General features: G+C 42.8%; 2 protein-coding genes across 3 annotated transcripts; one reads left to right on the plus strand and one right to left on the minus strand.

The window, feature by feature from the left end:
- Positions 1 to 2,193: 2,193 nt before the first annotated feature.
- On the minus strand, positions 2,194 to 18,645 carry LOC132394648 (zinc-binding protein A33-like). Of its 2 annotated transcripts, XM_059971003.1 has the most exons (6): positions 18,218 to 18,645; positions 16,989 to 17,084; positions 14,268 to 14,501; positions 11,651 to 11,679; positions 10,868 to 10,983; positions 2,194 to 4,978 (listed from the first exon to the last, which is right to left on the minus strand). In XM_059971003.1, the coding sequence occupies exons 1-6, from the start codon at positions 18,479 to 18,481 to the stop codon at positions 4,422 to 4,424; spliced, it is 1,296 nt and encodes a 431-aa protein (XP_059826986.1). In that variant the 5' UTR covers positions 18,482 to 18,645; the 3' UTR covers positions 2,194 to 4,421. The 2 variants fall into 2 exon arrangements, with proteins under 2 accessions (XP_059826986.1, XP_059826987.1); XM_059971004.1 differs by lacking the exon at positions 16,989 to 17,084.
- Positions 18,646 to 36,485: 17,840 nt separating this feature from the next.
- Positions 36,486 to 54,079, plus strand: LOC132394835 (nuclear factor 7, brain-like). The gene is made up of 6 exons (XM_059971240.1): positions 36,486 to 36,896; positions 36,980 to 37,075; positions 46,915 to 47,148; positions 49,924 to 49,946; positions 50,040 to 50,155; positions 53,475 to 54,079. Exons 1-6 carry the CDS (start codon positions 36,486 to 36,488, stop codon positions 54,002 to 54,004), a joined length of 1,410 nt encoding a protein of 469 aa, XP_059827223.1. The 3' UTR covers positions 54,005 to 54,079.
- Positions 54,080 to 72,089: the final 18,010 nt, after the last annotated feature.

Raw genomic sequence — 72,089 nt, forward strand, 5'->3', positions numbered from 1 at the left:
GCAGCCGTTCAATGCAATACATGATATAAAAGAAAAAAAATAATGAATAAGAAAATCAATTACAGTATATGTATATTGAATAGATTAAAAATCATGCAAAAGCAAATATATATTTAAAAAGTGCAGTATTGTTCAAGGATTCAATGTCCATTTAGGAATTAGATGGCAGAGGGGAAGAAGCTGTTCCTGAATTGCTGAGTGTGTGCCTTCAGGCTTCTGTATCTCCTACCTGATGGTAACAGTGAGAAAAGGACATGCCTCGGGTGCTGGAGGTCCTTAATAATGGACACTGCTTTTGCAAGACACTCCTCCTTGAAGAAGTCCTGGGTACTTTGTAGACTCGTACCCAAGCTGGAGCCGACTAAATTTACAACCCTCAGCAGCTACTTTGTCCTGCGCGGTAGCCCCCCCCCCCACCCCTCCACCACTCGACTAGTTGACATATCTCTCTCCTTTATGCCCTCTTGTCTCCATCTGAGATTCTACCAACAATGGTTGTATCATCAGCAAATTTATAGGTGGTATTTATAGATGCAATGGAGAGTGGTCAACCTGTGCCTTCCTGAAGTCCACAATCATCTCTCTTGACTTGTCCATGTTGAAACTCAGGCTGCTCTTGCATAATTTCTCAAGCCTCTCTACCTCCTCTCTGTATGCTGACATCATTGTTACCAATGAGGCCATCACTCTAGTATCATCAGTGAACTTGCTGATGCGGTTTGAGTTGGATCTGGCAGCGCTGTCATGACAACACTGTGTGAACAGCAGTGGGCTGAGCACACACACTTGGTTCACCTGTGCTCAGTGGATGCAGCTTGAGATGTTGTTGCCAGCTTGGACTGACTGGGGTCTTTCATTTAAGAAGTCAAAGGTCCAGTAGCAGAGAAGGGTGTGGAGTTCCAGCAAGGGCAGTTTACCCAGCAGCATCTGAGGGATGATCATGTTAAACATTGTACTGACGTCGATGGACAACATCTTGACCTACAAGGCATTGTTTTCCTGGAGGGACAGGATGGAGTAGAGGGCTGAGGCTATGGCATCATCAGTGGTCCGGTAGACAAACTGGGAAATGTCCAATGTAGCTGAAAGGTGGGGTTTTATATCATCCATTACCAGCTGATCAGAATATTCATGATTATTAATGTCAGTGCCACTGGCTGGTAATCGTTTAGGCCAGTTACTGTTGCTGTCTTGGGCACTGGAACGACAGTGGCTGTCTTGAAACCGAGAGGGACAGTGGACTGATTCAGAGAGGTATTAAAGATATCCATTAAGATCTCTGTTAGATAGGCTGCACAGTCCCTCAGCACCTGACCAGGTATGTTCTCTGGCCCTGCAGCTTTGTTTGGGTTTACCCTGGCCAGGGTCCACATCCACTTTATTGAGGCAGTTGATAGTTTTCAATTAGGTCAGCCTCATTCTTCTGAATTCTAGTGAACACAGACCCAGAGCCATCAAACGCTCATCATATGACAGCATTACATAATTGCTTTTATATTTTAGTCTTCTTGAAATGAATGCTAACATTGCATTTGCTTTCCCCATCACAGACACAACCTGAAAATTAACCTCAGGGCATTCTGCACAAGGACTCCCAAGCCCCTTTGCACCTCAGCTTTTTAAAATTTTTTCTCTCCATTTAGAAAATAGTTTACCCTTTTATTTCTTCTACCAAAGTGCATGAACAAAGTCCTGATACTATATTCCACTGTATTCCTGTTTTATGAATAAAGTGTATCATTTGGTAAAATAATCTGCAGTGAGTAAGATTCTGTTCAACTTTTAAATGGTATCAGGTCCTTCCAGCCCAAAGAGCGGTGCACACCCAATTACCCCATTTAAGTAATTAACCTACTGCCCTGTATGTCTTTGGACTGTGGGAGGGTATGGGAGGACCCAGAGGAAATCCACGTAGTCACGGGGAGAATGTACAAATACCTTATAGGACAGTGGTAGAATTCAACCCCGGATGCCAACGCTGTAATATTGTTACACAACTGCACGTTCATCAGCTCCCCTCAGACTCGACCACTCATACACGCATGGTCAACAGTTTCCTATTGCCTACTCCACAGCCAAGCCACATGCCCTTCATAAGTGGAACCAGACCACCCAAAGGAAACGCAGGTAGTCACAGGCATGGCAGCAACCTCCACACAAAAGCACCCAAAGTCAGGGTTATATTATGTTAGTTTATTATAATTTTATATTTAAAGATGCAGCACAATAACAAGCCCTTCCAGCTCAACAAGCCTATGCCACCCAATTACACCCATGTGATCAATTAACCTACTAACCCACGTGTCTTTGCATTGTTTGAAGAGTTCCGGGGAGAAAGTACAAGCTCCTTACAGACAGTTACGGGAATTGAACTCGCTGGTGCTGTGAGGCAGAGTCTCTATCAGGTTTGCTGCTGTGTTGTCAAAGAACCAAAAATAATTCAAGGGAAAAAAAATCAGCAATTGGTTTGGGGCCTGGAATGCATTGCCTGAGAGAAGAGTTGGGGCAGATTCAATTGCAATGTTTGAAGGGTTGCTGGGGAAGTAGCTGAGAAAGAAATTTCAGAGCCATCAGGAGAGTGCTTGCTGGATTAGTCTGAGTCAGAATAGACTCAGAAGGCTGAATGGTCTCTTGACTGCTGTAAATGTCCTGAAATTTTACAATTGAAATGAGTCTAGGCTTTAAGTATGCTCAACGATGGCTAAAGGCTTTGACACAATCTGCACAGGCCATGGGTGATGTGGTGTGACCACAAAAAAGAGTGGCGAGGAGGATCAGAATATAACAACACATTGCATCAATCTACCATCTAATTTCTTCACTTGGCATCCCAATCGGCCATTGGTAAACTGGACAGCCCAGGGCAAGCCTTATGTCAGAAGAAAGAGACACTGAAAAATATTGATTTAATATTGAATCATTTCCCCAGAAGATACAGACACGGTCACTGGGACATTTACAAAAGTGAATCAAAAGCATTTTGCAAAATCAAATGACAAAGTGAATTGTAATCCATATTATAATCACCAAATTTCTCAAGATTACACTCTTTCAATTGTGCAGCCCGTTATCAGAACTTGTGTTTACAGAGGAAAAGTATAGGTGCTTTGCATTTGCTTACCACTAAACCTTGAATTTAACATATCAAGAGAAATATTTTATGACTCTACTTCCACAGAGTTGGCCTGTTGAGTGTTTCCAGAATTTTATTTTTTTTTGTTTCAGATTTCCAGTATCTGTTGCAATTTTCATTGAGTGCCATCGAGACAGAGACAGAGAAAGAGACATACAGACACAGACAGTCAGAGAGCCCTTCATCATGTTGCTAATGCAACCATTCAAAAACAATGTGGAGCCAAAGGCAAAGGAAGAGAAGGAATGAGCTGTAGGATGGGAGGCAGGTGAGATTGAATGTAGGACCAGAGGGCACAGCTTCAGAATAGGACACCCCTTCAGAACAGATGAGGAGAAATTTCTTTAGCAAGAGGGAGGTGAATCTGCAAAGATTAATAGTTCATGATTAGTAAGAGCATACAGGGAAATTGATGGGTTTGTGATCAGTTTGCGGACAAAGATAGTTAGAAGGGCAGGTAATGTTGAGGAATTGGAGTCTGTAGAAGGACTTAGACAAATTGAGCGAATAGTCTAAAAAGTGGCAGATGCATGGGAACTGTATGGCAATGCACTTTGCTAGAAGGAATAAAGGCAGATACTCTTTTATATTGGGGAGAAAGTTCAGAAATCAGAGGTGCAAAGGGACTTGGGAGTCCTAATGCAGGATTCCATAAAGGTTAGCTTGTAGATTGAGTTGGTGGTAAGGAAAGTAAATGCCTGAGGATTTGTTTATAAGGCATTGGTCAGACCGCTCTTGGTGTATTGTGAACTCTTTGGACCCTTTATTAGGAAAAGATGTGCTGGCATTGTATAGAGACTGGAGGAGGTCAATGAAAATGATTCTAGGAATGAAAAGGTCAACATATGAGGAGTGTCTGATGGTTCTGGGCCTATACTCATTGGGTATATTTAAAAGTGGATTTAAAGTGGAGGTTGACATGTACTTTATTAGTCAGGGTGTCAAAGGTTACAGGGAGCAGGCAGGAGAATGGCATTGAGAGGGAAAATAAATCAACCATGATTGAATGACAAGAGCAGATTTAATGGGCCAAATAGGCTAGCCCAGCTCCTATGTCTAATGCTCTTATTAATTGACCAAAGTAATGAATGGACAAGGCAACAAAGGAGCTGGCAATGAAGCAAAAGATTTCAGGAATCCCCATGTCATGTCATGTCAAATGTCAAATGTCAAATTCGAGGTTTCACACTTGTAAAGTGCTGAGAACCAACTCCCAATGGATGCTGATTGAATCCAGAATCTATTACTTTTTAAAATTTCCATATCCACCATTGACTAAAATCAAAACCTACTCTTCTTGAATTGTTACTCTTCGAGGACAGATTATCAGTGGCTCAGCATTCCTTCCCCCAGCATTAAGGCCTGGACTAAAGTAGGGATAGAGTCTCTCGGTGAAGTGATCAGTGAAAGTGAAGATAAGGGTCTTGTTATCTGCGTTGTAAAAGGAAATCTTCCCTCCTTCATAATCCAGGCAGACTTGAATCTTCTTCGGTTTCACCTGCAGATTTAAGTGCTTCCATGTCTCCGTAGCAGCCCTGTATTGGTTTCCATTCCTCAGTGCTATCAGCCAACATCCATTCCTTGGATTCAGGTCAATGGCATCTTTCCTGTTAATGGATTCTGCAGCCAGGCCCAAGTCCCATTCTGTCTTTCTCCCTACCACCACTTCCCAGTGGTGCCTCCCTGACATATAGCCTTCGCAGCCAAGAACAGAGAGGCACGGATTGAATCTCTCTGGGCAGTCATGGAGTGGCTGCTGCCTTTGCAAGGTGTGACTGACGCTGCTGAACCCCTCAGTTAGGAGAAGATAAGGGTGAGCAGTACGAGGGTCCAAGATGACAGGAGCTGAGGACATGGATTAAAGACAAATGTAAGGAAACGTTACTTAATGGAACATGCATACTTGGCAAAGATTAATGATAAAAGAATCTCACTGTGTAAACCAGTGAGTCAGAAGTGCAAATAAGGCTTTATCACCATCTGCCTCAAGAACTAAGAAGCGATGTAAATAGTATGGCAGGCAGTTTCTATAGAGAGAAAAAAAAGATAATATTTTAGATCAATGACTGTGGAGAGAGTCATCGAACATAGGGTGGTAAAGAGAGCTGTGGGTACATTGGCCATAAATCACAGTACAGTACAGGAGGTGGGAGGTTATGCTGTAATTGAATAAGATGTTGATGAGGCTATATTTTGGAGTACTGTGTGCAGTTTTGGTCACCTACTTACAGGGAAGGTAGATAGGTAAGATAGAGGAGTACAGAGAAAACTTACAAGGATGTTGCTGGGGTTTAAGGCCCTGAATTATAAGGTTGAATAGGACTGCATTCACTGGAGAGTAGGAAAATGAGGGAAGATTTGACAGAGGTATATAAAATTATGAGGAATATAGACAAGGTAAGTACAAACAGGCTTCTTCCACTGAGGCTGAGTGAGACAAAAACTAGAGGTCATGGGTTAAGGGGAATATGAGGGGAATCTTCTTCACTCATAAGTTGCTGAGATTGTGGAATGAGCTGCCTGGAGGAGTGTGGATATGGGTTCGATTTTCACATTTGTGAGAACTTTGTATAGGTACGTGGATGGGAGGGGTAGGGAGGGCTATGGTGCAATTGTGCATCAATGAGACTAGGCAGAATAACAGTTTGGCACAAACAAGATGGGCTAAAAGGCCTGTTTCTTTACTGCACAGCTTTATGACTAGTTCTGTTATAACTTCTTGACCAGAAACATTGGTTCGATTTCTTTCCCTATGAAGACGAAATTGATGATTTTGTGGCCAAGTCTGCAGATAATACAAAGATAGGTGTTGGGGCAGGTAGTGCTGAGGAAGCAGGCAGCCTGCTGGAGGGCTTGGACAGATAAGGAGAATGGCCAAAGAAGTGGCAGATAGAATACAGTGTAGGGAAGTCATACACTTTGGTAGAAGGAATAAAGGCAGAATCTATTTTCTAAACAGAAAGTTAATCCAGTAATTGGAGGTGCAAAGGGACCGGGGAGCCCTTAGTCCAGGATTCCCTGAAGGTTAACTTGCAGGATGAGTCTGTAGTATGAAGGCAAATGCAATGTTAGCATTCATTTCAAAAGTACTAGCATATAAGAGCAAGGATATTATACTGAGCTTAGTAAGGCATTGGCCAGGCTGCATTTGGAATATTGTGAACAGTCTTGGGCCAGATATCTGAGAAAGGATATGCAGGTATTGGAGAAGGTCCAGAGGAGGTTAACACCAGTGATCCCAGGAATGAAAAGGTAAACATATGAGGTGTGTTTGATGGCTCTTGGCCAATATTCACTCGAGTTTGGAAGAATGAAGAGGGATCTTATTGAAACCTACTGGATATTGAAAGGCTTAGACAGACTGGACATGGAGAGGATGTTTCCAATAATAAGAGGGTCTAGGACCAGAGGGCTCAGAGAGCCTCAGAAGAGAAGAATGGCCATTTAGAACATCAGGAATTTCTTTAGCCACAGAATGATAAATCTGTTCAATTCTTTGCCACAGATGGCTGGAGAGGCCTAGTCATTGGGTATAGTTAAAATGGAGGTTGATAGATTTTTGATTATTAAGAGAGACAAAGATTTTAGGGAGAAGGTGGAAGAATGGGGTTGAGTGAGGCCCTCCAATGGTTGGGGTCGACAATAGATATTGCATCCTAGCAGTCAATGTTATATGCAATTCAGGGCAGTTCGATTTTGAGTGCAAACTGCTGCCCATGTGGCAGGCTCCCCCTCCACACAGCCGATGAACACAAAAGGAATGGCAGACTGATACAATTTGGCACCAGTGGCATTGCAGGTGTTGCCAATCAGCCTTCAACTCAATGTAGGACTGCCTTAGGAATTCCTGCTCTAGAATCTTCCTTGGGTTTACTCTCAAATCCTTCCCCATGAGTGGGTATCGCCCGAAGGCAGCGGAGGTTTGAGGTCAGTTTTCCGTCTCTTAGGTGAGCTTATCTACCCGAAATGGGGTTGAGAGTGAAAGTAAATCTGTCATGATCAAATAAGCAGCTGACTCAAGATATTGAGTGGCCTGATTCTTCTCATACGTCTTATGGTCTAAAAGGGTGTCATGAACATTAGCTGTGTTTCTCTACCTGTGAATGCTGCCTGACCTGCTGAGTATCCTCTATGCTTTCTGTGGTTTAGCTTTCCATAATCTGTATGTTTTTGCTCTTCAATTACCATCAACTTCCATTGAATTGGATTCATTGACTTTCTTCGCTTCTGAGTCTCATAAGTGATAATTTTAGACGAGTTAAGATTTGGCACAATGAAAAGAATATCATTCAATTAATTCACACATTTCATTCGGTGAGTATGGTTCTAATGTCACTGAATCTGTGATCCCAAATCTCTTCAGGACAGACTGAGAATCTATAGCTCTGGTAATGGGTGTAAATTGCAGGATTTACTATGTGTGCATTCATAAAATTTAAAGGCGAGGAAATTGGCTATGTCAGGCATTCAGCAGAAAGGCTAATGGAGGAAATGCCTCTGTGTCAGTCCTAATGAAAACATGAGATTCTGCAGATGCTGAAAATAGAGTTGAACACACAAAATGCAGGAGGAACTCGGCAGGTCAGGCATCATCTATAGAGGGGAAGTAAACAGTCAATGTTTTGGGCTGAGACCCTTCATCAGGACTGGTAAGGATGGAGGAGATATGTCGTCTTGGTGCTTCTGTGTGACACAATTGCACCGAGAGGAAGCTGGTGTACAAAACAGGAATGCCAGTCCCTCCTCATCTCCCTCTCTGCCAATTCACCAATTTGGCATGAAAGAGTATTCGAGGAAGAGAAAAAGAATTAGGATAAATGTTAAAGACAGTGGAAATAATTTCAACAGGAACTTAAAAATTAATTGAATTTTTACTTTATCTGAAAATTAAAGAATCGCTTTACTTGTCACATGTATATGAAAGCATACAGTGAAATAAATTGTTAGCGTCAATAACCAACACAGTTCGAGGATGTGCTGGGGCTCATGGGGAAATATGGTCATAAAAAGTTTGCTCATTTAGCTGTGTGTTATGATAAAACTCTTGAAAACCAGGAAGCAATGTTAACTCAGGAAAGAATTAGACTAAACAAAAAGTGTTAAAGATTCTATGTTGAAACATAGAATGTATAAACTTTTGTGAGTATAGATACACAGATTCCATGATCCCATGCTTAGAAGAATGGTGGGGGGGGGGGGGGCAAGAGGGAATATCAAATTTTAAAAAGCCAAGACAAAGTGGATGTGTAAAGAATGTTTCCAATAGTGTGGAAGGCTAGGACTAGAAAGCACAATCTCAGAATCCTTTTAGAACAGAGATGAGAAGGAACCTCTTAAGTCAGTGAATGGTGAATCTGTAGAAATCATTGCCATACAGGGCTGTGCAGGCCAGGTCACTGAGTATAATTAAAGCAGGTGTTGATAGATTCTTGATTAGTAAGGGTGTGTCAAAGGTTAGAGGAAGAAAGCAGAATTGGGTGGGGAGGGAAAATAAATCAGCCACGGTGGAATGGTGGTGCAGACTCAATGGGCTCCAATATCTCATGAACAAATAGAAGATTTCTTTGTTCACTTTTCTTACTATCCTTAGTGAGGTAAGTGACAAAGTAATCAAAGGCAAGTTGGTCAGGATATGAGCGATAATAAGCTGATGAAAATGGAAGGGCAATGAGACCTCTCTGTTGGGAGCTACAAAGGGCTCAATCACCTCTTGGTCTGAAGTCAGTAAGTTACACCCAGTGAGATTTGGTTAGTTGAGCACATGGAACAGTTGTGGATCAGGTCCTGCTGCTGCCTCATGGCTCCACTTCTGACCTTCGAGTATATCTGTGCAGGGATTGTATGTACCACTTCTGTCTGACTGCTTGGATTTTTCTCCCATCTCCCAAAATCAAGGCAATTGTCACTCCACATTTTAGCAAAGGAGGGAGGCAGCAGGAAAGGAATTATAGAACGGTTAGGCTGACCTCAATGGTTGGGAAGATGTTAGAGTCAATTGCTGAGAATGAGGTTATGGAGTTCTTGGTGACAGGACAAGATAGTACCAAGTCAGCATGGTTTCCTTAAGGGAATTTCTTGGCTGATGAATCTGTTGAATTCTTTGAGGAGATTACAAATCAGACAGATAAAGTGGTTGTAGTGTATGTTGTGTTTGGATTTTCAGAAGGCCTTTGACAAGGTGCCACACCTGAGGCTCCTTACCAAGTTAAGAGCCTATGGTATTCCAGGAAAGTTACTAGCATGGTTAGAGCTTTGGCTGATTGGTAAAAGGCAGTGAGTGGGAATAAAGTGGTCCATTTCTGGTTGGCTGCCAGTGTGGCTGCCTTTTCAGATGTTCAGCAGGGGTTGGTGTTGGACCACTTATTTTTATGTTGTATATCAATGATTTAGGTGATGGAATAGATGTTGCTTTTTTGCCAAGTTTGCAGATGATACAAAGATGGATGGAGGGGCAGGTAGTGTTGAGGAAACAGGAAGGCTGCAGAAGGACTTAGAAAGATTAGGAGAATGGGCAAGAAAGTGGCAAATGAAATGCAATGTTGGAAATTGCATGGTTATGCATGTTGGTAAAAAAATAAATGTGCAGTTTATTTTCTAAATGGCAAGAAAATCCAAAAATCTGAGATGGAAAGGGACTTTGGAGTCCTTGTACAGAACACTTGCATGTAGAGTCGGCGGTGAGGAAGGCAAATAGAATGTTAGCATTCATTTCAAGGGGTCTAGAATATGAAAGCAGGGGTGTTATGATGAGGCTGTATAAGACAATAATGAGGCCTCACCTTGAGTATTGAGAACAGTTTTAGACTCCTTATTTAAGAAAAGATGTGCTGGCATTGGAGAGGGTTCAGAGGAGATTCACAAGGATAATTCTGGGAATGAAAGGGTTATCTGAGGAACATTTGATGATTGTGCTTGTACTCACTGGAATTTAGAAAGATGAGCGGGAATCTCATTGAAACCTTTCAAACGTTGAAAGGCATAGGCAGAGTAGATGTGGAAAGGATGTTTCCCATGGTGGGGGAAGTCTAGGACAAGAGGGAACAGCCTCAGGATAGAGGTGCATCCATTTAAAACAGAGGTGCAGAGAAATGTTTTAGCCAGAGGGTAGAGAAATTGTGGAATTTGTTACTACAGGGAGCTGTGCAGGCCAGGTCATTGGGTGTATTTAAAGCAGAGATTGATTGGTTCTTGATTGGCCATGGTATCAAAGGTTATGGGGAGAAGGCCAGGGCGTGGGGCTGAGGAGAGAAAATAAAAAGGATCTGCAATGATTGAATGTTGGAGCAGGCTCAATAGGTCAATGGCCTAATTCTGCTCCTAAGTCCTATGCTCTAGTGGACACAGCAGATGCTGCAATCTGGAGCAACTGAGAATCTGCCAGAGGAACTCATCAGATCGAGCAGCATTCATGGGGATGGGGGGGTGGGGGGGGGAGGGTAGGAAAGAAAGGAATTGTCCATGTTTTGGACGGAATCATTGCATCATCCCAATGGCATGTGGTTGGTAGCCTCATTGACCATTGCATATTACTCCTTGTGTTTAGCTGAGTGGTAGAATCTGAGGAATATCAACAGAAATATGGTGAGAATAGGTTGCAGAGGAAGTAGGAGGTCAGTGGGATTGCTCTGTGAGCCAGCCTAGCAATGATTGGTTGAAATGGCCTCCTAAGCCATCAGAATGTGTGCAATGTTTTCTCTGATGCTGGGAAGGATACTTTGCTTCTGTGACACATACCTGTATTGATCACGGTTAGCATCTTTTTCCAGACTCTGTACTGGAGAGAAGCAATGGAGTTCCCCACATTCACCACAGGACAAGCCCTGACAGGATTGTTGGCAGCTCTGTTCACTCTGTAAGAGATCACTAGTAAATTACACCAGAGTTTAGAGACACACGAGATTTTGCAGATACTGCAAATCTACAGCAATGCACTGGGAGTGCTGAAGGACTTCAGCAGGTCAGGCAGCGTCGATAAAGGGAAATGAATAGTGGACATTTACAGTTGAGCCTTTCACTGGAAAGAAAGGGGCAGAAACTGGAATAAAAAGATGGGGAGGGGGAGGAGCAAGAGTTGAAAGTGATAGATGAGACATGGAATGGTGGAATGAAGTACATTGAAACATATAATGAAACACGTAATTTGCATAGAGTGAAATCACAAGGGTTGTGCTGGGCAGAATTTGTTGCTATGTTGCACACCAATATCGCACACTGACTCTAACCTGTACATCTTTGGAATCGGAAGCATCCAGAGGAAACCCACACCGTCACAGGGACATAAATTCCTTACGAACAGAGACCAGAATTGAATGCCAATTATACAGCCGGCACCATAGTAGCATTTTTCTGATTGCTATGCAATCCCTGCCACAGATAGGCAGGTCAGGGGAGAGGGGGTGAAGTGAATCTGGGAGGTGACAGCCGGGAAATGCAAAGGGCTGAAGAAGATGGAATCTGATAGGAGAGGACTTATGCCAGATTTGCACACAAAATAAAGACTCAGAGTAAACACCTAACCTGTAGCTTTCCTCTGCTTCTGGCCATTCCTGCAAGAGTAAAGAAAGAAGAAAAATTGATCTTTTTTATTATATAATTCAGATCAGGCCCTTTGGCCCAAAGAGTCACACCACTTAGCATCCCTCCTAATTAACCTTAGCCTAATCTCAGGATGATTTACAATGATCAGTTAACCTACTAGCTGGTACATCTTTGGACAGTGGAAGGAAACCAGAGCACCTGGAACAAACTCACGTACTGACAAGATGGATGTGCAAACTTCTTATAGATGGCATCGGAACTGAACTCCAAACTCTGATGCCCTAAGCTGTAAGAGTGTTGCACTCCCTGCTATGCTCCCATCTCAGAAACAGTATTTTAAAAAAACAGTAGACTCCAGATCCCTTAGTGCTAAGTCTGCCATGGACCATAAGATATAGGAGCAGAAGCAGGCCATTCGGCCCATCAAGACTTTTTTAAATACTACAAAAAAATGGAAATAATATTTTAGAATCTATTTCACTAGTTTATAATCCAGGATATAATGTTTTAGACACCAGACCACCTCATACTTTTGGACATTAGTGCAAAAATATAACGATTGCATGTGTCAAAAAAAGGTAGTAAACAATTTATTTTTTCTTTCTTTGTTGCTGAGGGCATTGGCCCCTCCCTGGTGCAGATATCTGTGAGCAGCAGAAACCCACATTCATTCAATCCTGGTTGGTTTATTTAGCTTGGTTTTGGTAGTTGAATGAAACAAAACCACTCAACATTGGAAACACAATCAGTCTGTCTGAAGCAGATGGACTTCATTGCAATACAGTGGGTCTAGAGCAGGGGTCCATGGCATAAAACAGTTTGGGAAGCCCTGGTCTAAACTTAGTAAAAGGTAAAGATTAAACATAAGCTTTATTTGTCATATGCATATTGAAACATCAAAACAGACTGAAATGTGTTGTTCTGTGTCAACAACCCAACACAGTCCAAGCATTGTGCTGGGGGCCGCCTGCAAGTATCATCATGCTTCTGAAGCCCATATAGAATGCCCACAACTTACTAACCCTAAACACAAAAATACAACTGCAGATGCTGTGGAACAAAGAATACGGACACAATGCTGGAAGAACTCAGCAGGTCAGGCAGCATCTGTGAGAAAAGAGTAGCCAACGTTTCGGGCCGAGACCCTTCATCAGGAATGGTGGGGGGAAGAGAGGGCCGAAGCCCAGTAATAGAGATAGGGGAGGGGGTAGGGCCTAGAGGCGCCTGGTGGAAAACCAATCAGAGGAAAAATAAAGGGGGGAGGGGATAAGCATGAAAGCACTGTAGAGATAAAGAAGCAGAAAGTTGAAAGGGGAGAGAGGCAGAGAGGGACCTGGGATAGGGGGAGGGAATTACCAGAAATTGGAGAATTCAATGTTCATACCACCAGGCTAGAGGCTACCCAGACGGTAGATGAGGTGTTGCTCCTCCAACCTGAGTTTGGCCTCATCATGGCAGTAGAGGAGGGCATGTATGGACATATCTAGATGGGAATGAGAGGCAGAGTTGAAGTGGGTGGCAAACGGGAGATCCTGTCTATTGTGACGTACGGAACAGAGGTGCTTGACGAAGCTGTTCCCCAATCTGCATTTGTGCTTGCAGGGATGCTGCACCTGTCCCCACTCCTCCCGCCTTACCACCATTCCAGACCCCAGACAGTCCTTCCAGGTGAGGCAACACTTCACCTGTGAGTCTGCTGGAGTCATCTATTGCATCCGCACTGCTCCCAGTGCGGCCTCCTCTACATTGGCGAGACCCGACACAGATTGGGGAACCGCTTCATCGAGCACCTCCGCTCCGTCCATCCGTCACAATAGACAGGACCTCCCGGTTGCCACCCACTTCAACTCTGCCTCTCATTCCCATCTAGATATGTCCATACACACCCTCCTCTACTGCCATGATGAGGCCAAACTCAGGTTGGAGGAGCAACACCTCATCTACCGTCTGGGTAGCCTCTAGCCTGGTGGTATGAACATTGAATTCTCCAATTTCTGGTAATTCCCTCCCCCTATCCCAGGTCCCTCTCTGCCTCTCTCCCCTTTCAACTTTCTGCTTCTTTATCTCTACAGTGCTTTCATGCTTATCCCCTCCCCCCTTTATTTTTCCTCTGATTGGTTTTCCACCAGGCGCCTCTAGGCCCTACCCCCTCCCCTATCTCTATTACTGGGCTTCGGCCCTCTCTTCCCCCCACCATTCCTGATGAAGGGTGTTGGCCTGAAACATTGGCTACTCTTTTCTCATGGATGCTGCCTGACCTGCAGGGTTCTTCCAGAGTTGTGTACGTATTCTTACTAACCCTAACCTGTACATCGTTGGAACATGGGTGGAAACTGGAAGAGGCAGAGGAAACCCACATGGTCACATGGTGAATGTACAAGCCCCGTGCAGACAGTGGCTGGAATTGAACACCAATTTGTGTTTGCTGGTATGGTAAAGTGATGCGCTAACTGCTACAATATTGTGCCACCTGAGAGAAAGCGCAAACTTTACATCAACAGCACAATAGGTCAGGATGGAACCTGGGAGACTGGCACTCTGAGGAAGCAGCAATCTCTTCCCTACCACTTTAACTGGAAAGGCCAGTGACTCCTACCCTTAGAAAGTTGACTTCATCCATTTCACTCAGCTTCTGTTCAAGCTCCTGAATGGTAGCAGAAAGCGATGCGATTTCTTCAGTTATCTTTTCAATTTTTCCATTGGTTGCCTGACACTTTTTCTTCTTTTCCTGTTTCAATTTTTGCAAGGCCTTTCTCTCCTCCTTAACGAGAAACTGATGAAGTTTGTCAAATGTTTCCTTAACTTGCTTCTCTGCCACATTAGTTCGCTCCTGAGGAAAGACATCAAGACTTGGATTTATATCATAAGCACAAGAGATTCTGCAGATGCTGGAAATCTTGAGCAACACATGCTTAATGCTGGAGGAACTCAGCAGGTCAGGCATCATCTGTATGGGGTGGAGGGGAATAAACAATCAATATTTTTGGCTGTGACATCATCAGGACTAGAAATAAAGGGAGAAGAAACTAGAATAAAAAGGTAGTGGCAGGCTCTAGGTGATTTACCTCCTCCCTCACATGTATTCAGGGCCCCAAACAGCCCATCCAGATGAAGCAACACTTCACCTGTGAATCTACTGGGGTCATTTACTGTATCTGCTGCTCCCACCACGGTCTCCTCTAACATTGGTGAGACCCAACATAGACTGGGGGACAGCTTTGTTGACAGCTCACTCCATCTGCAAAAAGCAGTGGCCAAGCATTTTAATTCCCGTTTCCCTTCCTATTCCAACATGAGGTCCATGGTCTCCTCTACTCCTACAATGAGACCTCCCTCAGGTTGCAAGAGCAACAGCTCATGTTTCTTCTGGGTAAGCTCCAACCTGATGCATGAACACCGATTTCTCCAATGACTTAATTTTCCCCCATTGGCCTTTTTTCTTCCTCAAATCACTACTGTCTTCCCCCCCTTACCTTTTCTCTTCTACTCACCTGCCAATCACCTCCCCCTGGTATCTCTCCTCCTTCCCTTTCCCACTCCACTATCAGATTCCTTCTTCTCCAGCCTTTTCACCTATCACCTCCCAGCTTCTTATTTCATCTTCCTCCCCCTTCCACCTGGCTCCACCCATCACTTTCTAGCTTGTTCTTCTCCTCCTCCTCCCCTTATTCTGGCCTCTTTCCCCTTCATTTCCTGTCCTGGTGAAGGGTCTTGGCCTGGAATGTTGACTGATTCTTCATTTCTGTAGATGCTGCCTGACCTGCTGAGTTCCTTGAACATTGTGTGTGTGTTGCAGGTGATCAGTGAAACCAGATGAGGGGAAGGTGAATGAAGCTTGGACAGGATAGGTGGAAATGGTAAAGGGCTGATGGAGAAGGAATCTGATAGGAGAGGAGAGTGGACCATGAAGAAAGGGCAGGAGGTGGGGCACCAAAGAGAGGTGAGGAGCGAGAGTAACCAGAATGGGGAATGGAGAAAGAAGAAAGGAGGCAGGAATGATATTGTCAGAGATTGTCTGCCCGATGTCAGTGGTCACATAACCAGAACGTGATATGCACCACCTGCTCTCATGGCCTTACGTGACTTTGATATCTGGGGTGGGGGGCACTAAGCAGGTGCTACACCTTGCTCAAAGGTGACCTGCAGAGATGTATCTCCAGCCCACCACACTGGACTCTTATAAGACAATAGAACATCGGATCAGAATTTGGCCATCGATGTTGGCTGATTTATTTTCCCTTTCAATCTCATTCTGCTACTTTTTACCAATAGCCTTTGACAGCCTTACGAATTAACAGCCTGAAAGCCTCTGCTTTAAATATACCCAATGACTTGTACAGCCATCTGTGGCAATGAATTTCACAGATTCATCATCCTCTGACTAAAGGAATTCCTCAACTCTGTTCTGAGGGGATGTACTTCTATTCTGAGACTGTGTTTCATCGCCACCCCAGTCCTAAGATCCCACTACTGAAAACATCCTCTGCTCCCCTACTCTAACTAAGCTTTTCAAAATTTGGTAGGTTTCAATGAGATCTTCAAACTCCAATGAGTACAGGACTGGAGCCATCAAACACTCTTCATACATTAATCATCTCTGGACCCTATCCAATGTCAGCACATCCTTTCATAGACAAGGAGCCCAAAACTGCTTGCAATACTCCATGCTATCTGACCAATCCTTTATAAAGCCAAACATTATTTCCTTGTGCTCACACCCCTAGAAAAATAACTCAGCCTCTGCCTTAAAACAAATTTCACAAAATATGCCAATGAAATTAAATCTCATTCTGATAAATATACCCAGAGACCAAACCTGCACAGCACTCTTGGGTAGCATTTTCCAAAGATCACTGACAATGGGTGAACACAGATAACAAAGATAGTAATCCTTAGCTTAGCAGTAGTTTGTTTAGTTATAAAGGCACAGAATGAGGACTTTCAGCCCAACTGGTCCATTCTGACCAGTTAGTAGATCTGCTGCCTGTGTTCAGCCCAAAACCATCCAAGCCCTTCCTCTCCATGTATCTATCCAAATGCTGCTTACATGCTGCACTTACACCCACTTCGATCACTCTCTCTGTGTTAACAAGTTACCCCTCAGGTCTCCTTTAAGTCCTTCCCCTCATGTATCTTTTTTCTAGTTTTGGACTCTCCAAGTCTGGGAAAAAAACATTCCACCTTATGTAAACTTCTTTGAGGTTACCCCTCTCTCTTTTACAGGCCCTCTGGTCTAGGCAGCATCCTCAAATATTTCCTGCACCCCCTCCAGCTTGGCAGTGCCTTTCCTACTACATATTGTAGCCATAAAACTTACCTGAATAGTAGTTAATGTTTTCTCATAGCTCCTTTTTGAGGTTTTGCATTCATTCTTCCTGTTCTGGAGGGGTCTCAGTAATGCTTTAAGCCGTTCCTGAAAGGAGTATGGCATCTGCTAATTATTGACCATTTGTGGTGAAATTTGGTATTTATAAAATCAATGATAAGAAACAAAATATTGAAACCTATTCTTATCGAGGACACGAGTGCTAATTGCATGAAGAACCCACTCAAGTTGCCGGAGGAACTCAGCATCTATGGAGGGGATGAGAGCTCCCCACCACTGAGGACATCTTCAAGAGATGGTGTATGAACAAGGTGGCAGCCAACACTCAGAGATCTCAGCATCTAGAAAATGCATCTAGGGAATGGGTACAGGAGCTTGATGATCCGCAAACAGTGTTTTAGAACTATCTTTTATATACCCAAGTTGGTGTAGTCTTTCATTGAGTCTGTTACATTTATTAGTATGTAGATTTATTGAGTATGCACACAGGAAAATGAATCTCAGGGTTATATATGGTGACATACATGAAACACTTTGATAAGTTTATAGAATAACTTATAGAACATTTTATGTCATACACTGCACTGCTGCCACAGAACAACACATTTTAGGGCATAGTCATAATAAACCTGATTCTAATTTAGCTGGAATATCTCTGCCCTACACAGGCAAATAGTGGTCTGGAAAACCCGGCAGTGGGAAAGGGGCACTTTTATGTAACTTTTAAAAGGAGAACTAGTAGGAGGACATAGTTCTATTCTTCCATTCAGTAAAAGAAAATGAATTTCTGTGACTCCAAGGAGCAATATCTCGGATGGGGCGCATATGATTGGGTAACTCCACTGTCAATCAAGCCCAGTGAGCCAGATTACCAGAGTTCATATTATGTTACCTCCCATCCTCCACGTACGTCTTTGATAGGGAGAAGTTGCTGAAATTTATAGATTATGCTTCTCCCTTTTTAAACAGATTGTCTTCTGAAATGTGCCAGTAAAGACTATTGACCAGAATTTCCCACTCGGGAATCAATGAGTACTTATTATTATGAAAACATTCTGGAAAGTTTCACTGCTATTGCTGCCCTCTGCTCCACAATTCCCAATGGGAATCAAAATCCGTGCTGATAATTCACTTTGCACAGCTATCCATATTAAAGTCGGGGCAACGAACTGGAGGGGTCTGACTGATACATTCATTCCTTGCAATGCGTCAGGCCTCACCTTAAACTCTTTGACGGCTTCCTGAGCAGCCACCACGTCATGGTTTGTGTGTTCGTTTGAGCCCCGGCAAAGCACACAAAGGAGTTTCCTGTCGGCCTTACAGTAAAGTTTCAGCGGTTCTTGATGTTTCTGACATAGTTGGGGAGGGCAGTCTCCTCCTACCGACTCCTGTTGATGGTCGTTCGTGAGATCGCGGTGGGAGACTGCATTCTGCACGGCCGCCTCTCTCTCTGTAATCTCCGATCGACAGGTGGAATTCCACATCGGCAGGTAAATCAGCGAAAGTGATCCTCACAGACACTTGACCGAAATAACGAACTGGGTCTCAAACCGGCTGTCAAATCGGATAATCCGCAGGCAATACCTGCAGAATACCATTTAGAGCAAACACTTCCTCTCCAGATTATCGTCCTCACCCTAAGTTTCGATTCCCGCTGGCAGTAATGAAATAATTTTTAAAGAGGCGGGGTAACACGGCTCCCGGAAACAAGAGCAAATAGTAAAGTTTGACAAACCTCTAGCGTTGCACAGTGCAGATGATATAAACTGCTTACGGTCTGGTATAGAACGCCAATGCCCAGTCTACCAAAGGTAAAGCCCACCCCACCAATGAATACATTTACGTGGGCTACTGCCACAGGAGAGCAGCGTAGATCACTTCAATACCCACAAGTAGGACCTACAGACTCACCTTCACTGACCCTTTACAACTCAGTTCTCAGTATTATTTTTATTTGCATCGTTTGTCTTTTGCACATTGATTACTTGTCAGCCTTTGTCTGTCACTGTATGGTTCTTCGTATCTTCGTAAAATCAATCTCAAGGTCATTCATGGTAGAACTACAGCACAGAAACCAGGCCATTCGGCCATTCTAGTCTGTGCCAAAATTTTATTCCGCTCGTCCCATTGACCTGCACACAGTCCATAACCCTCCAGACTTCTCCCATCCATGTATCTATCCAATTTATCCTTAAAACTTAAGAGTGAACCCGCATTTACCACGTCAGATGGCAGCTCGTTCCACACTCCCACCACTCTGAGTGAAGATCCCGCTAAATCTTTCCCATTCATCCTAAAGCCATGTCCTCTCGTATTTCTCTTTCCTAATCTAAGTGGAAAGAGCTTACTGGCATTTACTCTGTCTATACCCTCAATTTTGTAAACCTCTATCAAATCCCCCCTCATTCTTCTTCGCTCCAAGGAATAAAGTCCTAACCTGTTCAATCTTTCCCTCTAACTGAACTCCTGAAGACCCGGCAACATCCTAGTAAATCTTCTCTGCAGTCTTTCAATCTTACTAATATCCTTCCTATAGTTAGGTGACCAGAATTGCATACAATACTCCAAATTTGGCCTCACCGATGTTTTATACAACCTCACCATAACATCCCAACTCCTATACTTTGATTTATGAATGCCAGGATGCCAAAAGCCTTCTTTACAACCCTGTCTACCTGTGACGCCACTTTCAGGGAATTACGTAACTGAACTCCCAGATCCCTTTGTTCCTCCGCGCTCCTCAGTGCCATACCATTTACAGTGTATGTCCTACCTTGATTTGTCCTTCCAAAATACAACACCTCACACTTGTCTGCATTAAATTCCATCTGCCATTTTCTGGCCCATTTTTTCAGTTGGTCCAGATCCCTCTGTAAGTTTTGAAAGCCTTCCTCACTGTCCACAACACCTCCAATCTTAGTGTCATCAGCAAACTTGCTGATCCAATTTACCACATTATCATCTAGATTATTGATATAGACAACAAACAACAATGGTCCCAGCACAGATCCCTAAAGCACACCCACTATTCACAGGCCTCCAGTCTGAGAAGCAATCATCCACTACCACTGTCTTCTCCCACACAGCCAATTTCGAATCCAGTCTGCAACCTTTCCATGGATACCTAGAGTCTAAAACTTCTGAACTAACCTCCCATGTGGGACCTTGTCAAAGGCCTTACTAAAGTCCATGTAGACAACATCCAGAGCCTTTCCTTCATCTACTTTCTTGGTAACCCCCTCGAAAAACTCTACAAGATTCATTAAACATGATCTACCACTCACAAAGGCATGCTAACTATCCTTAATCAGCCCTTGGCTGTCCAAATACTTGTATACCCAATCTCTCAGAACACCTTCCAATAATTTACCTACTACTGATGTCAGGCTCACTGGCCTGTAATTACCTGATTTACTTTTGGAGCCTTTTAAAAAAAACAGAACAACGTGAGCTACCCTTCAATCCTCCAGCACCGCACCAGTGGCTGAGGACATTTTAAATATTTCTGCCAGGGCCCCTGCAATTTCTACGCTAGTTTCTCTCTGAGGAAATATCAAGTCAGGTCTGGGGGATTTATCTACCTTTATTTGCTGTAAGGCGCAAGCACCTCCTCCTCTTTAATCTCTATATGTTCCATGACACTACTGCTTGTTTCCCTTCCTTCCATATATGCTGTGCCAGTTTCCTGAGTAAATACTGATGCAAAAAAACTTTTAAGATCTCCCCCATCTCATGAGGCTCCACACATAGACGACCACTCTGATCTTCTAGGGGACCAATTTTGTCCCATACTATCCTTTTACTCTTAATATACTTGTAGAAACCCTTTGGGTTCACCTTCACATTATCTGTCAAAGCAACCTCATGTCGTCCTTTGGCCTTCCTGATTTCCTTCTTTAGTATATTCTATACTCTTCAAGTACCTCATTTGTTCCTTGTTGCCTATACCTGCTATACACCTCTCTCTTTTTCTTAACCAGATCATCAATATCCCTTGAAAACCAAGGTTCCCTATGCCTGTTAACTTTGCCTTTAATCCTGGCAGGAACATGCAAACTCTGCACTCTCAAAATTTTGCCTTTGAAGGCCTTCTGCTCACTGAACACATCCTTGCCGGAAAACAGCTTATCCCAATCCACTCTTCCTAGATCCTTCCTCATTTCCACAAAATTGGCCCTTCTCCAATTTAGAACCTCAACTTGAGGACCAGACCTATCCTTATCCATAATTAACTTGAAACTAATTACATTGTGGTCACTGGACCCAAGATGTTCACCTACACATACTTCTGTCACCTGACCTGTCTGGTTCCCTAATAGGAGATCGAGTGCATCCTCTCTCGCAGGTACCTCTACATATTGATTTTGAAAACTTTCCTGAACACATTTGACAAACTCCAAGCTATCTAGTCCTTTCACAGTGTAGGAGTCCCAGTCAATATGTGGAAAGTTAAAATCCCCTACCATCACAACTTTATGTTTTTGTTTTTTATATATAAAAACATCAGTCTGCTACCTCTCTACAGATTTGCTCCTCCAATTCTCTGACTGTTGGGTGGTCTATAATACAACCCTATTAGAGTGGTCACACCTTTCTGGTTCCTCAGCTCCACCCATATGGCCTCTATAGACAAGCCCTCTGGGCTGTTCTGTTGACACACAACTGTGATATTTTCCCTGACTAGTAATGCCACTCCTTCCCCTTTCATCCCTCTATCATGTCTGAAACAATAGAACCCTGGAACATTAAGCTGCCAGTCCTGCCCCTCCTGCAACCAAGTCTCACTAATAGCAATTATGTCGTAATCCTTCATGCCAATACACGCCCCAAGTTCTTCTGCCTTACCTACAATACTCCTTGCATTGAAATAGATGCACCTGAGAACATTTCTATCACATACAAACCTTTGATTTCTGTCTATACATGCAATCCTCGCATGACCTTTAACTTCCTCCACCTCACTATCTGCTCTAACACTCTGGTTCCCCTCCCCCTGCAAATCTAGTTTAAACCCCACCCCCCTCACCCAGAGCAGCACTAGCAAATCTACCTGCAAGGATGTTAGTCCCCCTCCAGTTCAGGTGCAAACCATCCCATCGGAACATGTCCCACCTTCCCTGGATCAAAGCCCAATTGTCCAGAAACATGAAATGCTCCCTCCTGCACCAACTCCTTAGCCATGTATTTAGCTGTACTATCTTCCTATTTCTAGCCTCACTAGCACATGGCACGGGTAGCAATCCTGAGATTGCAACTCTGGAGGTTCCTTCAACTTTGCACCTAACTCCCCAAGCCCTCTTTGCAGGACCTCCTCCTCCTTCCTATCCACGTCATTGGTCCCTACATGGACCACGACATCTGGCTGCTCACCCTCCCTCCTGAGAATACTGTGAACTTGATCCGAGATATTGTGGACCCTGGCACCAGGGAGGCAATAGACCATCCAGGATTCTCGATCTCTCCCACAGAACCTCTTATCTGTCCCCCTAACTATTGAATCCCCTATCACTATTGATCTCCTCTTTTCCCTCCTTCCCTTCTGAGCTGAGAGTCCAGTCTCGGTGCCAGAGACATGACCGCTACAACTTCTCCCTAGTAGGTCATCCCCACCAACAGTATCTAAAACGGTATTCTTATTGTTGATAGGAATGGCCACAGTGGTGCTCTGCTCTTTCTGTCTATTCCCCTTCCCTCTCCTGACAGTCGCCCAGCTACCTGCCTCCTGACTTTTAGGGGTGACTGTCTTGCTGAAACTCTTGTCTATTTCTGCCTCAGGAATGATCTGAAGCTCATCCAGCTCCAGCTCCCTAACTCAGTTTGTCATGAGCTGCAGCTGGATGCACCTTTTACAGGTGTAGTCATCAGGGACAATTGTGCTGTCCCTGACTTCCCACATACTGGATATGAAGCACTTGACTGCCCTAACTGCTGCCTTCATTAGCTACTCCTAAATTAATTAGATTAATTAAAGGAGCTTACCCAGCCTTACCTCACTGGGAGCAAGCTCGTCCTCAGCTTCTTGAGCCAAAGCCTCAAAGCTCTGCTCCTGCCCTGAGCCACTCACACACTAGCCGCTCTTTTTCTTATATTTCGGACAGTTTAGATGCATCTAGGTGTATTACTGCCCTCCAGAGGATGTATAATTAATTATAATTCTGCTTCCAAATGCTGTATGTGCTCATTAGATAGCAATGCCACAGATTGTTTTTCTTTCCAAATTTTGTCAAGCTTCCAAGTAATTGCACTGCCTCAATTACATTAATTTCATCTGACTCATTTGTAAAACTAAAAGCTTCTTGTTTGAGAATATTCATTATCACATGCTTAACATTTAAAATTGCTGTTTTCCAAGCTATTTCCAAGTTTTCCCTTTCTTGAGTCAAAGCCTGTAGTTGTTTGCTGAAATCTTCAAGTTCTTCCTCATTTGTTTCCATGTTTTCTTTTTATAATCTGAATGTAGATAATTCACTTTGCAACAAATTCCTTTTTCCTTTTGTAACTTTGGGTAAACTATATTTAGCTGACAGTTGTTCAAACAAAAAGAGACTTCCCTCTTCAAACAAGTCCTGAAAACATTTAATACCTAATCTATCCCATTCTTTAAAAGCCACATCAATCATAGAGGGTTTAAAAAATAATTAGAAAAAAATGGGACTCAAACAAGAAACTCTCAATAAGCCAAAGTATTTTTGGAATTGTATCCAAATTCTCATAGTGTGTTTAACTACCAGATTATCAGTTAAATTACTCAGAGCCAAAGGAAGTGAGGATCCAAGAAGAGAAATAATAGAAAATTTATTAACAGAGTTAGCTTCTAAAGAAAACCACATCGGGCAATCCTCACAATTAATGTAATATAACCAAAATGTAAGATTTATTATATTAACTGCCCAATAATAAAATCTAAAGTTTGGTAAGGCTAATCCTCCATTCTTTTTATCTTTCTGAAGATGAATTTTGTTTAATTGAGAACACTTATTCTTCCATATACAAGATATAAGAGTCAAGGGAATCAAAGAAAGATTACACTAATATGTATTGACAAGTTTATTGTCATCTGACTGCACATATATGCAACCAATTGAAGCAACATTCCCCCAGATCATGGTGTACCCATGAAACATAAATCACAGTGCACAAACCAAAATATTACCATAAATAAAATGTTTAAAATGCATATAGTATGTAACACAGGTAACTAGTACACTGCTCTGTCCTCGTGACCAGACCTTGCTGTTGACAGGGTACTCACTGGTCTCACAGCTCAAGGGAAGAAGCTTTACTCTAGTCCTGGTGCTTCATTATCTCCTTCCTGACAGTAATAGGTCAAAGAGATTGTGTTGGGTTGTAGAGGTCCTCAACAATGCTTTTGACCCTTTGTCTACAATGCCCCTGGTAAGTGCCACACTTAGGGTAAGGGAGATCCAGTAATCCTCTTGGCAGGTTTTACAATCCTCTGTAGGGTCCTGCGGTGCAATGCCTTACAGCTTCCAAACCACACAATGATACAGCTACTCTCGATGGTGGTTCTGCAGAAAGTTGCTATAATCCGTGCAGGTCTCAATCTCCTCAGAAACTGTAGATGCTGCTATGTCTTCTTGACCAATGTAGTGTATTCAGACTTTTAAAAAATCTCACCAGCATATGTCATGAATGTCATGAAATTTGTTAACTTTGCAGTACAATGCAGTACATGATCATAGAAAAAGAAAACTCTGAATTAAAGATATACAAGTAGTACAAAAATATAAATAAAAAAGTAGTGAGGTATTATTCATGGGTTCAAAGTCTATTCAGAAATCAGATAGTAGAGGAGAATCTGTTTCTGAGTCACTGAGTGTGTGCCTTCAGGCCTCTGTACCTCCTTCCTGATGGTAACAATGAGAAGACAGCATGACCTGGGTGGTGGGTTCCTCAATGATGGACACCACTTTTCTGAGGCACCACTCCTTGAAGATGTCTTATATACTATGGAGCTTAGTGCCCATGATGGAGCTGACTAATGTTACAGCTCACTTCAATCCTGTGCAGTAGCCCAGTTTAGATCATGCATTATGTGCACACCAAGGAATATTATTATATCAAGTTAACAAAGCACTATATACAAGTACTTTGATTAATAATTTCATCTGGAGTTTTGTATTTGTGAAATGTTTCAGATGACAAACTTTATACATTTGGTGTAATATGAAGTAGTTTAGTAGCCAGGGTAATTGGGTTTAAATTATGAGGGCACTTAATACACCAATTTGGTAGCTGCTTTGTCACAGAGTAAAATACAACACAAGCTGTGGGAGGAACTCAGATGGCCAGGCTGTCCCTGCAGAGGGATGTGGACAGGTCTGTGGATAGGCAGATAGAGGAGGGGAGCATTTAAATGTCAAGAGGCTGGAGGTGCTGATGTGTGGTGCTGACAGAGGGTGATGATGTAGGGTTATTACTTAAGAAAGAAAGGACATGTGGGTTTAAGATGAGAGGTTAAAAGAGGCATGGGGCATAGTGGTTAGCACAACATTTTACATTACCAATAACCCGGGTTCATTTCCCTCTTCTGTCTGTAAGGAGTTTGTACATTTGCCCTGTCCCTGCATGGGTTTTCTCTGGGTGCTCTGGTTTCCTCCTATATTCCAAAGATGTACCAGTTGGTAGGCTTGCTGGTCATTGTAAATTGTCCTGTGATTAGGCTACTGTTAAATTGGGGATTGCTGGGCAGTGTAGCTCAAAGGGCTCCATGCTGTATCTCAATAAATAAATAGGTATATAAAATTGTAAGTGGTATAGATAGGGTAGACTGCAGGGACTTTTCCCATATCAAGATAGAGAAAGCTAGAAGACAAAGGTTTATTTAAGAGCTAAGAGGTTTAGAGGGGAATCAGATGAGTGTGAGTCCTCTGCCTGAGAGAGTGGTAGAAGCAAAGTTGCTAACAAAGAAATTAGGAGAACTAAAAGAGGACATGAGGTTGCATTGAAAGACAATGTGAAAGAATCCCAAGGACATCTGTAGCTATGTAGGAACAAAAGGATAGGAAGGGTCAATCAAGCTTCAAAGTAATCCAAAATATTTTATTTCAATTTATTACAAGATTACTATACAGAATGTAAAACCAAACTAGTGAAGGCAGGTTCAAATAACAAATTCAAACGCAAACATTTGTAATCCATTATGAGTATAGAAAGGGATATACAAAGATAAGAATTCGCACATAATTCAGTTACCAAGCTGTTTCCGTAGAAAAGCAACATCCATCAAAGATCCTCACCATCCCGGCCATGCTCTTTTCTCGCTGCGGCCATCAGGTAGAAGGTACAATTACTTCAGGACATGCACCATCAGGTTCAACCATCAGGCTCTTGAACAAGGGGATAACTATACTTCTGTTATTTAATGCCTGTTATTTATTGCCATTTATTATTTGCATTTGCATAGTTTGTTTACAGATTACAGTTCCTGATGTTTACAGTGTACAGATCTAGTTCTATTGATTTGCTAAGTAGGCCCACAGAAAAAGAATTTCAGAGTTGCACGTAGTGACATATGTACCCTGATAATAAATTTTACCTTGAACTTTGAACCACGAAGACTTCAAGATACTGGACAGTTGCTTTAATCCATGATGGAACAAGGCTCCAGAAATTGCTTTGGCCAAACTTGTCCTCCCATCTGTCTATAGCAAGTTTGTCCAAAATGGATTCTGCAAGCTGTGCAACCAGAACATAAAGAAGCACAAAGAAATTACTGAAGACTAATAGACACTGATTCCCCTCTTACCTTTATGAAAGCACAGCTTTAAATGAAAGACAACACCATTAACTAAGCACAGATGGTCACAGAAATGACGATAAAATCAGACCAAAGTTTTACAAACTCTATCTCTTGAGCTGGCACACTGGAAAATGTGCCAATGTTCCATCATGCAGTTCTAAGCCCCTGTCAATAGAAGGCATCTTTGTTTTGGTAACTCTTCCTGTTCCAGAAAGCTAAGCAAAAGGATACAGGGAAAGTGATCAGGGCATTGATTCAGCAGAAGATGGAGACATTAGAGGATGCCAACATGGGAATGGGTGGCAATGTGATGGGGAGCAAAGTTGACAAAGGCTCTCCAGTAGTGACCTACATAGGCCGTGGCCCTTGCTCTGAAGCTAATGCAAGTCCAGGCTCTCTGGTGATGACTCATTTTGGTATTCCCAGTCTTCAATTTTGCCTGGGTGACATAAAAATAATACATCATTGGATAGCTTTGTGCATACCCTGGTCTCTGACGTCTGCATGCTATGCACTTTAACAATTCTATCCCCTTTTAACTGATACCCAAATTTAGGCATCACTTGTTCCAAACTAGGTACAAGATAGTCTGAACCATTTTAGAACTGCCCATTTTCAAAAGCCCCAGGCACCCACTCAAACTGATAAAATGAAATTGGAGAGAGCAGGGCAGGGAGAAGAATGTCACAAGGTTAGATTTAACCACCAAGTGAGAGTGTGGGATTGGGTCAGCATATGAGCCAGCTACAGAACCAGCCTGTCTTCTATCCTAATGCAAATAATAGAATAACATCTAATTATGTTTCTAACAAAGAGCACAAGATCAGATTACCCATCTCAGATTTATGCACATGCAGTGGAAACCAAAATACCACCATATGTGCCAAAGTCATTTTCTAGCAAATGATTCATGGCTTTGTGCAATACATGAGCATTAGTGATAAGATTTCAGAAAACCAAAAACTACCTTACCAATGTTTCGCAAGCAGTGACGGTGGACTGTTGTTGCTTTAGCAACTCTAATTGTTCTTCCATCATTTCACCTCATCTTTGAAAGATATTCTGCAATAACTTCTGCTGGAGATGAGGAACACTGAGCTGAACTGAAATATAACTTTTGATTTTGTTTTATATTCTATGTTTTTCCACTTTTTTGTTGCCATTTTCATGGTTTATTTTGTGTATTGTGGGGGGAAGGGGGTTTTGAATTTTCCTTCTTTGAACAGGCTCCACAGTTCTTATTTGTTTCATGGCTGTCTGTAGGGAAGATAAACCTTATGTATGCTGCATATGTACTTTGATAATAAATCCTTTGCTACCTCAGTTTGTCTTCCAGTGTTGTCTTCTGCTCCCTGTCCAATTCATGCTTCTCTTCCTCTTTCTGTTTTTGCATGAAACATCTGATCTTTGTTCTATGTCCGCTTTGAAAGTGAGAATACAACTACAACTGTGAATATTCCTGCTGCACCCAGTGACCTGGTGATCAGTCTTGGATACTGATGTCAGGCCGTCTTTCAGGAGGGTGGACCCTCACAAGTCAGCAGGCCCTGAGGGAGGACCTGGTAAAGCTCTGAAAACCTGTGCCAACCAGCTGGTTGGAGGATTCAAGGACATTTTCAACCTCTCACTGCTACAGTCAGAAGTTCCCACCCGCTTCAAAAGGACAACAATTATACCAGTGCCCAAGGAGAGTACTGAGATCTGCTTTATTAACTATTGCCCAGTAGTACTCACATCTATGGTGATTAAACGCTTTGAGATGTCAGTCATGGTCAGAATCAACTCCTGCCTCAGCAAGGACCTGGACCCTCTGCAATTTGCTTTCACCACAATAGGTCTACAGCAGACGCAATCTCAATGGTTCTTCACACGGCCTTAGATCTCCTGGACAGTACACCCAAAATTCTGATCTATAAGCTGTATCACTTGGGCCTTTGTACCTCCCTCTGCAATTGGATCCTTAACTTCCTAAGCAAAAGACCACAATCTGTGTGGATTGGGAATAATATCTCCTTTGCTGATGATCAACACTGGTGCACCTCAGGGGTGTGCTTAGCCCTGTTCTACTCCCTCTACTCCCTGTGTGGTTAGATATAGCTCAAATGCCATCTATAAATTTGCTGATGACAACTATTGTCAGTAGAATCTCAGATGGAGATGAGGGTGTACAAGATGAGAAATACCAGCTAGTTGAATAGTGCCGCAGCAACAACCTTGCATTCAATGTCAATAAGATGAAAGAGCTGATTGTGGACTTCAGGAAGGGCAAGATAAAGGAACATGAACAAATCCTCAGAAGTATCAGAAGAGCGAGTGAGCAATTTCAAGTTCTGAGGACTTTACGTTGTCCCAACATATCAATGCAGCTATAAAGAAGGCAAGACAGCAGCTATATTTCGTTAGGCCTTTGAAGAGATTTTCTTTGTCACTAAAACACTTGAAAGCTTCTATCGATGTATAATGAAGAGCATTAACAGGCTACATCACTGTCTGGTATGGGGGGAGGGGCTACTATACAGGACCAAAAGAAGCTACAAAAAGTTGTAAAATTAGTCTGCTCCATCTTAGATATCAGCTTCTGTGGTATCCAAAACATCAAGGAGCAGTGCCTCAGAAAGGCGGCACCCATCACCCAGGGCATGTTCTCTTCTCATTGTTACCATCAGGAAGGAGGTACAAACTCAGTGATTCAGGAACAACTTCCTTCTCTCCTGCAATCCAATTCCTAAATGAACATTGAACCCATGAACACTGCCTCACTTTTAAAAATATTATTTCTGTTTTGCACTATTTTTAATCTAATGTTACTAATTGATTTACTTATTTTTTCTATATTATCATGTATTGCATTGAACTGCTGCTGCTAAGTTAACAAATTTTATAACACATGCTGGTGATAATAAACCTGTTTCTGATTCTTTTCTTAATTAAGTATCCTGAACCTGGTGGTATGAACAGTTACTACCCCTCAATCATCAGGCTCATGAATCGAAGGGATAACTTAGCTTCACTTGCCCCATTATTGAAATGTTCCCATGATCAATGGACTCACTTTCTAGGAGTCTTCATGTCATGTTCTCAATATTGCTTATTTATTATTATTTCTTCTTTTTGTACTTGTACAGTTTGTTGTTCTCTGCACTGTGGTTGAATGCCCTAGTTGGGTGTCTTTCATTGATTCTGTTATGGTCATTATTTCTATAGATTTATTGAGCATGCTCACAAGAAAATTAATGTCAGGGTTGTACATGGTGACATATCTACTTGGACAATAAAATTTACTTTGAACTTTATTGCTCCTAATCTCCATGGCCATAACCACCTCCTCACGAGCCTTTGCCTCTCATTCAGCCTTGACAGCCCTCTACTGTTCAGCTCAGAGTGAAGGCAAAAGGTTATCAGCAATTCAAGTTACACATACACTGTGCAACTAAATGCAAAACTGGTGCATGCACACGTCCAAAAGAGGTACTCATGCCCAAAGTTCAGCTTCTAAATGCTCCAGGTGTACAGGCATACATTAATAAGTTAACTAGCCAATGTAAATTAGTCATGTAGGACGATTGCAGGAGAATTTCTGGGAGTGGAAAGCAGATTGGCAAACATGGACAGAACAGGTTATAGTAAATAAGTGAACAAACAGGATTGTTCCAAGACTGTCAGGGACCATTCACCTCAGATACTATTGCAGCTTGAGCATACCTCTTCAAAAGGAAATACCTCACAAAGGTGGCATCCATCATTAGGGACACACATCACCCAGGATATGTCCTCTTCTCATTATTACCATCAGGGAGAAGTATAGGAGCCTGAAGCCAAACACTTAACATTTTAGGAAGCACATCTTCCCCTCTGCCATCAGATTTCTGATGAGACAATGACCCAATCTCCAGTTGAACTCCATATTTGTGTGGTTCCCCCTAGCTGTCAGTCTGTGGTTTTATATTGTCATGTGCTCCTGTCCCCACTCCTGCTCTACTCCAGCCCCTTTATTACTGAGTACTTCATCTCAACTGTTTCTCATTATTACCTGTATTGCTGTCACCTGCATCTCATTGTGCTCCACCTATCATCTGCCTCTGTTTATTGCTCAGTGTATTTCAGTCCTGTGTTTTCACCTTTTTGTGCCAATGAATTTTCCTGAGCCTTCTGGCATTTGTATCTGTACTATCTGTCTGAATATCGACTGCCTGTTTCCCTAGTTCTGGTTTTTTGGATTTCTTTGGGTGTTTTGATCTATGCCTGAACTTTGATGCTGACTTTGTTTGCACCTCAGGATTTGTTGCTCAATTAATATCACTGTGTGCACAGCGGTGTCTGTGATTGGATCCCTGCTCCAGCACCCTGATGCCACCTCATTAACACCACCTCATTATTTTGCATTACTTCATTTCATTTTATACATATACACTTAGCAATCTATTAGAATAATAACAGTAAACAGGATCAATGAAAGATCAAGTAGAATGCAGAAGACAACAAACTGTGCAAATGCAAATCTAAATAAATAGCAAAAATAATGACATGAAATAATAAGGTAGACTTCTTAAAGTGAGAGCATTAATTGTGGGAACATCTCAATGGATGGACAAGTGAGTGTAGTTGTCCTTTTTTTTTTTGAAGAGCCTGATGGTTGAGTGGTAGTAACTGTTCTTGAATCTGGTGGTGAGAGTTTGAGGCTCTTCAACTATTAAAGAGCATAGGCTAGGAGGTGAGGATTTTTGATGATGGATGCTGCTTTCCTATGACATGTCCAATCACCAATGTCTTAATAACCCCCAATTTAAAATGTGGCCATTATTACCACAACCTGGAAGTCCAGGGCTATTATATTCTATTGTAGAGTTGAGAGGCATCTATGGGTGGGAACAAAAACAAAGGAATGTTGAGCACTTAGCCAGTCTCTGCAGGAAGATTTTGTCCAGAGCCAAGAAGAATGTCCCTTGTGGGATATTCTCAAGATCCTTCATGGGTGGCTCTTCCAGAAGATTAAGATGTAAGGGATCCATAGTGAATTAGCCAATTGGATTCGGAATTGGCATGCCCATTGAAGGCAGGGTATTGGTTGATGGGAGATATTTTGCTGGAGGTCTGCGACCAGAAATGTTCTGCATGGATCCATACTGGGACATCTGCTGTTTCTGATATATTTCAATAGTTGAATGAAAACATAGGTGGTGGGTTAGTAGTTATGCCGACGATACTGTTTGGTGGTGCTGTTGATAGTGTAGAAGGATACAGGGGATAGATATGAGCAGAGAAATGGCAAATAGAGTTTAAAAAGCCAAATGAGTGCTGCACTTTGGGACATCAAATGTAAAGGCAAGACCCTAACAGTGTAGATCCACAAAAGGTTCTTGGGGCTCAAGTCAATATCTCTGAAAGTGGCTATATACAGCTTGAGATTGTAGTAAAGTTGGATATGGCATACTTGACTTTATTAGTTGAGGAATTGAGTTTAAGAGCCAGGAAGTTATGTTGCATCTTTATAACATTCTAGTTAGGTAGGATTATTCAATTTCAGTCACAGCATTACAGGAAGGATATGCAAGCTTTGGAGAGGGTACAGAAAAGGTTTCCTGGGATGCTGGTCTGGATTATGGGATATGTGGAATAATGAGAAGTTGCAGAAACTCGGGTTGTTTTCTCTGGAGTGTTTAGTTGGGCTTTTTATTACCAATTTTAAAAGCTCAACAAAACATTGCAGATCCAAGGTCCTGTCCCTGTGCTGTACAGTTCTGTTTTATGTAATATTCACTGCTTATTCAACTTCCAAAGGGTCAGCCTGTTTCTCCCCATACAGCAGCACAGAGAGTTTTCAAAACCTCATTAATGGAAGCTATTAAACCAACCATGGGGGTTTCACACAAATCAATTAAATAAATACAACTTCAGAGATCCATAGAATCTAGCTATAGATACAATGCTCACTGGCTCACCAATACTGGACAGAAGATTCATAATTAACCACCAGTTCACCAAATTCATTCTCAATCATATGGAATTGTCCATGGACTTATGAGAAGCTATTTTGACAACCTGAAAGGACAAAGTAGAACAGATGTTAGGTGCTACAAACAAATGTACTGACATCTCATTTTCTTTCCTTCAAAACCTACTAGGTCATGGATATTTGACATGTGACAAGGTCACATGTTACATGTAGACAACATTCACAACTCTACCTTCAGTCACTTTCATCACCTCATCAATAAACTCATTCAGGGCTGTCTATAATTAGGCCATTGTTTTCTAAATGCTGAAATGCTTAAGAATTCCCTCCATTAACTTCCCACCAATAACATGAGACTCCTTAGACTGGTGTTGGATTGGAGCTGAGGTAGTTGTTTTATTGTTAGTCCTTGCAGTTTTCTTTCTTTACACACACTTAAGTGTTTGTATAACCCTGTTTTTCTGTAGACTTTTATTAACTTGTTTATTTGATTCATTTATTTTAATGAAAGTTTCTTTATCTGCAAAGCTGAAGTGTGACTCAGTCAGAGCTTCTCATCAAAACTCGTCAGCTGTACCTCCAGTTCGTTGACACAGTTTATCACCTGGGTGGACTTCCCACAGGTGTAGGCATCGAGGAGACCTTGTGGCTTCCTGATCTCCCATGTGTTGCAGGACGATCATTCCACTGCCCTGACTATCATTTTTTCTACACTAGGTCAAACAGGAAAATAAAAAACTTATCTTCTCCTCACCGAAGTCACTTGAACCTCAGCTTTCCCACTTCTACATCGATCCACCCTAAAGTGACCACTCTACTTTGCCATACCTTCCTTTTATGTGTTGAGCTGCTACACACTAAGGCGGTCAGAAACATCTTATACAAAACCAGTTATTTCCTCCCCTCTATCGCTCAATTTATATTATGCAATGTATATATAACCAACCGCTCAATGCACCAATGGCACTTTTTTGGGGGGATTGGTGCTCCAATTTTGCTGATAACAAGGAATTAATTACGAGATTTAATGTTCAGTCAGTTCATTTTAACTTTAACTTTAATCATTTGGAGACCGTTAATAAGTCTTCGGAAAACCAATTGCCTTGGTGTCAAAAAGCGTTAATGAGCAGTCAAAATGACAATTTCCAAGCGGAAGTTGGGGGGAATTTATCTGAAAAGACTCCCCTCCCCCCAGTAATGAATGAAATTCTTGTCCCCAGGCAGCGATGCTCTGCCGTAAATGGATTCCACGATTACTGTCCAACAGTTAATTAATTGGACAAGAGAGAATCGCTGATCTGTGGGGAAGATGGAACAAGCAAAATTAAAACTCCTTAAGGCCCCATAATGTTTTTTGGTGCTTTTATGTATTTATATAAAAATCTCCCAATTTAAATCATACTTAAAGACCTTTGTCTACCCTGGATGTTCCTTTTTTTCCCATCGGACAGAAGATAAAAAAGCCTGCAGGCATGTACCATAAAGCTCAAAGACAGCTTCTGTCCCATGAAAATCGGAGTCTTGAAGAACCGTTTGTAAGATAACCCTTCGCCTAGCAATCTACCTCAGTATGATTTGCACTTTATCGTTTTTACAATTTAGACAGTAGGACATTAAAACAGGAGCAGAATTACACCATGCGGTCCTTTGAGCACACTCCACTATTCAATAACTGATTATTTATCATCCTTCTCGGCCTCATTCTCCTGACTCTCTCCGTAGATGCCCTTACTAATCGAGAACCTATCAGCCTCTAGTTTAAATATAGGTAGTTATTTGACTTCACAGTGGTCTGTGGTAATGACTTTTACAGATTAACCACTCTCTGTCTAAAGAAATTCCTCATCTCTGTTCTAAGGGCCGTCTTTGTATTCCTGAACTATAGTCCCTCTGGTCCTAGACTCTCACTATTGGAAACATCTTTTGCACACCCACTCTATCTTTCAATATTCAGTAGGTTTCAATGCGATACATCCTCGTTCTTATGAACTCCAGCACGTACAGGCCTGGAGCCATCAAACTCTCCTCATACGTTCCTCTGGGCCCTATCCAATGAGAGCACACACATCCATTCTTAGATAAGAGACCCAAATTCCATGATGTTTTAACAGAAAGAGTTGTGAGTGCGTGGAATGAACTGTTAGAGGTGATGGCTGAGGCAAATACATTAGGGGCATTTAAGAAGCTACTAGATAGGCATGTAGATGACAGAAAAGCAGAAGTTCTGGGTTAGATTGATCTTAGAGTAGGTTAAATGTCTGCACATTTTGTACACCGAAGGGCTTGTACAGTGTCCTTTGTTCTATAAAACTGACCACAATACTCCAATTGCAGGCCTTATAAGCCTCAGAATTACATCTTGCTTTATATTATCGGATTCTTAAAGTGAATGCTAACCTTGTATCTGCCTTCCTTACCACTGACTCAACCTGCAAGTTAACCTTTAGGGAATCTTGCACATCTGATTTGTGAATTTACCCTCCAGTTAGAAAATGACAGTGTTTATTCCTTCTATCAACGTGTATTCTGCATTACTATTGTTTAATATAATTTAATCTACCTCAGTGAAGGTAGATGATTATTTGAAAGGTCGAGGAATTGTGACACAAAAGCGGAATGAAGGCCAGCAGAGATCAATCTGCAACATAGTTAGTGGCAGGACAGTGGCATCAATTCTGCTCCTATTTTCTTCCGTTCTTTCAGGTCAACACCTTTGACCACAGGGCCATCAGGCAGTGGTCAGCACGTCAGGTCCTGCAGGCACTGCAGGAGAAGGACGTGATGGACACAGTGGGGTGGTTCCCTGAGCAGACTGTCCAGTTCATCTGGCAAAATGCCTCATCACCAGACCTCACCAACAGGCAGCAAGACCTCCCCTGGCTGGTGGTGAGAGGGGCCCTCCCAGTCCGATCCCTCCTGTCCACACCCCTCTGCCCACGGGAGTCAGTGACCCACCTCTTTGCACACTGTGGGTTCGCGGAGAAGGTGTGGAGGAGGATGGAAGGGGCAGTGTCGAGGTTCATCCCCAGCAGCTGCGTAACAGAGGACTCTCTGATCTATGGGCTGTTCCCGGGGACGCGCACTGAGACCAACATCCGGTGCTGCTGGCAGATCATCAACTCGGTCAAAGATGCTGTTTGGTCGACCCGAAACTTGATGGTCTACCAGCACACGGAGATGTCCGTGGGGGAATGCTGCCGACTGGCACATTCTCGGCTGCAGGAGTCCGTGCTGAGGGACACACTCAAACTCGGTGCAGCCACCGCAAGGGCCCGGTGGGGAAGGACCACAGTCTAGGGTTCTCCCGCGGGAGTTGAGGGGTGGGTGGTGGGGTGTATACCCCTAAACCACTGTCTGTAAATATGAAGTAACAGAGTGCCACGCGGGTGGCAAAAGTGTGGGAATGTAAAGACTGTAATGCAAACATTTGTAAAGGACTGAGAGTCATGGAATGGTTTATTGTACATAATTTTTGAATATAGTATATTTTGATAAAAAAATTCTTTCGTTTTTATGTCCTCCTTAGATTGTCTGAGATTTTCGTTGTCCGTTTATATTTGGGGTTGTCTGGTATCTTAAGCCTGATCTGGAAACTAATGCTTCTCAGTCCTGTGGAATTAGATCAGAAAAACCAAGGTACCTTCACCCTGAACACCGGCAGCAAAGTAACATCCATTCCCTGAGACTGCAGCGGGCAATCGCCGTACTGCAGGGTTTCAGCACCGCCCTGAAAGTAAACAATTTTCGAATCGGGAAGTGCGAGTTATTAAAAATGGCTTCAACCGATCAGCTCGGAAGTTGGACCGAGGACGTAATTTGTCCCATCTGCCTGGAATATTTTACCGATCCGGTGTCACTGCAGTGTCAGCATAACTTCTGCCGCTCGTGTATCACACGGTTTTGGGAGAGGAAGGAGAGAAACAACTGCCCAGAATGTAGAGAAGAATTTGCGGACAGGACCCTCAGGATAAACTGGGTTTTAACAAGACTGTCCGAGAAAGCTCGTAAACGACCATTGAATCTTAATAAAAAAGAAAGTAATCTTCACTGTGAGGAACACGATGAAGAACTGAAGTTGTTTTGTGAAACGGACAAGACACTGATCTGTCTGGTCTGTAGAGATGCGCGGGAGCACAGAGAGCATCGCTTACTGCCGATTAAAGAAGCTGCTAAAAACTATAAGGTAAAAACAAACAGATTTTGATGCCCAGACTATTTTGTTGCGTCATTGTTATCTAACTTTCTGATTCTCAAACCCAATCCCAGGATCAATTTAAATCTGCCATAGAAAATCTCATGAAAAAGCAACAAGCTTTCAGAGAAATGGAGCAGCAACAGAAACAGAAGATATCTAGAGTTTGGGTAAGGCTGTCCAGTTCTGATTTCCCGATCTTGGGTTGATGCGTTTCTGTAATGCCTGTTTAATTAGAGCGCGGCACAATGACGCCGCAGGGAGTGCGGCCGACTCACAACTCCAGCACCAAAGACTTCGACTCGGACTCCGGCGTAACATCTCTACGTTCTTCCTGTGACCGGGTGCTTTTGCCCAACATCTCAAAGTCATCCTGGCTCGGGGCAACTGGCTGTAGTGATGAACTTTGTGAATCTGGCTGGGAGGTGAATTCGGTGCCACTTATTAGGCACAGGATGCAGGGCAGTAAGTGGGGGATGGGAGATCTCGTAACGCAAACAAAAATCCTAAAATCAACGAGCTTCATAGTGAAGAATTAAATAGTCAACGGGTCACCCTGAGACCCTTCATTGGGACCGGAAAGGAGGGGGCCAGAAGACAGAATAAAAAGATGGGTGAGGGGGAAGGAGTACGAGTTGGCAGGTGTTAGGTGAAACCAGGTGAGATGAAAGTCTGGTGGGGGGAGGGAATGAAATGAAAAGTTGGGACGTGATAGGCTGTTGATAGGTGATTGGCTGAAAAAGCAGGGATCTGATAGGAAATGGGAATAGACCATATGAGAAAGGGAAAGAGGGGGAGCCCAGAGGGAAGTGATAGGCAAGTCAGGAGACAAGAAGCAGTCAGGAGGGAGCCAGAATGGTGAATGGGAAAAGAGGGAGGGAAGGAGGGGGAGAAATAGTCAGAAATTAGAGAAATTAACATTCGTGTCATCAGGTTGGAGGCTATCCAGGCTTTAAGCCACAGCCAAGTGGTGGTTGGAAGCCTGATGAGACGTTGTTCACTCAGATTCATGAAGGGGCAGTTTGACTTTGAGCAGTGGCCATTCAGCATTTAGGATTGATTGGCAAGAACAAACTAAAGTAAAGCAGAGCAGGCATTATAGTGAGATATTTGAAGAATTAGCTATCAGAGAAGACAAAAGTGCTGTGGGTAGAATTTGCCCACTCTCACAGTTTATTGCTCTTCCTCCTTTATGTTTGCTCAGTTATAAAAGTAGGGATGTCAGGCAGGATAGTGGAATGCTCCTCTTGCAGGATGTGGGAAGGCCGGGAGCACTCCAGTCTCCTTGTTGGCTGTACCTGTGAGAAGTGCATTCAGCTGCAGCTTCTAATACTCCACGTTAACGAGTTGGAACTGGATGAAATCTGGATTATTCGGGAGGCTAGAGTGATGATAGATAGGACATATACAGAGATAGTTACACACAAGCTGCATATACAGGAAAATGGGTGACAGTCAGGAAGGGGAAAGAGGCTAAAAAGCCAGTGCAGAGTACCCCTGTGGACATTCCCCCTACAACAGGTGTACCGCTCTGGATACTTTTGGGTGGGAGGGTGAAACTGAGGGTGACTGCTGAGGAATGTCACAGCAGTGACAGATCTCCGGCACTGAGTCTGACTCTACAACTGAGAATGAAAGGTTTGGGGGGAGAGAGAGAAGAAGTGAGCTCCTTCCCTTCTTTAGTTTAGGAAACAGAAAGGAGGTTCTGTGAACGAGAACAAGATTCCCAGATGGTATGTTGTCTCCTGGGTGCCAGGGTCTGGGACATCTCAGATCGAGTCCTCAGCAATCTTAAGTGGGAGCGTGAATGGCAGAGGTCACAGTCTATGTATGTAGGTACCAATGCCACGTGTAGGATGAGTGATGAGGTTCTGCAAGGTGAATTCAATGTGTAACTGCTAAGTTAAAGGACAGAGCTCAATCAGGATAGACTAGAGAACTTGTGTAGTGAGCATTATGGGTGGAACTGAGAAATAAGAAAGGTATGACCACATTAATGAGGTCATATTACAGACCACTCAACAGTCCACAGGACTTAGAGGAACAAACTTGCAGTGAGATTGTAGACTGTTTCAAGAAATCTGAGGTTGTTATGGTAGGTGATCTTAACTTTCCAGATATTGACTAGGAATCCCATACTGTCAAAGGACTCAATGGGATAGAGTTTGTCAGATGTGTTCAAGAAAGTTTCTTTAATCTGAATTTAGAAGTCCCAATGAGAGAGTGTGCAATACCTGATCTCCTGTTAGGGAATGAGGCAGGGCAGGTGACAGAAGTTTGTGTTGGGGAACACTTTGCATCCAGTGATCACAATGCCATTAGTTTCCAAGTCAGCATACCGAAAGATAGATTGATTGATAGATTGAAAGATAGGTTGAGATTCTAAATTGGAGAAAGGCCACTTTTGATGGTGTCAGAAAGGATCTGGCAAGTGTGGACTGGGACAGGCTGTTTTCTGACAAAAGTGTACTTGTAAGTGGGAGGCCTTCAAAAGTGAAATTTTGAAAATAAAGTTCTTGTATGTGCCTGTCAGAATAAAAAGGTAAAGAACGCTGGGAACATCTGGGAACCTTGGTTTTCAAGAGCTGCTGAGATCCTGTTTTACAAATAAAATAAAAGGAGGTGCTTAGCAGGCAAAGGCAGGTAGGAACAAATGAGGTGCTTAGGAGCACTGTATAAGAAATGCTAGACAAGAAAGTAATCAGAAGGGCTAATAGAAAGCATGAGGTTGCCCTAGTGGGCAAGGTGAAGTAAAATTGAAAGGGATTCTACAGATATATTAAGATCAATAGTATTGCAAGGGACAAAATGGATCCTCTGGCAGATCAGAATGGTAATCGATGTGTGGAGTCAAATAAAATGGGGGAGATCATATTTTTTTTTGCATCTGTATTTACTTGACCCGGCTGGTGGTGTAGTGGTATCAGTGCTGGAACTTGGGATGAGCGATTCCCGAGTTCGAATCAAGCTGGCTCCCCTGCACACTTTCCATCTGTACTGGGTTACAAGCTGGTGATCTCTTTGGAAACTCACCCAGCAGAAGGCAACGGCAAACCACTGCTGTAACCTGCCTCATACACAGTTCCCCACTACGTCCAGAGAGGCATGGAGGGAAACTGTCCACTAACCGGCGAAACTCTGGATGCTATGTACCTTACCTTATTTAATTATTTTATTTTACTTACTTTATTTTAAAGAAGTGAGAGAAAGTGATATCAGCGGCCAAATTTGACTCAAAATCAAAACAAAACAATTGTCACAATCCTGCAACCCCACTTATACTTGCGTGACATACCCACACCTCCAATGATTGCTCCAAAGAGTCGAATTCCTTCTTTTGATCTTTATTAGCAAGGAGCAAACATACAATTAAGCCTATCATGCAGTGAGTTATCCCAGCGATAAGCAAATATATGACTTCTGCAGGCCCAAGCTAGAAACTACCATGAAATAAGAATTAATATGTAACTTATTCCCTTTGCTTCTACCACTAATGTGACTGTTACTGTAATCCACATAATAAATGTGCAGTACAGAATACAAGGCTCTTACATTCCACCTCCCCCTAATTATTATACTATAATAGTTACAATTACATAAGTCACCTACCCTTCTCAGACACGCCTAGGGTTTGGGGAAAGCAGACAAGTAATTGAATCACAAATTCATTCTCAAGCTAAAAGAAGAAGCTTTGCTGTTACTGTAAAAAAATGAAACTGAGCCCAGAGCTGGTGAAATAGGTACTAATTCAGAACAAGCCATGAATGAAGCAAACACAGTAGTGAGTACAGCCCTGGAACGGGAGCTGGTGATCAGATCATTAAACCTCCTATAATTCCAGTTCAGGTGAAGTCTAAGAAGTGTGGGTGACCTATTCTTTCGTAGGTCAAGGAAGTACAGTAGAATTCTGCACAGAGAGCCTCATGAACAAGCTCAACCTGACAGGAAATGGAACATGCATCCTTCCTTTCACAGTCTGCACCAAGGAGGTACTCTGACCGATGCCATATCCAATAGAACAAGGTGCCCCTGAGAGCATTGATTTATGGTATGATGACATTCGTGTTTCTCATAATAAAGGTCTAAATGCCGCAAGGACATAAAAGGAAGTAACAGGCATAGTAATGCAACGACAACGCATTGCATCTCTGCCTAAAAGAGATATTCAAATCTTTGGTGGAGATCCATTGCAGTACCATTCATTCAGTCCTGCTGAGGGATCTCGGCCCAAAACGTCAAATGTACTCTTTTCCATAGATGCTGCTTGGCCTGCTGAGTTTCTCCAGCATTTTGTGTGTGCTGTCTGCAAGCAACCGAACATGATGGACACCCTGTCTTCAGTGCGTACGTCATCCTGTAACTCTTTGCCTTTATAGGTAGTCACAGCTTATTCTTTGTCTTCATAAATATTTTCATTTCCCCCAGGGAACTGACCTTTGTATGTTTGTTTAATTACTCTCACTGCTTCTAGTTGAAATCATTTTGCCATCCAAGTGCGTAGTGACCAAACACTGGCAGTTTCAATTTAGCTTTTCAACGATAGATGCAATTCCATTATTTCAATTTGTCAGCGTTCAACAGATTCAAGGGGCAAGCACTTCAGGCAAAGACCCCAGAACAGCTTTCACATCCACCAAATTGGACAGAATAACATATGACCACTTCAAAACTGAGTTTGAAACCAAACACAAAGTGTGAGCAGGTCATACAAGCTGCTCCAGACTGGTGCAAATGCTGATGCTTGTTTGATATAACTGTCCAAATCTTTGCTGACAAAATCTAGTGGGAAAATTTGATCCAAAGTCTAAACAAAACAATTGCTGCCAGCCTGAATCCCCACAGATTTGTTATACTTGTGTGACTCACCCTCAGCTCCAATGATTGCTCCAAATAGTTGAATTCCCAATTGGAGGAGAGCTAATGTTGTTACACTGTTTAAAAAAAAGCTGTAAAAATAAACCAGGAAATTATATGCTGGTGAGCCTGACATTAGCAGTGAGACATTGGAAGGCAGACTGAGGGACTGGACATATAAGTATTTGGATAAACATGGACTGATTAAGGACAGCTTTATGCATAGTAGGTCATGTCAAACCAATCTCATAGCATTTCTTGAGTAAGCTATCGGGAATGTTGATTAAGGCAATGCAGTGGAAGTTGACTACATGGACTTCAGTAAGACATTTGCCAAGGCCCTGCCTAGGAGGTTAGTCAAGAAGGTTTAGTTGCTCGGCATTCAAAATGAGATTGTAAATTGGATTAGACATTGGCTTTGTGAGAGGAGCCAGAGAGTAATAGTGGATGGTTGCCCCTCTGACTGGAGGTCTGTGACTGGTAGAGTGCCACAGGGATTGGTGCTGTTTTCATCATTGTTGGTCTTCTATATCAATGATCTGGATGATAATGTGGTAAACTGGATCAGCGATTTTGCAGATGGCACCAAGATTGGGAGTGAAGTGTACACCAAGGAGGGTATTATGACTTGCAAAGGGAATGGAACAGCTGGAAAAATGCGCTGAAAAATAGTAGATGGAATTTAATGCAGAAAATTGAGAGGTGTTGCACTTTGGTAAGAGCAATCCGGGTAGGTCTTACACAGTGAATGGTAAGACACTGAGGAGTAAGGTAAAACAAAGGGATCTGGTCCACAAATAGCGTCGTAAAGAAAGCTTTTGGTACATTGGCCTTCATAAATCAACTTATTGAGTACAGGAGACAGGATGTTATGTTGAAGTGTTTTTCTGGTGTTACGAATGAGGAGCAAATCTGATGGACAGAAGGGTCCAGAATCGCCAATGCCCTCCCGCCTCCCTTTTTGAGAATCGTAAGATTGCTATTATTTTGGGTCTGAGACCCAGGAAATGAGAGAGATACACAACATGTCAGGATATGAGAGAGAGAGAGAGAGACAGAATACACAACCAGGTGGAATGTCTCTTAACAAAAGCGGAACGGAAGCACTGATTACTGCTATTGTCTCTTGGAGAAGGAATTGTGTATTGAGTACTGTACTATTCATTGAAACCCCTCAGGGGACAACCTGAGTGGTCTGGTTGAGGGATTGCATCATCCCAACCTGATTGACATCTGAGACCCCGTGAGTGAGGATGAAGGTCGGGTCTGGGGAACACCTCTCAGACACATCAGGAGAAACGTACGAGACTGGTGGGGGGCTTGTGTGTGTGTCCATCCTTGCCTGGGTGACGAGTCCTCCATGGAACGGTCTAGCTAAAAGACGGATACGGATCAAGATTGTAACAAGGAAAGCCGGCAAGTTTTTCTCTTTCTCTCTCTCTCTCTCCAACAATTGCAACACAGCGACAAACAAATGACGGCAGCCTGTGTGAACTGAAACGAACTTTATATTTCCATCGGACAATTCATTATCCCCGAGCCAATGATAGAGCTTATTTCTTATTGATTATTATTATACCCACACCTTTAGGTTTAGTATTGACGACGTATATTATCTGTATATTTGCATTGGTATTATTTTTGTGCATTTTTACTGATAAATACTGTTAAAAATAGTATCACCAGACTCCAATGGATGCCTCTATCTTTGCTGGTAAGTAATCCAGTTACGGGGTTCGTAACACTGGAAAAATGAGGAGGGTGCAAGATATATGTATCCAAAGATGAACAAGTGCTCAAAAGGCAAAATAGTACAATCGTGACTGACAAGGGAAGTCAAAGTTAATGCAGAAACAAAAGAGAGGGTATACAACAAAGCAAAAATTAGTGGAAGATATAGGATTGGGACTTTTTAAAGACCCACAGAAAGCAACTAAAAGAATCATTAGAAGGGAAGAGATGAAATATGAAAGCAAGCTAGCAAATACTATCAAAGTGGATAGAAAAAGCTTTTCAAGTATGTAAAAAATATAATGAGAGTGGATATAGGACTGCTAGAAAATGAGACAGGAGAAATAATAATAAGAACAAGGATATGGCAGATGAACTAAATGAGTATTTTGCATCAGTCTTCACTGTGGAAGACACTAGCAGTGTGCCAGATGTTGTCGTGTGTGAAGGAAGAGAAGTGGGTGCAGTTACTGTTACAAGGGAGGAGGTGCTCCTCCTGAAAGACCTAAGGGTACATAAGTCACCCGGACCAGATGAACTGCACCATGGGGTTCTGAAAGAGTTAGAGTTAGAGATTGTGGTAGCATTAGCAATGATCTTGCACATATCATTGGACTCTGGCATGGTGCTAGAGGATTGGTAAATTATAGATCTCACTCCATTTTTTTGTAAGAAAAGAGAAAGGCAGCAGAAAGGAAATTATAGACCAGTTAGCCTGACCTCAGTGGTTGTGAAGATGTTGAGTCAATTGTTAAGGATGAGGTGATGGAGTACTTGGTGACACAGGACAAGATAGTACAAAATCAGCATAATTTCCTTCAGGGAAAATCTTGCCTATCAAACCTGTTTGAATTCTTTGAGGAAATTATAAGTAGGATAGATGAAGGGGATGCAGTGGATTTTGTATATTTGGACTTTCAGAAGCCTTTGACAAGCTGCCACACATGAGGCCACTTACCAAGTTAAGAGCCCATGGTTTTACAGGAAAGTTGCTAATATGGTTAGAGCATTGGCTGATTGGAAGAAGGCAGTGAGTGGGAATAAAAGGATCCTTGTCAGGTTGGCTGCCAGTGACTAGTGGTGTTCCACAGGGGTCAGTGTTGGGACCACTTCTTTTTATGCTGTATGTAAATGACTTAGATGATGGAATAGATGGGTTTGTTGCCAGGTTTGCACATGATACAAAGATTCGTGGAGGGGCAGGTAGTATTGAGGAACAGGTAGGATGCAGAAGGACTTAGACAGATTGGGAGAATGGGCAAGAAAGAGGCAAATGAAATACAATGTTGGAAAATGCATGGTCATGTACTTTGGTAGTAGGAATAAATGTGTGGCCCATTTTCTAAATGGGGAGAAAATCCAAAGATCTGAGATGCAAAGGGAATTGGGTTGTTGGTGACGACGACAAATGCCATGTTAGCATTCATTTCAAGAGGCCTAGAATACAAGAGCAGGGATTTGATGCTGAGGCTTTGTAAGAAACTGGTGAGGCCTCACCTTGAATAATGTGAACAGTTTTAGGCTCATCATCTTAGGAAAGATGTGCTGTCATTGAAGGGGTCCAGAGGAGGTTCACATGGATGATTCCAGGAATGAAATTTGAATTTAGATGGATGAGGAGGGATCTATTTGAAACCTTTCGAATGTTAAAATGCCTAGACAAAGTAGATGTGGAAAGTTTTCCCATGGTGGAAGAGACTAGGACAAGAGGGCACAGCCTCAGGATAGAGGGATGTGGATTGTTATGAATGTACCACAGCTCTGAGGGGCCGAAGGGGCGGGGGAGCCCCCTCCTTTGTGAGAATCGCAAGAGCATTATTGGGTTGGCTCAGAGGACCCAGGAAATGAGAGAGACCTGGCCATTGTCTCCTGGAGACAACGTTTGTGGATTGGGGACTATGCTACGTCTAAGCCCTCGGGCAAAGTGGGCTGGTTGAGAGAGAGATTGCATCACCCCAACCTGATTGACATCTACTACCCGGCGAGTTAAGATAAAAGGGGGGGCTGTAGGGACAGTTCCTCAGACGCACAAGAAGAAATGCTAGTGATCCCGCAATAGCGGGAAGCCGTTTGAAGTAAGCCACGTGCGATTGGTTCCCTTGCCTGGGGGCTGGTGGCTGGTACCATGGAAAACGACTTGGAACTAACAACAGGGAACCAACTCCCCCGACGCAATGGATTGGCCTCATAAAAGTCCCGGGCAAGTTTAAAACCGTCTCTCTTAAACCCAAATAGCTGCAGCTTGAAAGGACAGTGACTTTTATCTTTCCATCGGACAAAACAATATCCCCGACAAATGATAGAGCTATTGCTTAATTGATGATTATTATTATACCCGCGTTTTCAGATTGAGTATTGACGACATATTTTATCTGAATGTCTGTATTAATCTTATTTTTGTGCCCCTTTATAAATAAAGACTTTTAAAAATAGTACCATCAGACTTCAATGGGCCTCTCTATCTTTGCTGGTAAGTGACCCAGTTACGGGGTTCATAACAGGAGAAATTTTTTAGCTAGAGTAGTGGATTTGTGAAATTTGTTGCCACGTGCAGCTGTGGAGGCCAGATAGTTGGGTGTATTTAAGGCAGAGATTGATTGGTTCTTGATTGGACATGGCATCAAAGCTTATGGGGAGAAGGCCAGGAAATGGGGTTGAGGAGGAGAGGAAAAAAGGATCAGCCATGATTGAATGGTGGAGAAGACTTGAATGGCCTAATTCTGCTCCTACGTTTTATGATCTAAGTTGTATAAGTCATTGGTGAGGCCTAATTTGGAGTATTGTATGCAGTTTTGGTCATCTACCAACAGGGCAGATATAAATATGGTTGAAAGAGTACAGAGAAGATTTACAAGGATGTTGCTTGGTCTGGAAGACCTGAGGTATAAGGAAAGATAGAATAGGTTAGGAATTTATTAATTAAAACATAGAAGATTAAGAGGCTATTTGATAGAGGCATATTAAATTATGAGGGCTGTATATAGGGTAAATGCATGCTGGTATTTATCCTATCTATACCCCTCACAGTGCACTGAGGTTGAGAGACTCTACAAGAGGTCATTGGTTGAGGGTGAAAGGTGAAAAGTTTAAGGGGAACATGAGAGGAAACTTCCTCAATTGGAGGGTGTCGGAGTATGGAATGTGCTGCCGATACAAGTGGTGCATGCAAGAACGGTTTCAACAGTTAAGAGGTTTGGATAGCTACTGTACATGGATGATAGAAATATGGAGAGTGATGTTCCCAGTGCAGGTCGATGGGAGTAGGCCAGCTAGATAGGCCAAATGGCCTGTTTCTGTAATGCGCTTTTCTATGACTCTACGGGTTGCTCTGAGCACCGACGTGGACTTGTTGGACTCAATGGCATCCTTTAATGTTGCAGGACAATATAATACAATATAGTAATCTTCATCTTTCATTTGACAGGTTCAAGCACAGAACATCCAGTCCCACATTACATTCCAGTTTGCTGAACTGCACCAGATTCTCACTGAGAAAGAGCAGTGCTTACTTAGAGATCTCAAGGAAGAAGAGGAGAGGATTCTCAATCCAATGAAGAAAAATTTTCAAGAGATTCAAAAGACTTTAAATTCTATCCAAGAGAAAATCTCAAGGTTACTGGAACAGATGGATGAAAAAGATGATGTATTGTTTCTGAAGGTGAGGAATTCCATTTCAGTTCGATTCAGTGTGTTACAAGAATCACTATGAAAATGATGCACCATCAATAACTCTGAGATGTGGATTAAGGTAGGCTTTTATTGGCTGGAAGAAAGCACAAGCAGCAAGTGACCATCACACAACATCCTGGAGACTGAGGAAGGGTCTGTGCCTCCAATCACCTTTATACTGGGGTCTGTGGGAGGAGCCACAGGAGCTGTCAGTGGGGGGTGGGGGGGCGTGTCCAGACAGGTATATGTAGTTCACCACAGAAAAATAGCTGCTTGTTTGAGAATGATCTCAGGTTTAGCAGATCATTCCCTGAAGGTTCTTGTGTCCACATTTAGTTGTCGTGATTAGATTATCCAAGAGCAAGAATCAGTTCAGAGTCCACAACATGAGGGGAAGCAATGACAACTGGTTTGTCTGTTTCCTCTGTCCTTGATTAGACTGTAGTTTCTTCTGGCCAACAAGTGAAACTGCACAGGCACAAAATATTGGGTAACAATTGTTGGATCTCTGTTTATTTTCTGATCCTTATGGTGCTTCTGGGAGTCAGGAATGGTGAGCAACCTCAAGTCTAACAATCATTTATTTTAAAGTACAAACATACAAATACTAAGCAAACTAAATAAAGAGCTGAGAAATAAAGCAGAGCAGTGTCTGCACAGCAAAAAATGTAAAGGTGAAAGAGAATAAAGATGGTGCCTCTGAAAAGTCCATCACCTTTTATAACTGAGATAACATAAATTCCTTAGATAAATCAAACAAATCGCTGATTGCATAATTGCATCACATGGGTAATGTGTTAATACATAGCCAATGAAAAATGAGCAAAGTGATAAATCATTAGTTTAACTGCTATACCACCTTCTGCCGGTAAGTAAGCATGAACCACTATGTACTGTAAAAATACAGGTTTTTTTAAAGTACAGATGATTAAACTGCAACTTTAGTAAAGTTAGTAAAATGTTCAAATCTTATAAAAATTATAATTATTTAATAAAACTGTGATAAATGTAGATTAAATGTAGAATTTCCTAGGAGTTCAGAACTGAATTCAATCTGACAAATCTACTGTGTTCCCTTGATGAACCTTTGGTTCACAATGTTGGTGGAATCCACAGCCACCTCAAGAATGACTCGTATTAACATGCACAGAAAGTGTATGTGGTGCAGTTGGTGCAAGGTTCACCATGTCCGGAGTGGGAACTCAGGCTGACTGCTGAAGCTGATTTAGTTTACCATCTAGGCTGGGTACCCATCAGCTGTAACTAACTGTTTGAGGAATATTTGCAGTCTTTTTTGAATATACACAATATAGACTAACATCCCATCCTACAACAGGGACAGGCCAATCAGTAAATCTGCTCCACACAAGCTTTCTTTTGCTCCACTTTCTGCACCCATTAACAACAGTGGAATTCATTGTCTATCATTTCCTGAGCAAACTGTTGAATCTATACTTTGTCTGCTTATGTGATGCTGTACTAGAAACCTCAAATTTCAGAATCAGAATCAGGTTTATTATCACTGACAAGTGTTGTGAAACATGTTGCTTTTTGGCAACAGTACAGTGTAATACTTAAGGACCATGGGAGATAGAAGTTATTCAGTCCATTGAGTCCATTCCACCATTCCAATTATTATCCCTCTCGTTATCTATTTATTAAGACATTGACTCAGCCATTCCAAACCATAAATATTTTTCTTTTTAAACCATTCTATTGTTGATTTACTTGTATTTCAGAACATTGTCTTGTTGCATTATTCAACTTCTATTAGCCCTCAGGAGACAAGAGTGCTACCCTGATAGTCTCCTGTAAAATAGCTTGATACAATTTTGAATTTATTATTCCCTGAATGATTGCAAGCTGCCCAGGCCCTGAGGCAGCAAAGCAGACCCAACCCATCGTGCTTTTTCCACCATGCTTCACAGTTGGGATGAGGTTTTGGTGTTGTTGTGCAATGCTCTTTTCCCTCCAAACATAGCAGTGTCCATTTCTACCAAAAAGATTGACTTTTGTCTCATCTGTTCACAGAACATTGACCCAGAAGCATCGTAGAATATTCAGATAATCTTTTGCAAACTTTTGGAGAGCTGTGGTTTTCTCCACGGTGTCCTTCCATGAACACCATTCTTGTTCAGTGTTTTATTTCATGCATCTCTACAATTCTTCTTCCAAGGTCCTCTCAAAGTTGTTTTGATTGAGTCATGTGAGTCATGGTACACATAAACGGATCTTTCTTGAGAAGAGCAGGCTCTGTCTGTAACCTGATTTTGTGTGTCATTTTTTTAAAAGGGCAGGGCACCTCTACAACCCACAGCTCCAATCCACCTGACTCCAAATAGCTTTTGAAGAAGGCATTGCCTCAGAGGTTCACATACTTTCTCCAACAAGTACATGTAATATTGGATCACTTTCTCAATAAATTAATGAACAGGTATAATGATTTTTGTGTTATTTATTTAATTTTCTCCTTATCTAGTTTTAGGACCTACATGAAGATCTGATGACATTTTAGGTCATATTTATGCAGAAATAGAGAAAAATTTACAGGGTTCATAAACTTTCTAAAACCACTACACTTTAAATTACAATAAAAAGTTCAGAAATAATCCAATCATCAATTTTATCTATCCAGATAGAAGTGAACCACCCGGCCGGTCCTTACTGTGTGTTTTATCCTTTTAGTTAAGATAGACTTCTCATGAAATTCCTTGTGTTGATGACGAATCTCGGTCAATTTAGATTTGTGTTTTGTTTATTTCAGGAAGAAGCTCATCAGAGAAGAAGGTAGGACACACATCTTACTGATGCTCTGCATGGATTTGTAACATATCTCAAAACTTACTGAGGCTCAGTTATAAACCACTCTGATATTTGCAGGTTTGGTAATGAAGTTGAACCAATGTTTGTGCCAGAATGTGTCCTGCCCGTTGAAAAATTCGATCATCCCTTTATTTACACAGTGTGCAGTGCTTTGGATGATGGAATTAAGACAGGTAGGATTTCCACAGCTTCATTTGTCGTTGATTAGGCAACTTTAAGTAATAATTAGATGAAAAGATCAGCAGTATTAGGGCCGAGTAGGTACCGGAGTTTTATTCCGGCACCAACCCTACCTGCTGAAAGCATCAGTTTCACGTGGGCAGCTGAAGATGTCCGACACCTGAACACACAAACTCAGGGGCACAATACAATCAATACATGGGACTGTTAGATGAAACACTGCAATTTGAGACAAGGGACAGTTTGAAAATTCTCCAAGGGAGGAGCAGGGGCTTATCTATGGAAAATAGTGCCTATGGCAAACACTGCCCCTGTCCAAACATCTGACACATCTTTTAGATAACTTTACCAGAATATCAGCTCAAAAATACAAGCCAAGCTTGTTAATCTTTTAATTAACTAATTATGGCACTATATGAAAATTATAACTGCACCTTCCTTGCTTTTACTGATGCAAATTGATCTATGATGTGATCAAAGTCAGTTTATTCAGTTTCTTCTCAAGTCAAGTCACTTTTTATTGTCATTTTGACTCTAACTGCTGGTAGAGTACATAGTAAAAATGAGATGATGTTTTTTCAGGACCATGGTGTTACATGACACAGTACAAAAACTGGACTCTTTCTACACTCAGCAGAGCAAGATCACAGAGTCTGCCTTGATCCATGAAGGCTCTCAAATATGAAAGTATTAATTTTAATTTGCTGAGTGATCTCTCGCAACTGGCGATGGAAACTGTGATAGTTAGCGTTATCTGAATAGCATTGCGAAGATTGGGGAAGACGCTGTCATCTCCATACTGAACAATAAATTCAAGAAGCTTTTCAGGTCTTGATATTTTCATGTTGACCTGCCTTGATAGCAACATTCTGCAATCCAAAATTTCTCATATAGCTGCTGTCTATCAACATCAGAGCTGTACAATTTGCCCAAATTTTCGCACTTCTTCTTTAGGTCATTACTGTCGGCACCGTAACACAGTCCCTCAACATCAAGAAGGAACCCAAACTTGGCGTCATTGTCATGCAAACGAGTGAACCTTTCATCCATTTCTCTGTGAAGACGGTCGAGTGTTCCCTTCATGACTCTTTCCATTTCCTCCTTAGCTGTTAACCCAGTGTCTCTTGAGTTCTCATCAGCCATTCGTTTCTTTCATCTCTGACATCTTTCAACTTCAATATTCCATTCTTGACAGAGACCAACTCCTTCTTCAAGTGACTCACTGACCAACACTTCTCTTTCATTATAAAAATGACCTTGGAGGGCTTTCAAATCCAGGGCAGCATCGTGGAAGTTCATGCTAGGATCCTGCAGCCTCTTTTGAATACGGTCAATGCGAATGAGTACTTTGTTCCAAAATCTTAGCAAAATCAGAAAATCGTAACTCAACATGCATTTGTACAGCTGACTTGCGTAACTTCTTGTTTCACTGGTCTCATTTTCGTTGTCTATAATGTCCTGGAGAACTTGAAGTATCTCCTCAAGGTACTTGTTGACGGGCTTCACTGCCTCTGTCCTTGAACTCCACCTGGTTTCGGACTCCGACTCAACAACCACAGGCATGGCGGTTTTTGAGTTTTTCCCAGCGCTGTGTTGAACGAGAGAAAAGCACGTAGAGAGCTTCGATGGTTCCAAAAAATGTGACCATCATTATATTCTGCTTGGCTGCACGTACACCCACCAAGTTGAGTGAGTGATTGTCGAAATTCACAAACACTGCCAGGTTGTTTTACTCACTTTATCTTTGATGAACACCACTTCTGTGTCCAGCCACCACAGCAGCGTTGTTATAGCACTGTGACCGACAATCTTGTAGCTCCATTTCATTCTTGTTCAGCTGTTTCAAGATGTTTTCAACCAAGTTCTCAGCATCCTTCTGGCTTATCTGGATAAAACCAAGGAAGGACTCTCTAACATGGACTGTTTTCCTCTCAAAATCAGTTTCCACATACCTCACTACTTCTGACATCTGCTCACGGTGTGCCTGATCAGGAGTCGAGTAGAACATGAGACCATAGTACTTGGCTTTATGAATGCTTCTTAGTAAACTCTGGTGAACAGTGGATGCCATCATGTGGATGAATTCGTTCTGATCACCCGGTTGGAAAGGCCCCTCACTGTTCTGGAAATACTTTGAACCCAAATTTATTATTTCTGTTCTCAATGCATCAGGCAGAATTGCTTTTCCAGTATCCTCGTTGAACTTCAGAAGTCCAATGTCATGTTGTTCAATCACTTCTGGTATGACAGTTCGAAGCTCTTTGACACCATCCAGTTCACTAGGTTCAGTGCCGTCAGGTTCAATCTCGTCAGGTAAAATCTTGTCAATAAACTCAACATCACCACCACCACCATCGTTTCCCCCTCCTGTCACGTCCACATTCTCTGTGGCAGCCTCACTCTTAATCTCGTCATACTTGGATTTATCTGACTTGACATCCTCCTCGGCTTGTGATGCATTTGTACTTGATCCACCTTTGGATTCTAATAAACTTGTAGCAGGTGCAGGTGACTCCATGAAATGTGTCGAACTACTTGTTCCAGGCTTTTCAAAGCAGGGCATGAACAACTTGCTCAACTTCCTCTGCCTCCAACTTTCATCTCTTCCGTCCTTCAGCTCCACTTTCCTTCTTCTTCGTGAAGAAACGTTCCATGGTCTGAAATGCTCTGAAATAAGGCCATCCTAGTGCTTCTCGCCCATGATAATCAAAGACAGATCATACATCTGAAGAAAATTCTTTTTTCACTATCGGAGGATGGCTTGTCTGACTTTAATAGAAACTGCTCAGTGGCGCCATTCCCTTCAAGTGGCACCCAGGGCATGTGCCAAACCCACTGGGGAGGAGTGTGAATCATAGTGGCCTTAAAAGTAAAATTGAGTTAAAGGATTTAATTGAGTTAAGTTCTGGTCTGTTAGTGGAAAAAGGCTGTGTGAGATCTGATTTAATGTGGGGTACCTTTTGAGTTAACAGTGCCTGGTCTTGGCCCAGTGCCAAGGTGTTTCGAGATGACCGCAGACCAGGCACACAGCGGCAGACATGAACATGTTGACACAGATGGATGACTAATGCCTGTCAGTGCACAAGTTTAGACATCCTTCCTGTCTCTGTCACACCCGTCATCATATGTTCCCACTGAAACAAAACAGTGGGGGTTGATCGAAGCCAAACCCTTCTCCTTTAGTGTCTACTGCAATCTTTCAAAGCTGTTTTTTTTGAGAGAACCTGCGCTGGCAGAGTCTCCTCCCCTTACCCCTGATCCCCATGTTTGCTCTAACTCTGTGCTTCTCCCCCACTCCCCCTCCCTTTCCAGTTGCTGTGACTCTGGATGTCGAAACAGCCGGTCCGAAGCTTGAAGTGCTTCCAGATTTAAAGAGCGTGAGATATACCGGGAACTGGAGGAATCTTCCCGATTCCAGGAAGAGGTTTACAAGTCGATCTTGTCTGCTGGGATTGGAAGGATTTACATCGGGGAGGCATTACTGGGAGGTGGATGTGGCAGGGTGTCAGCGTTGGGGTTTAGGAGTTGTTCCAGAGTCTGTGGAGAGAAAGGTACGACTTGAACTAATACCAGAAAATGGATTCTGGACCATTGCGCGGTATGATGACAATTTTTATGTAAACACCTCTCCTCAGTCCTGTCTCCTTTCCGGTCCCGTCCCCCGGAGGGTGGGAATTTATCTCAGTTATGCATCTGGGTCAGTTTCATTTTACAACGTGGAGACCAAGTCCCATCTTTACACCTTCACTGGGAATAAATTCACAGAGAAACTTTATCCTATTTTTTGGAATGGAGATGAAAATTGGCTGAGAACATGTTCCAGTTCCGCTCTGGGTCTGTAATAGGGTTGGGTCCAGGACTGGCACCAGGAGTGGAACAGAAAACCTGCCATCAACAGGTTGCCACAAAATGGATCACATTTTATCCCCAAATTTCGCATTGTTAAACCCAAATAAACCTGAGAATAAAACTGTTGGAAATATAAATGTGGCAGTAAATTAAAAATGAATTAATATTTAGAACATGAGAAAATCTGCAGATGCAGGAAATCCAAAACAACTCAATCAAAATGCTGGAGGAGCTCTATTAAAATGAATATTTGCCTAAATTTTTATATTTATTTCAAGCCCTACCTGTTTTTATTCATAAATCCTTTTTTGACTCTTTAGATTTGATTATATCTTCTCATTTATGGAAGAATAAAACCCCCCGATTAAACAAAGTTCATCTTCAGAAAACTAAAAAATATGGGGGATTCGCCCTACCCAATTTTAGGTTTTACTATTGGGCAGTCAAGATATGCTACTTTACATTTTGGTTATATTAATTGTGAAGACTGTCTGGTTTGGGTTTCCTCAGAAGTTAATTCTGTTAATAAATTTTCTATTATTTCTCTTCTTGGTTCTTCACTTCCTCTATCCTTACTTAATTTAACTGATAATTATGTAGTTAAACATTCTTTGAGGATTTGGTTACAATTTTGAAAATTCTTTGTGTTATTTGGTTTTTCACTTTCGAGTCCCATTTTTTCTAATTATTTTTTTAAACTGTCTTTGACTGATGTAGTTTTTAAAGAGTGGAATAGACTAGGTATTATATGTTTTCAGGATCTGTTTGTTGGAGATAGTCTTTCCTCATTTGATCAACTATCTATTAAATGTAATCTTTATAAAGCTCATAGATATTTACAAATTAGAGACTTCTTGCATTCTCAACTTCATACATTTCCTAAATGTCCAGATAAGAATCTAATTGATACAATTTTACTCTGAAACCTTTTCATAATGGATCTATTTCTAATATTTATAGTATGTTGTTGGCAATGAGAAACATTCCGTTAGACAAAATTAAAAATATCTGGGAACATGAACTACAGATTTCAATTGATGAGGATACTTGGAATGAAAATTTTAAACTTGTTCATTCCTCTTTGTTAGTTTCACGTACAATTTAAAACGGTTCATGGGGTCTATATGACTAAAGGTAAACTTTCTTGTTTTTACTCAGATTTTTCTCAATACTGTAATAGGTGTAATGTCGAAGAGGCTTCTCTAATTCATATGCTTTGGTCCTGCCCGCGGCTTGATAAATTTTGGAAAGACGTATTTAAAACTTTCTCGGAGCTTTTTAAAGTAAACTTAAACCCAACCCTCTGACTGCCTTGTTTGGCATTGTTGGAGGAAATGATTTTACTCTTAAGTTGAATGATTTGCATATTTTGGCTTTTATTTCTCTTTTAGCCAGAAGAGCTTTGTTGCTTAAATTGAAAGATGCTGCTCTGCCTACCCATGCCCATTGGTTGATTGATGTTATGTCATGTTTAAATCTAGAGAACATTAGGTGTTCTATTTCTGTACCAAGATTTTTTCACATTATGGGGCCCTTTTTGGAACTGCTTTCACAATCTTTGACTTGTTCCGCAATGTTGATGGCTATTATATATTTGAATTTACGACTGTATGTCCAGGATTTTTTTCTTTTAACCAAACAGCTGCTTTTTTTTCTCTTCTTTTTTTTGTTATGGGTTTTGATCTTGTTTTAGTTTAGAATATAATATACCTTTTCAATATTATGTTTAATTTACTACTGTATACATAGATATGGGGCATTTGAACTTTGTTTCTGTTTTCATAATGTATTTTATATTTGTTTATGCAAATAATCAATAAAATATTGAAAAAGAAAAAAATTATAATTAATATTTCGAAACCAGAAAATCTGCAGATGCAGGAAATCCAAGGCAACTGAAACAAAATGCTGGAGGAAATCAGCAGGCTGGGCCGTATCTATGGACAAAAGTAAACAGTTGACATTTCAGGCCAAGACCCTTCATTGGGACTTGTTAGGAAGGGGGAAGGAGTCAGACTAGCAGGTGGGGGGAGGAGAGGAAGATGTTTAAGGTGGTGGGTGATGGGTAGAACCGGAGAGGGTATGAAATAAAATGCTGGGAAATTGATTGCTGTGAGAGATAAATGGCTGGAGAAGAGGGAATCGGAAATGAGAGGACAGAAGACCATGGAAAAAAGTGAAGGGGAAGGAAAACCAGAGGGTGGGAGGTGTTGTTCCATAATATGAACGCATTAACTGCATTCATCAACAGAACAGAAATACTATACTTGGTGAAAATATCAAGATTAAAATGGACCATATGAAAATGATATGAAGATTGGTGGAAGGGCAGGGAGTGTCGTGGAAGATGGGAGTCTTCCGAAGGACTTAGACAGGTTTGGAGAATGGGCAAATAAGTGGCAGATGGAATATAGTATTGGGAAATGTGTGGTTATGCACTTTATTAGAAGTAATAAAGGCACAGACTATTTACTAAACATGAGGAAATTCAGAAATCGAAGGTCCAAAAGGACTTGGGAGTCCTTGTGTAGAATTTCCTAAAGGTTAACTTGCAGGCTGAGTTGGTAGTAAGGAAGGCAACTACAAGGTGCCATTCTATTTAGATAGGACAAAAATATAAACACAAAAATGCAATGCTGAGGCTTTATAAGGCATTGGAATTTATTTAGCCAGAGGGTGGTGAATCTGTGGAATTCATTGCCACAGCCACCTTCGGAGGACAGTCACATAACAACAGGCAAGCACACTGGAAGATGTGACAGTGACCAGGTTTGGTAACGTTGCTTGAGGGTTGTTCATTGGTCCAGGATAAAATTTATCCTATGTTAATTACACTCCTTCCCACCCCCACTACTGAACTGTACTGAAGTATGCCTTGTGATTGTTTTTTGTAGTTGTTTGAACTATTTCTTTTGTGCATGGAAGGCAGGGATGTTTGATCTTTGATGTCTTCCTTTGAACAGTTTGGTTCCCTGGTCCTCCTTTGATTAATGACTGTCTGTGGGGAAGATGATTTTCAGGGCTATATACTGCATTTATACTTTGATAATAAATGAACTTTGAGCTTTCGAACTTTGCAGTATCTGTTAAGAGGGGGAAAAAAAACAATGGTCATTGTGACACCCTTAGTGAAATAACTTCTAAACGGAGGGTCCTCAGGCTGCATTTCTCCATCTCTTCGTTACCGTACCTCTTCAGCAATTTCAAATGTGACATTATTACAGCAACCTGGAAGTCCAGGGCTGCAGAAATTTAACTGTAGAGTTGGTATCTGGGGTTGGAGACCACAGAAACTTGAACACTTAACTATAAAAGATATAGGGGTCCAAGTCCATATCTCCCTGAAAGAGGCTACATACAGGTTGATAGAATTGGACAGATAGTGTATGCCTTTATTAGTCAAAGAATTGAGCTCATGAGCCAGGAAGTTTTGTTGCATCTTTATAAAACACTAGTTAGGCTTCATTTGATTAATGTTTATAAGATTACAAGAGGCCTAAATAGAGTACACAGCATCTTTTCCCTGGGGCTGATATGCCTAATTCTAGGGGCATGCAAAGAAGATGTGTAGGGTAAGTGCTTTCTTTACAGAATCACAGAGAATGTTTGGAGTCTGGAATGTGCTAGTTGGGTGGTGATGGAGACAAATGATAAAGGCGTGAGATAGGCACATGAATATGAAGGAAATGGACAGATATGGCTATTGTTTACATAGCACATAGTACAGCACAATACAGGCCCTTCAGCCCACAGTGTTGTGACGACCCTCAAACCCTGCCTCCCATATAACTTCCCCACCTCAAATTCCTCCATATACCTGTCTAGTAGTCTCTTAAACTGCACTAGTGTATCTGCCTCTACCACTGACTCAGGCAGTGCATTCCATGCACCAACCACTCTCTGAGTGAAAAACCTTCCTCTAATATCCCCCTTGAACTTCCCTCCCCTTATCTTAAAGCCATGTCCTCTTTTACTGAGCAGTGGTGCCCCGGGGTAAGAGGTGCTGGCTGTCCATTCTGTCTATTCCTCTTAATATCTTGTACCATGTCTTAATATCTATCGTGTCAGCTCTCATCCTCCTCCTCTCCAAAGAGTAAAGCCCTAGCTCCCTTAATCTCTGATCATAATCAATACTCTCTAAACCAGGCAGCATCCTGGTAAATCTCCTCTGTACCCTTTCCAATGCTTCCACATCTTTCCTAAACTGAGGCGACCAGAACTGGACACAGTACTCCAAGTGTGGCCTAACTAGAGTTTTATACAGCTGCATCATTACATCACGTCTCTTAAACTCTATTCCTCGACTTATGAAAGCTAACCTCCCGTAAGTTTTCTTAACTACCCTGTGATGCACCATCAATAACTCACACTGAGACGTAAGGCGAGATATCGGCTTTTATTGACTGGAAGAAGGAACCAGGAGTGAGTGTCTATCATACAAAGTCTTGGAGTCTGAGGCCGAGCGTCAGGCCGCAGATCTCCTTTATACAGGGGCCTGTGGGAGGATCCACAGGAGCAGTCAGCAGGGGCGTGTCCCGACAGGCACATAGTTCACCACACCCTGTCTACCTGTGAGGCAACTTTCAGGGATCTGTGGACATGTACCCCCAGATCCCTCTGCTCCTCCACACTACCAAGTATCCTGCCATTTACTTTGTACTCTGCCTTGGAGTTTGTCCTTCCAAAGTGTACCATCTCACACTTCTCCGTGTGGAACTCCATCTGCCACTTCTCAGCCCACTTATGCATCCTATCAATGTCTCTCTGCAATCTTCGACAATCCTCTACACTATCTACAACACCACCAACTTTTGTGTCGTCTGCAAACTTGCCAACCCATCCTTCTACCCCCACACCCAGGTCGTTAATAAAAATCACAAAAAGTAGAGGTCCCAGAACAGATCCCTGTGGGACACCACTAGTCACAACCCTCCAATCTGAATGTACTCCCTCCACCACGACCCTCTGCCTTTTGAAGGCAAGCCAGTTCTGAATCCACCTGGCCAAAGTTCCCTGGATCCCGTGCCTTCTGACTTTCTGAATAAGCCTACCATGTGGAACCTTGTCAAATGCCTTACTAAAATCCATGTAGATCACATCCAGTGCACTACCCTCATCTATATGCCTGGTCACCTCCTCAAAGAACTCTATCAGGCTTGTTAGGAATGAACTGCCCTTCACAAAGCCATGCTGACTGTTCCTGATCAGACCATGATTCTCTAAATGCCCATAGATCCTATCTCTAAGAATCTTTTCCAACAGCTTTCCCACCACAGACATAAGGCTCACTGGTCTATAATTACCTGGACTATCCCTACTACCTTTTTTGAACAAGGGGTCAACATTTGCCTCCCTCCAATCCTCCAGTACCATTCCCATGGACAACGAGAACATAAATATCCTAGCCAGAGGTTCAGCAATCTCTTCCCTTGCATCATGGAGCAGCCTGGTGAATATTCTGTCAGGCCCCGGGGACTTATCCATCCTAATGTATTTTAACAACTCCAACATCTCCTTTCCCTTAATATTAACATGCTCCAGAACATCAACCTCACTCATGTTGTCCTCACCGTCATCAAGTTTCCTCTCAGTGGTGAATACCGAAGAGAAGTATTCATTGAGGACCTCGCTCACTTCCACAGCCTCCAGGCACATCTTCCCACTTTTATCTCTAATCAGTCCTACCTTCACTCCTGTCATCCTTTTGTTTTTCACATAACTGAAGAATGCCTTGGGATTTTCCTTTATCCTACTTGCTGAGGCCTTCTCATGCCCATTTCTTGCGCTTCTCAGCCCCTTCTTAAGCTCCTTTCTTGCTACCCTATATTCCTCAATAGACCCATCTGATCTTTGCTTCCTAAACCTCGTGTATGCTGCCTTCTTCCACCTGACTAGATTTCCCACTTCACTTGTCACCCATGGTTCCTTCACCCTACTATTCTTTATCTTCTTCACCGGGACAAATTTATCCCTAACATCCTGCAAGATATGCCTAAACATCGACCACATGTCCATAGTACATTTCCCTGCAAAAACATCATCTCAATTCACACCCGCAAGTTCTAGCCTTAGAGCCTCATAATTTGCCCTTCCCCAATTAAAAATTTTCCTGTCCTCTCTGATTCTATCCTTTTCCATGATAATGCTAAAGGTCAGGGAGCAGTGATCACTGTCCCCTAGATGCTCACCCACTGACAGATCTGTGACCTGACCCGGTTCGTTACCTAATGCTAGATCTAGTATGGCATTCCCCCTAGTCTGCCTGTCAATGTACTGTGACAGGAATCCATCCTGGATACACTTAACAAACTCTGCCCCATCTAAACCCTTGGAACTAATCAGGTGCCAATCAATATTAGGGAAGTTAAAGTCACCCATGATAACAACCCTGTTATTTTTGCACCTTTCCAAAATCTGCCTCCCAATCTGCTCCTCGGTATCTCTGCTGCTACCAGGGGGCCTATAGAATACCCCAAGTAGAGTAACTGCTCCCTTCCTGTTCCTGACTTCCACCTATACTGACTCAAAAGAGGATCCTGCCAAATTTCCCACCCTTTCTGCAGCTGTAATGGTATCCCTGACCAGTAATGCCACTCCTCCTCCCCTTTTTCCCCCTCTCTAACCCTATTAAAGCACTGAAATCCAGGATTTAAGCAGGTTTAAGCAGAAGTGATAAGATTAGTTCAGCTTTTAACTAGTTTGTTCAGCAAAACATTGGATCTGAGGGCCTATCCCTGTGCAGTATGGGTCTATGTTCCATTATTATTTATTGCCTATTGAACTTCTAAAGGGCCGGTCTGCTGCTCTGCAAATAGTTCCACACAGGGTCTCCAGTACCTCAATACTGGAAGTCATAAATCCGACCACTGGGTTTTCCTTCAAATCAGTTCAATATATGATACTCCCAGTCCTACAAAATCCAACCAAAGATAGTGCCACCACTGGCTCATTAATACCACAGAGAAGTTTATTGACTGCATTCGTAATCAAACACATGGTATTGTGCATGGAGTTAGGAGAAGCCCTTTTAACAAATTGAAAAAATGATGTGAAGCTTTTGTTTGGTGCTGCCGACGAAGTGCAACACTGTTACAGCTAGGACTCCTCACCACTGGGTGCCAAGCTAGTGTAGCAGTTAACAAAATGCTATGTCAGCTCAGGGTGTCAGAGTTTGGGGTTCAATCCTGATACCCTATATAAGGAGTCTCTGTATGCCCTACTCGTGGAATACATGGGTTTTCTTCGGGTCCTCCATTTTCCTCCAACAGCCCAAAGACCTACAGCATAGGTTTGTTGGTCATTGTAAATTGTCCCGTTAGAATTAAATCAGGGTTGTTGGGGGTTGCTGGTTTGTGTGGCTTGAAGGGCCAGAAGAGTCTATTCTGCTCTCCATCTTCCTCTGGTGCTCCTCTCCCCCTTCCTTTCTCCCTAGGCCTCCCGTCCCATGATCCTCTCCCTTCTCTAGCCTTGTATCCCTTTTGCCAATCACCTTTCCAGCCCTTAGCTTCATCCCACCCCTCCTGTCTTCTCCTATCATTTTTGATCTCCCCCTCCCCCTCCCACTTTCAAATCTCTTACTATCTCTTCTTTCAGTTAGTCCTGACGAAGGGTCTCGGCCAGAAACGTCGACTGTACTTCTTCCTATAGATGCTGCCTGGCCTGCTGCGTTCCAGCAGCATTTTGTGTGTGTTGCTTTAATTCCTTGTACTCCAAGTTCCTCCTATTGTTGGAATAAACATATCAGCTTATCAGACCCATTGTGTTTATTAGCCTGTTCTATGTTGTCTTCCTTTCAGTGTTACTTGTCAGCCAACTTTCTTGCCCTCAACCCTACCAACTCCTGCCCTACTGTTGTGGTACCGGTACCCCATGCCATTCTAACTTAAACCCTCACAAGTAGCACAAGCAAACCTCCCAGTGAGAATGTTGGTTCAATTTCAGATGTAAACTGTTTTAATTTCTACAGGTCCCACCTGCCCAAACATACATTGGAAAAAAGTGAAGCCCTCTATTCTGCAGCAGCTCTTTCGCCACATATTAAATTGTATTATTTGTCTATTTCTCACCTCACTAGCTTGTGGCACAGGTATTCATCATGAGATGAGAGCCTTGGATGTTTTGCTTTTTAAACTTTCTACCCTTTTTTCTCTAAAATCCCTTTTCAGGACCTCACCCTGACTGCCGCTTTGATATTGAACCACAGCCGCTGTCAGTATGTCATACATCCACTGTGAAGCATTGTTGGCATTCACAGTAGGAGGCAACACACCATCCTGGGGTCCAGTTGCAGCCACAAAATACTTTTTGCCACGGCTGACTATCCAGGCCCCTTTTGCTATTTTTCTGCCAGACGCCATCTTTCCCTTCTTTGCCTCAGAGCCAGGCACAATACCACTGATTCAGAGGCTGTTGGCATCTGAAAGTTGATCTCTCTCAAAATGGAATACCTGAGGAGAATGACGATTGGGGAGCCCTGCACTGTCTGCCTACTCGGGTTTCTTCTCCGTGTCATCACACACAAATCTGCAGCCTACACCTCAGGTGCGAATGCCTCACTAAAACTCCAATATTGGTTCAGCAGCAGCTCCAGTTGCTTGACCCAGTTGATCAGCTGAGTGAACAAGAAGGAGGACGTCAGACTCCCTGACCAGCTGCATATTGCAGGAGGAACATTCTGCTGTCCTTACTGCCATTTTACCCACTAAGTCAAATGGCATGGATTAAAAGGAAAGTAAAAACTTTTCCTTTTCCTTACCAAGGCCTCCTCGCTGAACCAGAGCCTTGGCTCCCCATCCCTACACTGAATGAATCAGAAGTGGCTGCCCCATTTCACCTTACCTTCCTTTTGTTGTCACAACCATAAGCTCTGCTGCAGAGTCTACACAGCCTTTCAGATAATCTGTGCAATGGGTTTGGCAATTGTGCTAGTGTGTCTGCCTGTTCCAGCTATGGTCGTTCATTATGGTGGTATTAAACTCCCTTCTTTTTGTTGTAGCCTTGTTGAGACTTAGTCTAATGCACAGCCGCCCTGCGTACTCTCATCTTGTCTGGGAAGGAGGACTACCAATTCAAATGAGACTGTCAAGGAGTGGTATTTGTTTAGTATTAGTTATTGTTTCCAGCTGCAGTGTTAACGTTAAGTTTCAGTTTGAGGACAGAGCATTTATTGTTTTTTCTTTTCCTTTCAATTCTGCACCAGCTCTTAGTAAAGTCAGTGAACTGTCGACAGGTGTCAGTGTCCTTCTCTCTCCACATTTGGGCCATATCTTCAGCCAGTCTCAACCACGCAAGTGGACCTGACAGAGAGAGAACAACTGACCTTGGCCACAATTTCCGCTCTCACGGCTGCAGTCCACAAGCTGCCAGCTGTAAGCATTAGCATTCTCACCAAAGCAATTCAGCAGCCTCTGGCTGCGTCGGTCCCACTCCCAGCATCCCACAGATCCTTCTTTACTGCAGCTCCAACAACCTCAGCCACTAATGCCCCGACTCCCGCGTCTGGACCAGAACCAAGTATTCCCCCACCAGGTGGATAGTCTGGTGACCCCAATAACCATGGAAAAGTAAATAAAGGAGGCATGGCCTTGGGGTTTATCCATCCGTCAAATTCGCCAGCAGGGGCAGGCTTCCTTTCTGTGAGCAAGAAGGATGGCAAGCTTCGTCTTGATAGATACTTACTACATGGTTCGTATCAGAGAAGTGAATGAATGGAAGAGCTTTCAATACCTCTACTAGCCATGATAAGTACCTTGTGATGACCTTTGGTCTGGCCCACGCCCCTGGTGATTTTCAGACCCTAGTCAACGATGTGCTCAAGGACATGTTGAACCAGCTCGTTTTTGCTTATTTGAACAACAGTCTGATGTATTCCTGCACTTTCCATGAAGATGTCCAGCATGTCGGGAAGGCTCTTAGATGGCTGTTCGAGGACAAGCTGTACACCAAGCCAGACAAGTGTGAGTTCCATTGATACCAGGTGTTGTTTTTGGGCTATATATTTAACCCTTTCAGTGTTCAAATTGACCAAGAGAAGTTCAGGCGGTCACTGAGTGGCCCAAACCATCTACGGTCAAACAGATGCAGCACTTAATGAGGTTTGCGAACTTTTATCGTGGCTTCTTTTGAAATTTCAGCTCAGCCACAGCCCCCCACGAATGCACTCGCCAGGATTCCATTCGACAAATGAAGTGGACCAATCGTTCTGGGAACCAGAGCGACGTTTCACCACTGCCCCAGTGCTGCAACACCCAGACCCAACCTGGCCATTCGTTGTCGAGGTGGACACATCCAATGACAGCATTGGAGCTGTACACTCTCTCAGCGCTCTTCTGCAGATAGCCAGAAGAATCCTTATGCCTTTCTTTCCTGTCACTTGACTCTGGCAGGGAGTAACTACGACATCTGGAATCGAGATCTTCTGGCTGTGGATGAGGCCCTGGAAGAATGGCGACATTGGCTGGAGGGGACAGAGTATTTTTTTATGTTGGACAGATCACAAGAACCATTCCGACATTCAGGATGCTAAGAGGCATAACTTTCGTCAAGCCTATTGCGCTCCTTTCTTCTCCCCGTTTAATTTCATCCTCACCTATCTTCCCAGCAGCAAGAATACCAAGGCAACACGCTCTCCCAGCAGTTCGACGCAACTGAAGACAATGCCGATCTAGAGCCCGTCCGTCCTCGCTCGTGCATTGCTGCTCCAGTGATTTGGGGAATAGAGGAGGAGGTGAGGGCTACCCAACTTTCGAATCCAGGCCCAATGGGGGACCTCCCAACCGGATGTTTGTCCCTGCTACACTGCGCTCCAAAGTGTTGGGATGGGGTCACTCCTCTTGTCAGGTTGGCCATCCGGGAATTCAATGGATCAGTGTGTTTATCAACAGACGAGTTTGGTGGCCATCTATGTCCCAGGATGTTCACAACTTCGTCTCTGCCTGTCTCATTTGTGCTCAGAACAAGGCCAGTGCCCAGCAGATCTGTTATTCCTGTGCCCTAGGTCCCTGGTCGCACCTCTCGGTGGATTTCAGCACTGTTCTGACCCCGTCTCCTGAAAACACTACAATTTTGGTCATTGTGGATCGATTTTCCAAGGCTGCCCACTTCATTACCCTTCTCGAGCTCCCATCAGCTTGTGAGACTGCCACACTCATGGATCAACATGAGTTCAGGCTGCACGGCTTCCCTCAGGACATAGTGTCTGATTGTGGACCACAGTTCACATCACATTTTTGGAAGGCTTTCTGCTGTCCTGTAGCAGCCACTGCCAGCCTCTCGTCTGGTTTCCGCCTCAAAAGTAATGGTCAGACTCAGAGTGAATCAGGAGTTGGAGACAATCCTGTGCTGTCTTGCTTCTTCCAACCCCACGTCCTTGAACTCTCAATTGGTTTCAGCCAATAATGCCCACAATAACCTCTGGTGGTCCTCCACTGGCATGCCACCTTTGAATGCCAGAAGGGATTCCATCCCCTGATCTTCCATGACCAAGAGATGGATGTGGGAGTTTCTGCTGTTTAACAGCAGATCCACTGCTACCAGCGTACTCAGAGATGAGCCAGGGCTTCTCTGTTGTGCTCAGAAACAACATGCCCAGCAGGCTTATCAGCTCCACATACAGGTGAGGTGTCTCAAGCCAGGAGACAAGGTCTGGCTGTAATCAAGGGATCTCAGAAAAATAGAAACATAGAAAGTCTACAGCACAATACAGGCCATTCGGCCCACAAAGCTGTGCCGAACATGTACTTACTTTAGAAATTACTTTTGGTTACCCATAGCCCTCTATTTTTCTAAGCTCCATGCACCTATCCAGGAGTCTCTGAAAAGACCCTATCATATCCACCTCCACCACCATCACCTGCAGCCCATTCCTCGCACTCACCACTCTCTGAGTAAAAAAGCTTACCCCTGACATCTTCTCTGTACCTACTTCCAAGCACCTTTAAACAATGCCCTCTCATGTTAGCCATTTCAGCCCTGGGAAAAAAGCCACTGACTATCCACAAAATCAATGCCTCTCATTATCTTATACACCTCTATCAGGTCACCTCTCATCCTCCGTCACTCCAAGGAGAAGAGGCCAAGTTCACTCAACCTATTCTCATAAGGCATGCTCCCCAATCCGGGCAACATCCTTGTAAATCTCCTCTGCACCCTTTCTATAGTTTTTACATCCTTCCTGTAGTGAGGTGACCAGAAAAAAGCACAGTACTCCAGGTGGGGTCTGACCAGGGTCTTACATAGCTGTAACATTACCTCACAGCTCTTAAACCCAACCCCACGGTTGATGAAGGCCAATGCACCGTATGCCTTCTTAATCACACAGCCAACCTGTGCAGCAGCTTTGAGCGTCCTATGGACTCGGACCCCAAGATCCCTCTGATCATCCACACTGCCAGGTCTTACCGTTAATACTATATTCTGCCATCATATTTGACCTACCAAAATGAACCACTTCATACTCCTCCAGGTTGAACTCCATCTGCCACTTTTCAGCCTATCAATGTCCCGCTGTAACCTCTGACAACCCTCCACACTATCCACAACACCCCAAGCTTTGTGTCATCAGCATATTTGCTATCCCATCCCTCCACTTCCTCATCCAGGACATTTAAAAAAATCACGAAGAGAAGGGGTCCCAGAACAGATCCCCGAGGCACACCACTGGTCACTGACCTCCATGCAGAATATGACCCGTCTACAACCACTCTTTGCCTTCTGTGTGCATCCAGTTCTGCATCCACAAAGCAATGTCCCCTTGGATCCCATGCCTCTTTACTTTCTCAATAAGCTTTGCGAGGGGTACCTTATCAAATGCCTTGCTGAAATCCATATACTCTACATCTACTGCTCTTCCTTCATCAATGTGTTTAGTCACAACCTCAAAAAATTCAACCAGGCTCGTAAGGCACGACCTGCCTTTGACAAAGCCATGCTGACTGTTCCTAATCATATTATACCTCTCCAAATGTTCATAAATCCTGCCTCTCAGGATCTTCTCCATCAACTTACCAACCACTGAAGGTTAAGAGTTCCAGGTTGGCCCCACGCTACGCTGAACCATTCGTAGTGGGAAAGGCTTTCAACAAGGTCTCGTATAGATTGCGTCTCCCATCATCAATGAAGATTCACCCAGTACTCCATGTTTCCAACTTCAAGCCGATTGCTTGCGTTCCCACGGCTCCAGTCAGCCCACCGTCCCCTCCTCCCTTCTTAGTGGATGCTTCCCTGATCTGTACCGTGCGGCGTCTCCTGGCATCTCGCTGGAAAAAGGGGAACGTTCAGTACCTTGCAGATCGGAAGGGTATGATCCTGAGGAGCGTTCTTGGATCCTGGCTGATGACATACTGGACAAATCTCTCATCCGAGACTTTCACCGAACAGAGGTCTGTAGCATGTCGGGAGCTGAGCCTAGGGAGCCCTGTCACAACCAGGGACTCTGCAGCGGAGGCTTTGCTCTCCCGCAGGCGGCTGCGGAACGGGTTCGTCATTGTGTGTGTGTGTGTGTGTGTGTGTACCTTTTGCCTCTCTGTCTCTCTCTCTCTCGTTCTCTCTCTCTCTTCTTTCTCTCTCTGTTTGTCTCTGACTCTGTTTCTCTGTCTTTCTGTTTCTGTCCGCTCACAGAAAAAGAACAACGGTTGTATATGGTGACATGAATTTTTACTTTGAACTTGGGCCATATCCGAACGTTTGAACGTTTGTGGGTTGAGTTTGCCACACACTTAGTCAATCAGAAACAACTTTCAAAAAGCTTTTGACTCACCTCCCCTGCTGCTCAATTAAATATAATCGATCGCTCAATGCACCATTGTCGTTTTGGGGTTTGCGCTCCTACCGTGCAGGCAGCACAGGACTGTTTGCTGTCAGCAGCCTGTTCGTTTTAACTGTAATACTCTGGAAAATGTCATTTACTTCTGAACAAGCCTCCCCTGTTCCTTTTGCGCTTCAGCACCGAGATGACAAGAAGCCGTCGGAAAACCTATTGCCTCGGTGTAGAAAAACGTTCATAAGCACACAAGATACCAATTCCCAAGCAAACCAGGAACTGTTAGCAATTTGGCTGAAGAGACCCGCATCCCCAGGGTAATGAGGGAAAAATAGTGAGCTGAAACTCAAAATGACGATAAATTGCAATACAGGAAGATTGACGAGCTGTTATGACAACAACCTTTCTTTCAATGTCAGAAAAACAATAGCGAATGATCATTGACTTCAGGACGATGAGAGGTGCACACGCTCCTGTTTACATCAATGATGCTGACACTGAGAGGATGGAGAGCTTCATGTTCCTCGGAGTAAACGTGATCCATAACTGGTCCTAGTCCAACCATGTGGACTTCATAGCCAAGAAAGCTCACCAGCTCTACTTCCTCCAGAGACTAAAGAAATGTAGCTTGCTCCTTGGGCTTTCACCAATTTCATCGATGCGCCAGAGAAAGCCTTGTATGCTAGGTATGGTCACTGCGCCGCACATCGCCAGAAACTGCAGAGAGCTGTGGACAGCTCATGGAAACCAGCCTCTCCTCCATGTAACTCTTGCTGTCTCGGTAAAGCCGCAAGCATAATCAAAGACCCTACCAATCTCACGCACGATCTCTTCTCCTCCCGTCAGGCCGGAGATGCAAAAATCTGGAAGCTCGTACAAGGCCAGATGCTATTCTGCTGTTAACAGGCTACTGAATGATCCCCTGTTGTAATAAGGCAAGATGGTAATTCCCAAGCACACCAGGAATTGTTAGCAATGTGGCTGAAAAGACCCCTCACCCCCAGGTAATGAGGGAAAATTCTTGTTCCCTGGTAACGATGCTTTTCCGGAAGCAGATTTCATGATCACTTCCCAATTGTGATTTTTTAATTAATTAGACGAGAGAGAATCGTTGAGCCTTGGGGATAAAGGAAAAACATAGCGAAATCTTTAAAGCCCCACAGCGTCATTCGGTGCTTTTATATTTTAATTTAAATTCTTAAATAATCAAAGACCCTTGCCCACCCTGGACATTCCCTCTTCTCTCCTCTCCCACCAGATGGAATATACAAAAGCCTGAAAGCACTTAACACCAAATTTAAAAAAAAACAACTTATATCCCACGGTTATCAGGGTCGGATACGAACCTATTGGATAAGATGGATATTTCACTTCACAATCTATCTCATTATGATTTGCATTTAATTGTTTACCTTAATGCACTCTTTCAGTATATTTTACTCTTTAGACTTTAAAACATAGGCACAGAATTAGGCCATGTGGTCCTTTGAGCTCCGGCATTGGGTCATGAATGATTTATTATCCCACTCAATTTCATTCTCTTGCCTTCTCCTCCTGATCTTTATTGTCCTTACCAACCTATCAACCTCTGCTTTAAATATACCCAGTGACTTAGCTTGCACAGCCGTCTGTGGTAATGACTTTCACAGATTCACCACCCTCTGGCTGGACAAATCTCTCCTCATTTCTGCTCTAAGGGACGTGTATGTTTTTTGAGGCTATGCACGCTGGTCCTATACTCCCTCACTTTCGGAAACATTCATTCTCTGTACATCTGCTGTAATCAGAGCTTTCAATATCCAATAGGTTTTGATTAGATGCATCCTTTTTCTTAGCAAGTACAGGGACAAAGTTCTTTGTACGTTCCTCTGAACCCTATCCAATGATAGGGCATATTTCTTAGATAAGGGTTCAGCTTTGACAGAGAAAGTTTTGAGTGTATGGAATGAACAGCCAGCAGTGATTACCGTAAGACCTAGGAGCAGAATTAGGCCATTCAGCCCATCGAGTGTTCCACTATTCCATCATGGCTGATCCTGGATCTCACTCAACCCCATACACCTGCCTTCTCGAAATACCCCTTGATGCCCTGACTGATCAGGAAACAATCAACTTCCACCGCAGTCTGTGGCAGAGCATTCCTCAGACTTACTACTCTCTGACTGGAAAAATCCTCCTTACCTCTGTTCTAAAGGGTCGCCCCTCAGTTTTGAGGCTGTGTCCTGCAGCTATGGAAACATCCCCACCATAGGAAACATCCTCTCCACATCCACTCAATCTAATCTTTTCAGCACTTGGTAGGTTTCAATGAGATCCCCATTTATTCTAATTTTTAGTGACCACAGGCCCCGAAGTTGCCAAAGGCTGTAAGTTAACTTTCTGGGAGCCTTGCACAAGGACTCCTAAGTCCCTCTGCACCTCTGATTTTGGAACTTTCACCCCATTTAGAGAATAGTCTACACTATTGTTCCTTTTACCAAAATGCATTATCATACATTTCCCAACACTGTATTCTGTCACTTTTTTGCCCATTCTTCCAACTTGTCTAAGTCCTGCAATTGCATTGCTTCCTCAGCACTACCTACTGCAAACTTTGCCACAAAGTTATAAATTCCATTATCTGAATCATTGACAAACAATGTGAAAAGAAGCAGTCCCAACACTGACCCCGGAGGAACACCACTAGTCACTGGCAGCCAACCAGAAAAGGCCCCTTTTATTCCCTCTCACTGCTTCCTGCCTGTCAGCCATTCCTCTATCCATGCCAATACGTTTCCAGTAATGCCATCGAATTTTATCTTGTTAAGCAGCTTCATCTGTGGTACTTCATCAAACACCTTCTGAAATTCCAGTAAATGACACCCACTGCCTCTCCTTTGTCCATTCTGCGTGTTACTTCATTGAAAAAGTTCTTCCTTGAAGAACAGATTTGTCAGGCAAGATCTCCCTTCACAGAAACCATGCTGGCTTTGACTTATTTTATCATTAGTCTCAAAGTACCCTGAAGCCTCATCCTTAAAAATGGACTCCAACTCTTTTCCAACCACTGAGATTAGGCTAATTGGCCTATAATTTCCTTGTTTTTCCCCTTCCTCTCTCTTAAAGAGTGGAATTTCATTTTGCAGTCTTCCATTCTTCTGGCACCATGCCAGATTCAAGTGATTCTTGAAAGATCATGACCAATACACCCATTATCTCTTCAACAACCTCTTTCAGGATTCTGGGATGTAGTACATCCAGTACAGGTGACTTAAGCACCTTAAGACCATTCAGTTTACTAGCACCTTTTCCTTTGTAATAGCAATGGCACTCTCTCCTGCTTCCTGACATTCACAGACCTCTAGCACACTACAAGCATCTTCCATAGCAAAGCCAGATGCAAAGAACCCATTAAGTTCATCTGCCATTTCTTTGCCCCCATTACTACCTCATCAGCATCATTTTCCAATGTCACCTTTTACTCTTTATATAACTGAAAAAACTTTTGGTGTCATGCTTTATATTATTGGCTTAACTACCCTCATATTTCAACTTTCCCCTTCTTACTGCTTTCTTAGTTGCCTTTTGGGTTTAAGAAGTTTTCCAATCGTCCAACTTCCCACTGACCTTTGCTACCTTATAAGTCCTTTCCTAGGCTTTTATGCAGTCATAACTTTCATTGTCAGGCATGGTTGCCTACCCTTGCCATTTGAGAACTTCTTTCTCTGTGGGATATATCTCTCCTGTGTTTTGTGAACAATTCCTAGAAACTTCAGCCATTTTTGCTCTGCCGTCATCCCTGCCAGTTTCCTCTGTTACAAATCCATAGGTTTCGTTTGCTGTGGACTGTCGCTTTAAGAGAGTGCCTGAGTGAGGCGGGACTAACAATGACGTCAGCCGGCAGCTATCTTAGCTCCTTGCAGTGTGTGTGTGTGTGAGAGAGAGAGAGAGAGAGAGAGAGAGAGAGAGAGAGAGAGATGGGGGGGGGGGGAGAGAGAGAGAGGGAGAGAGAGAAAACAGCTACTCTCGTAGTCTGAGTAAGACTTGGATTTAAGAACTGCTGGGTCACTTCGTATAATCCAAAGGAGTGGATTTAGGAATGTCCCGTGGGACCACTCAAAATTAACTCTTACCTGGGTGTGTTATGTGTTCATCATTGGAAGACAACATTCCTGTGACAGGTCACTTTGATGATATATCTAACTGGACTTTGAATTGATCCAACAGACAAGATCTTCAAAGACGGTTTTCATTTACCTGTGGACTTGGACATAACACCATCTCTCTACATTTACCTTGGAGTACAAATATCTCTCTCCCATCATTTATTCCTTGGATTA

The sequence above is a fragment of the Hypanus sabinus genome, chromosome 5 (assembly GCF_030144855.1).
Source record: "Hypanus sabinus isolate sHypSab1 chromosome 5, sHypSab1.hap1, whole genome shotgun sequence".
Lineage (NCBI taxonomy): Eukaryota > Metazoa > Chordata > Chondrichthyes > Myliobatiformes > Dasyatidae > Hypanus > Hypanus sabinus.

Coding starts and splice junctions, on each gene's coding strand:
- LOC132394648 (XM_059971003.1), bottom strand. CDS start 18,481: ATGTGGAATTCCACCTGTCGATCGGAGATTACAGAGAGAGAGGCGGCC. Junction 14,502..16,988: donor AAACATTAACTACTATTCAG/GTAAGTTTTATG, acceptor GTCTTTCCTCAG/GAGCGAACTAATGTGGCAGA. Junction 11,680..14,267: donor ATGAAGTCAACTTTCTAAGG/GTAGGAGTCACT, acceptor TTACTCTTGCAG/GAATGGCCAGAAGCAGAGGA.
- LOC132394835 (XM_059971240.1), top strand. CDS start 36,486: ATGGCTTCAACCGATCAGCTCGGAAGTTGGACCGAGGACGTAATTTGT. Junction 37,076..46,914: donor AGAAGATATCTAGAGTTTGG/GTAAGGCTGTCC, acceptor TTCATTTGACAG/GTTCAAGCACAGAACATCCA. Junction 47,149..49,923: donor ATGATGTATTGTTTCTGAAG/GTGAGGAATTCC, acceptor TGTTTATTTCAG/GAAGAAGCTCATCAGAGAAG.